Source organism: Saccopteryx bilineata, chromosome 3, assembly GCF_036850765.1.
Source record: "Saccopteryx bilineata isolate mSacBil1 chromosome 3, mSacBil1_pri_phased_curated, whole genome shotgun sequence".
NCBI classification, from domain to species: Eukaryota; Metazoa; Chordata; class Mammalia; order Chiroptera; family Emballonuridae; genus Saccopteryx; species Saccopteryx bilineata.
Window position 1 is genome coordinate 55,010,496 of NC_089492.1, and position 72,089 is coordinate 55,082,584.

The window sequence follows — 72,089 nt, forward strand, 5'->3', positions numbered from 1 at the left end:
TGTTTTATTTTAAATCAGCTGACTGTAAATGTTAATCACATCTAAAGAAAACCTTCACAGCAACATCTAGATTGGTGTTTAACTAGACTAGACATCTAGTCTGGGTACTGTGGACTAGCCAAATTGACTAATAAAATTAACCATCACACTAGCCAAGAGTCAAACATCCTCAGAGTTGATTTATTATTAGCATCTTTGTTGAATAAAATGATGAAGTCAAGATATTCTGGGTTTTTAGTTCTAGGCTGAAATTGCCAATATTTGACCACTTTTGATTTACAAAAAAGGGAAACTGGGTACAGCTCAATATAATATTGAGACTTTTCCACAGTTGTATTGATGCTGCCATATTCACTAGGATGCTTGACCAGTAAACAACCTTCTTTCTATAAAGCTGACTTCTCTGGAACACCTCTAAGACTTAAAGGGGTCCCTCTAGTTAAGAAATGTTTGTTGAACAAGTGTTTAAGGAAAAAGGATAGCAAAACTCAAGCTGTCCATAGCCAGACTGAACTTTCTCCTCCCCTTAACGGTAAACCATCAGTACATACTTCTTTTTTTAACAATACATGAATGAAAGTCTTTTAGCCCCACTGGGTCTATGGTGCAAGAAGCAAACTGCATTTCTAATTATTTTCCCATAAAGGAGACAATACCTTAAGTGAATTAATCTTATACTTTTCAGAGTATTATAATTATAAAAAGCAATAGCATTTTCCTTCTGCAAACAGTCCTTGACATATTTTATATGCATGAATTAGTGTTAATGCTAAGAATTAACAAAGAAAATACTTTTAGGTTTGCTGGAATGAAGCAGGTGAAAAGAACAACTGTCAATATTAGAATTATTGTTCAGTTTCCTTACGTCTTTAAAAGTTGAAGAGCCTTAAAACAGGATTAAAGACAAAGGTAGAGGAGGCATTGTCCTTATCATAGTGAAGGTGGTGTTATGAGATACATTAAAAAGTTATTCCTATAATTGGTTCCTGGATGTATTATTAATTGAATTTTCAGAATTAATCTTTGTGAAGCTGCATTACTGACTTCAACTTATAGGAGGTTTAGATAAAAAGATATGTGTGGGTTTGTTGTTTTGGTCTAGAGAAGAATTGTCAAGGGAGGGTTTTCAACAAAATTTTAGACAAGCAGCCAAGGGGAACTTTTAAAAAGATAATTTAAAGTACCGACAGACAATAAGTCTTAAAAAAACGCCTAATGCCACTTTTATCTCACAACAATAAGACACATTATCAACTTATACTTTCTGATAGCCTTTTTGTAATTCTTCTTTTGCATTCTCACCTGGATTAACGTTTGGATGCATCATGTTTTGACTTTTTTATTTACAGTTTCTATCCTTCCTTTAAGCGTACAAAAGTTTTTAGAAAAACAAAAAGAAACCCTAGAACTTTACATTGCATTTCAATGACAAACTGTTGTCTTAGAGCCAGCTATTAGAAACTTGTATTTATCAAATGAGAAAATATTTAAAATTCAAAGTGAAGAAAATAAAGTTATACCAAATAGAAATTTTCATCTATTAAAATTTCAGGAAGATCTACATTATCTAAAGCCATTCTATAATTTTATTCATATATTTTGTGGAGTTCACATATCTTTTTCTTACAGCAAACATAACACTGTAGGCCACAAGAAGCTGCAGTACTATTGTTTAATTAGCAGCAAATTAATATTTTATATCTGGGTATCTGGACAATAAATAGCCTGCTTCTTTGGATGTGGATGTTTAAAATGTAGTATCACTGCAGCTTCATAATGTGACTGCTATTTTACAGAGCTTATACACACACAAAAATATGATCTTTGTCTATATTTTATACAAATACAACAGTAGTTTGTGAATACATTTTAAGTACATGATATACATGATAAGCCACTTGATTTCTCAATATCACAGAATAGCAATTTAAAATGCAATAAAAATATACAAAATTCAGCCTGGAATGCAGATTTTCTTTTCTATTTTGACTCAAAATTTTATCACTAGAACATTTTTAGAATACTAGTCCAAACACTTTTTCATCAGCTAAAAATGCAATTTCAGCAGTCCAGCTTACGTTCAGGCACGATGCAATCCATTTTATAATGGATTCCCAGTTTTTGTTAAATTCAAAGGGCCGTTAGCAACATACAGCATGTTCTTCATTCTACACTGTATTATAAAGCCCACTTTTCTTTCTGAGTTACAGTCACCTTGTGGACAAAAGCTGGGTTTGTTCTGGTAACATATGCATGTCCAAGATTTCCTTTTGCAAGTGCACATGAATACATTGTGGTGGGTTGGTGTAAAAGTTAATGACAAATTAAGTCACAGTATAAAAATATATTGTACACCTTTACACCTAATGAAGTCCTTTTTTCCTATGGATAAAAAAATACGACGGAATGAGACAGAGACTTTTGTAGCACCATGAAGAGTTGTATCCCAAGTTACATTAGCAGCATGATCCAACATAAAATTGAAGGAGTGTTTCTGAGGAGATAAACATTCATTCTGGTTCATCTGTACCACTGCAACTTACATAAAGAAGTGTTTTATACATTAGCAATTGTTCTGTCACTTCTAGAGCTACACACTTATCAAAAGACACTGCCTTCCATCCTCAGTGTTGATAATGCTGTAGAAGGAGATAAGGGTGACCTACGTGTGCCTTTTTGTTGGTAGTATCATCTTACTTTATATGATCAAAAAGGAGCTCTTACGGGTTTTTAGCACAAGACTACACACAATACAACTTCTGTGGATCTATGTAATCACAACAAACTATCTGTGCTGTTGACATGACTGCTGACACTGAGAAAAATAAGACAAAGTCAACTTAGCCGTTCACTTGTCAGAGGTAACAGTCTGCTATTACTAATGAAGAATACTCAACATTGAAAAGATCTCCTCCAATGCTACATGGATCTCAGTAGGCTAGAAGCAACTTGGGTGAACTGCTATTTTTAAATTTACATACTGGGAAGACAGTGTGTTTTGAGACACGTAAACCTTGTAAAAAAATAAACCATGTAAAACCTTAAGAAAAGACACACACTGATTCTGTGCAATATAGCAAATTGATAAGAAAACACTGTAAAAAATGTACCTGTTTAAAATACCTTCTACCATTTGAACACAAAGCATTATATATCAAAGGTCTACATATATATCATCTAATGGCACTTGAAACAAATCATAATAAGTCTTACAATAAAAGGCATAACCTATAAAAAAGTTTCTGTAAAGGCTTAGATTGTTTGAAAGTGCTATATCTTGTGATATGTGTAGTATAGAGGTTGACCAAGCTCTATTTTTTAAAAAAAATATTGGCCTATATATTGTATTGCTAACTAGATGAATGATCCTGAAAATATGTACTCTTCAACATTCATTATTAGCTTAATAAAGCAATCAGCTCTGGCTCATGTTTCAGTCAGTATATGGTTTTTAAAAACCGCTACTGCCCAAATTAACAATGTATCACTATATTCCACAAATGACTAATAATAAAGCACAAGCAACAAACAGGCAAAAATATATAGTTTGGAAGAAACACTAAATGAGGTTGAAAAGCTACAGAGTGGTGCATGACCAGCCAGGACAACTGAAGTTTTGAAAAAGTGAACTTGGTGATAGGATTTAAAAATGCAAATTTTAACAGTGACCAATAACTAACTAACTGTAAAGACATTTGCATATATCAATAGATAGTAATTGCTTACTGTGCCAAGATCCTTCCACAGTTACGCTTCCATGTCTAATTTCTACGCACATGTGGAAGTTCAAATTGAATGATGTTCAATATCTTGTCTGAGGTCCAAATTCTAAACTGAAATATCTTTACTTAGTAATAATTCCTTTTTTAAAAAAACCAAGCAAAGGCACTACTATAAATTTCAAGGATGATGATTCTGGCCACTGAAGAATAAAACAGTATTGGCAATGATTATTTTTAATGATATCCAGTTGACATAAAAAAAAGAGATGTCAATTTTTTTCTAGGAAAATAAAAAGAGCCAATTCTGTGTTACATAATTGTTAGACCATTGTGCAATTAAAATATATGAGTCTGCCTCATCTCTTATTAGAAAATTCTCTCCAAAAAGGTTTAGTGACTACTACAGTCAATTTTAAAAACAAATTAGTTGAATTCCCTCTTACTTTGAAGCGTTATTTTTAAGTCTGAGGCAGCAACAGGTAGAGGTGTACATGTGAAAGTTAAGACTCCACAATTTTACCACTGGTGCCCTTAAAGATGTGTCTTGGTGTATCGAAATTCCACGCAGGGTGAGAATTAGGCTAAAAGTATATAAAAAATATAAGGCGCCATTCCCCATTTCTAAAATGCTTTATTTAATAAATCCTGGTACTCCCTTTTTTATTTTTTATTAGCAGTGAAATACAGCCTACTAAGGCCAATATCTCAGTTCATTAATTTGACTTTAGCAAATTTTAGATGAAGTAGTGTTTCCACACTTGTGTTTGTGATTTGTTCAAAAATAGGTTTTCTATTTATATGTGCTCTGTCACCAAATTTCTTTTATCCATTTTTTAAAATGGTCCTTAAAGCAATATTGAACACTAATCATTCAACTAATGATTTCGGTAAGCAATCTGTTTCATAGAAACTAAAGGAAAGCAGTAATAAAGCAGAGCTAAAAGCCTACTTTCAGAGCAAATATTCTCCTAATCAAAAGCTTAGGAGCAGTTTGAAAAAAATTTAAATGTATTTCCTTATTAACATATATCATTTTAATGCCTTTGGAACACTTATAAAATGTAATTTTTAATAATAAAATTTAAATACATAAGTATAAAAACTACTGCTCCCAGGATTTAAAAAAAAGAAAATAGGAGCATGATAAAATATAAGGAGCCAAAGTTCCTTAAGAGAGCAACTTTGATTCTATGAAGTGCGATATATGTGTGTGTGTGTATAGATATAATATATAGTGAAATCCCCACTTACATTATTACAATTTACATTCTCCACAAATTATACTACTCCCAAATATTTTAAATAATGCATTATATTCAGTAATCTGCACTCATTTTTAGAAATTCTTGGTAAACATTGCATTCTGCAGTGATAACTGGCCCTATGAAAGGGAAAAGAAGCTTTCATATAGGGCTGAGTGCTCAAAATTTTTTTCTTTCTTTTTTAAGAGATACAGACTCCTCTATACCACCCCCCCCAACCCACCCCCACACCTGCCCCAACAGACAGGTTCCCAATAAGGTGTTAGCAAGTGCTTAATAGATATGTTTTTTAGGTTGATGTTCCTACTGATAATTATAAAAATATAATAATCTGACCTTTCAGAAGATTATGGTCTAACATGAGGAAAGCCCATTAAGTATTTTATTCAGTGAACAGAATGTTATTTTCATGTTAACTAAGATAGTGCTTGCTTTACTTTACTTTTCCCCCTCTACAAATTCAACTTATTTGCAACATTCCCTGCATTTTCCAGAGATGTGTAAAAGTGGGTTTTACTGTATATATTTTTAGTTGCTTAAAATTTTGTGGTCATTCCTCAAATAGTTTTCTAATGCATTTCACTTTAAATTCTCCATCTGTAAATACCAAGGAAAGACGAACTAATACTGAATAAGAACGATACCATGGGGTAGAACTGTTGTTTCTGCTTTTGGCTCTTAAGGGAAAAAAAATGTTACCAAATTTAACTACAAGTGATATAAGCAATAGACTTTTACTTTATGTCTAGAGTCTACTTCCCAACTCTGGCAACAGGGGGCATGACCCCTAGACAAGTCCCTAAATTGAACTGTATGTATGCTTCATATCTATCTTCCTGTTTAGGGTGTTTATCACATCATCTAAGCTGAGACCATCCAATCGGGGGTAAATACACTTAACACCTATGTTCCACAATGGCTCTAGATTCTGGACTGTGGACTAACAATGAAAATAAAATTGCTGGCTGAAAATAAAATCTGACCTACCCTTTGGCCTTGAAAGGTGGAAAAGATTAAAAAAAGCTATCTAAATACTGAGTCTGAAGACTCTGATGCCATACACATTAGTATTAGTAAATAGAAAGAGAGCAAGTTAAGAAGTTTGAAATGTGGCAAAATATCCTGTGTACTAATTTAAAGCCAACTGTAAATAGCATAGGATGCTGTGTCACCTTACTAAGAGTCTCCTTTATGCTCTAAACATATGGTGCTTTGTGTTTAAGTTTTGTTTTCCTTATATGTGCACAATAAAGACAGAAAATATTTGAGCCAGACAATAGCAAGTCTTCAAAATATACTGACCTGAAATGATTGTATTTCTAAAAAACATTTTTATCTTCCCAAACTGAGATTAATTCATTTGAAACATCTGATGATGACTCCATTTAGAGGCTAGTAAAAATTTTAAAAACTTGTGGGTTATTCATATACATTTTAGAAAATTTACATTTCTATTGCAAAATATTTTCATGAGCCAAATGTCAACAGGCAGAGCCATGAGTAATGGACAAAAATAAAACTACTAAGATCAAAAAGTGATTTAAATGTGGGATTTGTAAGACTTTACTAATAATGGCTTTCCTATATGAAAAATAATCTTAAAATATAACAATTGGCAGTGAATTAGGATGAAATACCCAGGTAAACGTAACTGAACACCAATGGTTCCAAAGCTAGTTTCTATTTTATACTGGCTTAATGAAAATTGGTACTATACAAAAAGAGAAACTTTTATACTGTCTAAAAGTAGGCAGTAAAATAAAAATGGTCATCTAAGGCAGGGCTACATATACATTTCTGTAATAAAGCCATGTCTTGGAATCCTACTGAAAAGCTTGATGGAAACGTGGTAGGGTGGTGCTTGTGCTTAAACTACTGGTGAAAGCTGCTGACAGTGAGTGCAGAGATCCAAGACCTATAGTGTTTGCAGGATCCTGATGATCCTGTGTCTGTGGGGGGAGCTGAGACACAGAAGAATGTGCTTCTTCTTGGGAATAGCTCATTCCAAGGCTCCCCACTGATATAGGATTATAGGGAGGACCATTCAATGGTATGAAATTAAACAACTGAGAAAAATCCAATGCTGGTGTGTTTAGGGGGTCACTGATAGAAATAGAGCTTTTTGACAGGGAGAGGTCTCCTGCACCATCATCCAGGGACCCGATCTGAGAATCTAACCCTAGTTTAGATGACGATGCTTGAGAATCCTGGGATGAAGAGGGCACGCCACCTTGTAGCTCCATCAGGTAACTCTCAATTTCCCCCTTTAATGGCTGTTCTTTCTCGGGAATAGAAATTGCATATGAGGTAGAACTGAATGGGTATTTGAAGGAAAGGTGATGAGAAGGATGAACAGCATCCATATCTATTGGACATGTCATTCCCAAAGGTAAAGTTGTGATCATTTGGTGGGCAGATCCCGAGCTCTGCATGGACTGAAATGGAGTGTTATAGAGGTTTAACTGCAAAGTGTTTGTGAATGGCTTTGATAACAGTTCACTGGAAGGTAAGGACATCACCGGAAGGAGCTCATCTTTTATAGGCACAGAAACGTTACAGGTAAATGGATCCAGAAAATCCACTGGTTCTGTTTTGACCTTCAGAAGTTCTTGATTGTGACTCTTCTTCATATGTCGAGTCAGGTGATCCTTTCGGCCAAATCTCTGTGCACAATACTGACAAAGGAAGTCCTTTCTTCCAGTGTGCACCACCATATGCCTCCGGACATCTTTCCGGGTATAGAACCGGCGATCACAATGCTCGCACTGGTGCTTTTTTTCTTTAATCCCACCAGACGACTTGCCTGCGTGAGACTTAAGGTGCTCCAGCAGCACTCCTGTGCTTTCAAAAGTCTGCAAACAGACCTTGCAAGTGAGGTCACCACTTGTTGCAGCATGCAAGGCCAAGTGACGTTTGAACCCAAGCTTGGTGTTGTAGTTCTTGCCACATTCTTCACACTTAAACGTCTCTTTGTTAGGGTCATGTGTATGTAGGTGATTCTTCAGGTGATCTTTCCGGTGAAACATTTTCTCACAATAATTACACTTGTGGGTTTTCTCAGGAGAATGAGTAGCCATGTGCCTTTAAACACAGACATATTCTGTAAGTATCATGACAAAAATGGTATGTATTCACTTTTCAAATGGAAGCTAAACTACTAAGCTAAAACAGAATTTCCCTAATAACGGTCTCTTTTAAACTTAATATATACAAGGATAGTTAATATACCTAAACACTGTAGAACTTGAGTCACTTAAGTTGCCACTTTAGTTTTGACTGGCTGGTTTTTAGCTATTATTACAAAAGCAAATGAGTAAGACTGAATATACTCACGTAAACGTACATACCTTTTCTTGTAATTTCTTTGTACAAATGGAAATTCTACTCTCATTAAGCATTTCATTAAAAAAAAATCCAAAGACACTAACACATAAAAGTATGTGATTTAGAATACTAAAACTAGCCAATGTCTAAATCTACTTAACATTTCCTCTCTGTAAATCAGCTAAAAAATGTGTATACAAATATATACGTTTACAATGGCTTCACATGGCCAACATCATAGCAAATAAAATCTGAAAGACAAATAGAGTTTAATACCTTTGTAATTTGTACTTAGAAACAAAGGCCTTGGTGCAGTCTTGTTGTATGCACTTGTAGGGCCTCTCTCCTGTGTGAGAGTAGGAGTGAACCTTTAATTTCTCAACACTGTTAAAGGCCTTGTCACACAGTTGGCAAGGAAAGTTTTTTCTTGGTTTGGTTTCACCACGCTTACGTTTCCCTGAAGGGACTTTCTGGTTATCTCTTACTTCTGACAAATCACCAGGAATGACAGTGGCCATCGCAGCCTAAACCAGGCCTTCTTGTTGGACACTTGGGAACTGCCCAACTCCACTAAATGATTTAGCTTTAGATGGCTTCTCAAGTTTCATGTGGTCGTAAAAGAAAGCAAAAAGGGACTGGAAAAAAAAATAAGAAACAACTAGTTTGTAACTAAATTTAATTAAAAAAATTATTTGCTATGTGATGCTTTTGAATTAAAAAAGAAACCATAAAATGGATTCAGCTGGTCTAATGTAATATCTGTAGGTTTCTTTATATTTGTCAAAATCCATATCAATGCATTGCTCAGAATGAACAGTTCACACATCCCTTGAAATTCCACCTGATAAATGCTGTACTTAGGGAAAGCAGTAGCGATTTCAGAAGCTCTCAGGAAGCATCAAAATAAGGCACTTAACTATTTTCCCAATGAGACGTGGTTCTAACAGATCCCTCCATTGGTGGTACTTAGTTTTTCTTTGTTTTTAGTGTCTTGTTTGTGACTTCTATATGTCATCACAGAATAAACAGAACTGTGAATTATGAAAAAAAACATGACACTAAAAATGGCATTATTAAGCTTCAAATTTTACAAAGAACTAGAGAACATAAAAATGTTTCCACAAATATTTTAATGTCTAAAAATCATTTTGATTTACACAAGTTGGCTCTAGTCACACTCTTTATTACAGGAAATAAAATATAAATAAGTAACTGCAAACTCTTTTAGGCATCTTGTGAACCATTTAGTCCATGGAAGATGTACTTAATGCATAGACACCCGAGGCCTGAAAGAGTTTAATTCATCACCCTAAATGATAATTTATTTTTTATGTCAGTGTCATCACACACACAGGGATTTCTGACTGAAGAGTGGAAATGACTTATCTCCATAACCAATATACATTTTTGAAATGGTAAAGCCTTTTGATATTATATTAGGTGAGGATCATGGCTGCTTGCCATTTGGAAGGAAGAAGGATTTGGTTGAAGTAATTTCCCTCACTGTTTTTCACATCATAGAAAATGATTCTGTTTATTGAGCAGAGAGATTACTGGATGAGCCAGAGTCATCAGGCCTCCCCAAGAGCTGAAGGGTCAGTCTTTGACACACCTGTAATCTGTGTGCAGCACACAGTGGGACTCTTGGCTTAGAGCACGATACCTGTGCAAGGATACATCAGTATAGAGGTGTTTCGGGTTGCAAAAACATGTGTTAAGAGTTTCAATTCATTATCGGTGCTTTGAGAAAGAATGAAATGAACACATGGTATGACGAGGAGTATGTCTACTTAAAACATTTTAAACTGACTGAAACCTTTGAAAATATGTGGACAAGAGAAAGTAAATATTATCAACTGTATTTCTCAGAGTAAAAAAGCAACCCCCCAAGATTTCAACCCAACGTTCATGAATGCTTGCCTAGCAATGTACTTTTAAGAGACACAGAAATGATAATACCTACAGCCTCTTTAAAAAAGATCTGATTTTTAAACTGAAAACTGAATGTGGCTAAATAAGTGTTATCAACTTCTAATCAACTGGGTTTTTAAAAAATCTTATTATATATTCAGGAAAAAAAATCAATTTCTTTACATCACTGTCTTTGGCATGAGACTGATTCTTGTCTTTACAACCTAGAGGTATGACACTGACTTTTACAGATTCCAGTTATATTTTTGTAGGGTCTCTAAATTTATCCTACATTTTTGTAAAACTAAGTGTATACTACAATAGGGCTTGCTGTATATTAATGCAGAGGTGTCACTAAACAGGCAAAATGAGTAATGATCCACTCATGTGATTAAAATGTAAAGCACATAAGTTAACCAGTGTTTGCTTCATGTATCCCTTCTTCATCAGTAAGCAGACACACACAAGGCCTTCCTTCATGCTGTTCAGACTGTCTAAGCCTGAACTGCAGTTTAAAAGTGACATGAACACAATAATGCAATTGACATTACTAATGCTAACCCAGTATGTGCCCTTTGACTGAAGATTGGGTTTGGAATCTTAAGGCCTTGCCCTTTTCATGTTATATGCTCATTCAGGAGACGCTTTCTCCACCTTTCTCAGAAATATCTAAACAATTATTCTGCTGTAACCATTAATGACACTGTAAATTGGTATAAAGCACTCTCCCAAGGCAGGAAAAAAAAGAGCAATTTTGATTATTTGATTTCCTAACATGACATTTTATGCAACTATTTAGAGCATTGTAGGAAACAAGCTAATACATTTTTCAACTGTAAAATCAACACATAATGCAAAGAATCTAAATCCTTATATATAACTAATATCTGAAAATATTTCAAAGACTGGTCATATTTGTCATTGTGTTATGAGGTCCAACCATAATGTGCAGAAAATTCAGTTGAGAAAAATGATTATTTTTATGTTATTGAAAAAAATTATAAAAAGTATACCATGAAACAATATACAAACATTTGATTATATAAAAATTGGTGATACTCAATATGGAGTAACAAATGAATTCTGTTATCTTTGGATGTACATACTGAGCAATGAAGAATTGCATATTTCAAATATTACACTTTTCTAAGACCAGCTGAAATTTTTTCATGGCTAATATTTTTTTATCTTAATATATTACAAAACTCAAATTAGTTATTAGTGCATTTAAAACTACAGAATAAACATAAGGCTGTAAGCTCAACATCAAATAAAAGTCCACATTCATAATATGCATATCAATCATATACTTTAAAGATACATGCACAGAACTATAGCGATTTTTGTTCAATGCATACCTGATGACTGATGGAAAAAGCCTCAGACCTTGATCTTAGCCAGTCCCACTGACTCTTCGTGGAAGAGAGCGGAATCCAGTCCTTCCCATTTTGGCCAATCTATGAAACAAAAAATAAGAATGGACTACACTCTAAATGGAAGCAAAAAGTAAAGGATGGAAAATAAAGGATAAAGAATTGCAATTTCATGGCACATGCTTACATTCCATACTCTGCTGAAAGACATGCATTAATTTTCACCAATTGCAAATTTATTAGTTCTAAGCACATTTACATGACCAAATAAATGCAGAAACAAAAGTATAAAATAGTATTACCTATATAAATGGCATTTTGTGATGCTGAATGACTCCCCACTTCTTTCCCAAATTTAATTTAACTTTTTAAATCTAACTTGCCTACTGAGAGAAATGAATATTAGAGTTACTCTTTGTAAATTAGATGGATCAAAATTTCATTAAGCTTCACAGTGTGGAAGAGACAAACTCCGTTCTTTCTTGGAGAGTGCACGTGGAACGTCACCAAAGAATAGCAGCCTCCTGAGGACAGCATCTCATGTCCACACTGCACACACTTGTGCAACTTGGGCTTGTTACCTGCAATACCTGTCAGTTTATCTCTCAGAATGCTGCAAGGATTGTTGAAATGTGGCAATATCTCTGTGCTCTTTAGATTTCAAAAGCATGCAAGGGAAGTTAAATATATCTTTGCTACAGGAGAAGGAGTGTCAGGAAGAAGGCATCATTTGGTTTAAAGAGACCATTGTTGAAAAATCTTAAAATATCTTAAAAATGCCTATTAGTAACATGATCTTCAGGATACTAGAACCATGTATAGAAAAAAACAATAATTTTTTAATGTACAAATAAATGTGAAACAAATCAAGATCAAAGGCAGAAAAAGCTAGAATTATCTGTTATAGAGAGCACAGGGCACAGAGAGCTTAGTAAACTATGTATTTTGAAGATGAACATTCAGAATCATGATAATAAGAACTTGAAAGGAATAACATAAATCAAATAGTTAAAATACAATAAGAAAAGGATTCACCAATGACATAATAAATTAAAATAATTTTACTTAAATGTTCTAAACACAAATATAATTAATTTCCCCTGAAATCAAATTTTCACATGTATTAAGAATTTGATGACGTATCAATAAAATACATATTTAATAGAGGACATTCAAGCATCATTACAAAAATACTAAGGGTATATTTAAAACAGCATTATTCTCATAGTTTAAAAGACAAGAAAAATAAACATTTAGACTAATAAAAGATATTTAAAAAGTTAAAGCAAAGCTTCATTCTTTTGTAAAGCACAGGACATGCATAAATGGAAGAGCTGAATTCTGCACATCAAAACTGCAAAATAATAAAATTAACTTTGTACATACTTACTTGCCCAGGGCACATACTGAGTTTTGGGTAGGGTAATTAAGAATATGAGTCTGTTTTGAGTATTCTGATATTTAAATAATACAAATACCTTACAAGTGTAGAGTGTTTCCATCGCTATTACCTCCCTGGAATTCAATGGATTTGAGAGGTGGACACATTTATCATCACTGCTATTTTAAGGTGAGAGGCCCAGAGAAGGTGAACATCTTAACAACATATATGTGGCCCAGCATATGTGGTCAAGAAAAGGCTTATGCCCTAAAACTCCTATTTCCTATTTCATTCTTTTTCTACTGCACTCCTGAAGGGCAGGTTGGCAAAGCAATTTGCAAGCAGATAAATCTTGTCTCTTTACACTTAAAGGAAAATAAATTTTTTTATTTTTATTTTTAGGAAAATAAATTTAAGGTTTAAAAAGTTTCTTTTCATAAAGACAGTTTGCAAAGTAAATTTTAAGTAATTTAAATAACAGTTAAAATAATAACTATTTAGGTAGGGAAAAATCTAAAACCAAAGTTGACTAGCAAACAACAAATTATATATTTTTTTCTTCTTTTCCGGGCCAATATAAATTTTATTGTATCTCAAATACTTATGCTTACTCTTCATAGGCATTTATAAAAATCCTTTAGAATTGAAGTATTTCAATGCAGTTTAAAATTATGCATTTCAAAATGAAATAATACAAATCTAAATTACGCCTGTTACATATTTTACAGTCTGAAATGAAATCATAAATAAAGCCATCATTTTCATTCATTTTATCACAAAACATAATTCCAGTATCAGGTAATTTTTTGAAATTCGACCCACATATTTTGAGTTCTTATGAGAGGCCAAATAATTTCAGAGGACTGGTAATTATTTCCCCAAACAAAAGAAATCAGGAGCTGTTAGAATTCATTATTATTTGGCCTGGTATAATAAGCATAAAAATATATAGTTTGCATTTATGTAATACTATAACTAAATGTCAACTAAAATTACTTGTTTTCTCTTTTATAGGGTTAAAAAATTTTTTAAAAGGCAAATAGTGTCTACTATTCTGAAAAGTCTGAAACAAAAAATCTGTACTACTATTTTTCTTTTTTTTACATATCAAACATTGGTTACTACGGTTTTGAAATGATTAAAGTTCTTCTTTGCTTTAATCTGAAGAATTGTGAAACAAGGTGGAAACTACATAAAACCATTTCAAATCACACTAAGATGAAACAGTATTTCAGTATACCCTTCTAGCTTTTGCTGACAGCAAGACAGACATTTTTTCCTAGGGCAACTTTGCATACATAAAAATAATAATTAAAGGGCATATTGTGTGTGCACAGGTTTATCTACTATGTTTTACATTTTAAAAAGTGACTCGCAGCAAAATAACAAGCAAAAATGAATCATACATCAAGGGTCTACTAAAACGAATTCCTATGAGGATGCTGGCAAAGGAACAGACCTGTATTGAAACTGTTTTTATACTTAAAATACCACATTTCTGATAGTCATTTCTCTACCAGCTGTGACTTTTTATAACACTTACCTGTATCAATAATTCTTTCATATTTAAAGTAAAAGTCAAACACATACTTTGCTAATTAAGGGCAAATGTCTTCCATAATCAAAGCTTTATTCTCCTTTATGCTAATCATAAAACAGCATTAGTAAACAATTCAGAAAACGTCAACATTTGCTTGAAACATACGTTTCATATAGAGTAAATAGGTAGATTGCAAAAGGAAACTTACCAGTAGTTAATACTTTAATTTACATATGTAAGACACAATAGAGCTTTGAATAATGTGAAAGAAATTATTAACAAGATAACATAATTGAAGACAGTCAATTCTGAAGGGCAATAGCATACTTAGAATCTATTTTTTTGATCCTGTATGATAATGTGAAAACTTTCACAGCATTCAATTTCTGTAGGACTGTAAAAATCACTTATTAAAGAATAATAAAAGGAAAAATATCTTGCAACTATAAAAAATCCACGACAAAATTAAAAATAGACTCTAGACAGCATTGGGACAGAAGTTGTGTCAGCTTTATTCACTGCTGTTTTCCATAAAAGTAAAATTTTTGGTGAATGAATACAAATAATGAAAGGAGGGCAAGTGCTTTCCAGCAACAAATTAAACTACAGCCTTGCTCAATGACTAGAGAGACATACGACACGACATACATATCTATGTCCAAGTAAAAAAAAAAAATGCAGTATGGATGCAATTTGGTTCAAAAAACTAAATGCCACTACAAAAGTATTTTTGAAACTTAGCTTTGTAAAGTCTTACAGATTAAAACAACAGCAATTATAATAAAAGCTGTCTAAAATACTTGTTTCAGAAAACATTCTCTGATTGATCTTACTGCTAAGGAATCAATTAGTACAAGTATATAATACCAATTTGGTTACCATTCCTAATATAAATTTCTAAAGTGAAAACATGTCTGGTACCTGCACCCATGCCTAGCATGGAGCATGAAGGATGGCTGGATGGTTGGATAATTAGATGGTTAGACAGGGCTGCTGATGGCTGAAGAGAAGAGAAAAGAGCAAGGGTGCCCACTGCAAAGCAGTGGCAAAGAGCTGGATCTATGCCAGACCAGCCTAAGTTGTAAGTGGGTACCCAAATAACTCACCTTATATCTAGAATACTGAAAATTCAGCACTTATATTCCTAAAGTAGATGTCATAGTTAACTAAAGTTAATAAAAAAAGCAAAGATGCCTTCTTTGAATTACTGTATTTGGGATTTCCAACTTTTGAGCAATTCATTAAAATGCAGTTCTAGGACAACCCTTTTGAAATCTACCATTAAAATTTAGACTTAACTGAGGTTTAGAAAGTCTTATATCTAATACAGAAATAAAAATCAAACAGAGAAGTGAAGAAAAATAGCAGGACTAATTGACTCTAAGAATCAATAGGAAAAAAATGAATTTCGAAGCAGAACCAAAAAAATCCAACATCAGTTCTCTTATCTGTACAATTAGAATGTTCCTTTTTAGGCCATCTTAAACCTGGGTATGGTGTTTATTTTGTTTTCTAGAATACCCAGAGAAAATGAATCAACACTCTGATAATGATGGAATATTCAAATATATTTTATCTTCCAATTCAGAAATATTCTCCTTGATTAATTATCTTATGGAGCAAAAGTGTTTAGGTTCAAAAGCTTTCTTCTCTTTTAGAAAGTCTCTTTTTATGATCCATAACTTAGGAGTTAGCATTTCATTTTAACTACAACATGGGGGATTTTCCCCCTTTGGTTGCATATTCTTATCAAAATAAAAACGAAAAAATACAGATGAGTAGTACACTGGAGGTGTTTTCATTTTCTACATATAGGGCAATTAGTATTTGCAAACAGAAAAGAAAAGAGGAATTGTGCAAAAGGGAAGCAATGATGCCCGAGAAAGCAATAAATCGCAATTATATCTGAATACAAAGTAAGATTGCTTAATGGAAACTTAAACCATTATAGAGGTTTTTCTGATTTTGTCTGCTTTTTTGGTATAAAGCATTCCTAAAATATTAGTGCTCTGGCTAGGATTATAAAGTAGGTAGCTCACAAGTCAGCTCAATTTGAAAATTGCATAGCTTCCAAATTGCAAAGGGTTGTTTTTATATTTAGTACTACTGACCCCTTAAATTCCTGGGGCTACAATAAAAATGCTTGACACCAACCATAAACATGTTCACACTGAGGGACCCCAAACATTCGGAGGCCATGCCTCCATTCAATTATGGTTAACTGTTTAATGCTGTTAAATTTCAAATACAGCATAATCCAGGTTTCATGTTTGAACTCTCTAAGCACTCATACTGAATCTGCCTATAAATTCAAATGGAAAGGCAGAAATAATACATATTAAGACAAAAGTGATGATGAAAGGTTTTCCTTAATTATAAAAGCTCATGCAGAGAATTAGTTATAAGCCATCCCAAAGTAAAGTGCACTTTAAATATAGACTTGTGCTATGGTATACAACAAGGTATAAATTTTAAGTGCGTGGCAAAGTCTTGAGTAGCACTAAACAAGCTGAAGAAAACAGAACCCACATCCAGGCAAGGCTCCACACATGCACGGCTGTCCTCCCTGCCCATGTGGCTGGCCAGGACAAATTCACTGTGGAAACAACTATTGATACTTTGATTTATTCCCACATAATTGAAGGTAAAAAGGTCAGTTCTAGGCAAAATTGTCCAGTGGGTGGTGGCTACTCCTTCCTCCACCTGCACAGGACCCATGTACTCCTCCAGCTGTCACAAGTAGGAGAGACTTGATAATTCTATTTCTTGACCAGTTTTACTTGAGCAAGAATGAACTTTAGAACTTTACCTCTCAGTGCTTTTTATCCCTAAAATATGAACTGCAAAGCCCTTTTTGAAATTTCCTGTCTCTCCTGCAGGACCGTAAATTCATCCACAGGGACATTATTCATCCTTATATCCCGAGCACTTGGTCGGGGCTCTGGCACACAGTAGATACTTGATATATATCTGTTGAACATAACTATAGTCCCTTAAAAGAATTTCAGGAGTCAAAACAAGCAGATAAACATGTTAGGGGTTCCTAGAATCTTTAATTGTTTTAATGCAAACTCGGAAGACAAAGCCCACAGAAATGAAATGATAGTCTGCTTTGGCAGAGGGTGAAAAGCTCAGGGAGCATCACAACCCTCTGGAGTCTATCTTGCTTCGGCCAGTGGGTGTCAAAGACCAGGGAGACAAGTACGTGCTACTCAGAGGCCTGCAGGCATTCTGCTGGGCACAGACACACACCTGGGCAGCACTCAGGTGGCTGGCATTTTTCAGAACATTTGTTTGCAAATGTTCTGTTTCATAGCTCCTTAAGCACATGTCACTTGTCCTGATAAAGATTTACCATTTGGAAACAGCCAATGAAGTTTTATGGGAAGGAAAGGAACAAAGTGAAATTCAAAATCTTTGAAGAGGATGTTCTTCATATGAAATTAAAATGTGAGGAGGATGTTGAAAATATCAGAGAAAATCTTTCACTGATTACAGCTACACGAGATCAAAGGAGAAAATCTACATAAAAGTAATGAAAATTTTTTTCTTTCCCTAGCTGCCAAAAAGTTTTGTTGAAAACAAGTTTAAAAACTACAATTAGGTAGAAAAAAAAATCTATAACATGTAACACTAAAAATTCATTAGCATCTTTTCATATATTAAAAAGTTTTATAATATACAAATAACCAAAAAATTTATGCTAACTTGATTTTAATGCTTAATTTCCACAGAATGCTGTCACTAAAGAGTTTTGGCCAGATTAATTAATGTGCCTTTTATTTGATTGTAAAGTTCTGTTCATGTAGACTGTGAGGCCCTGCCTGGCTCTCAGCCTACATCCTCCTTTCCATAGGGCTGGCACTTGGCATAGCCATCTTTGTTTTTACCAGACTTCCCATTCTAGGGCTGAGGGTCCTGAACTCTAAAACCTCAATCCTGTGGCTAAGGTCCCACTGGCAGACTTACCTGAAGTGAAATCCACGTGTACCTATTTCCAAGTACTACACCTAGATTCTGTGCCACTAAACTACATCTACAACAGGTTGAGAAGTCTATATCCCTGGTGTGTGTGTGCTCTTTCCAACAAGGCCTAACAAATTGTTGTTGATCCACAGAGTTCCTTGTTCTAGCACCAGCCCTAACCCAGCAAGGAGAGCGAGCCTCTCCTAACCTGCTTATAGTTAATCAGATCTTTCCCAGCAGACAGAAAGATAAATAGTGGTAACATGGGACAGTCTAGTCTATTACTCTAAGCAGGATTCCAAGGAAGAAGAGCTTAAGAGTTCATCTGTGGACTATTTGGGGACATGAATAAATAAGCTCTTAGAGTAGCTATTCATTTTGTGTAGAGTAAGGAAGACTGTTCCTTGTCAGTTTTCCAATCCTTCAATTAGATCATAACTATTAATCAAGTCCTACTGAACACATTACATATTGACAGATCTTAAAATAGTAAGTGGCATGCTTATTATGTGGCATGCTTTTCAAAGCTTTTATTATTTTATCGTATATTATTTAGAAACTGGAGTTATCGATCACTTTGAAAGCCATGCCATATAATGATAAAAGCCACCTACCTGAGCCCCTGCTCCAAACTCTAGCAAGGTAACCTTATTAATAGAGCATGATACAATGAAGCATTCTGGGTGCCAAATACGGCCAATGCAGCACCAAGAGGCAACCTAAAAAGAAAAGAAGAGTTAGTTTGAAATTCCAAAATCAGACCCAATTTGGTCAATGGCATATGAACCAAATTGTTTTTTATATTCATTATGACTGATTCATATTTTATCTTTATTGGAAAATCTATCTAAAATCTTATTAGAAACAAAGGTAACACAAATTATTTACATTACACAGAAAAATAAAAAGTAAGCAAAGTGATATCCTTAGATTAATATATTTTCCCCTGAATCACAATTAAGTTATCTAAATTGTTTATATTTAATTTGATAAAGTAATTCAAATTTACTGCAATTTCTCAAAATTTCTGCTGTTTTCTTAATTTATACTCTAAACATATCACTATTTTCTCTGTAACACAGTTTTCTGAAAAACCTTTTGAAATGAAGATTCTCGTTATGAACAATAGTTGACGGAGAAATCCTGCCTTGGGAGTGTGTCCCTCAGGCCATCTGCTCCCAGGGAAGGGTGCAAACCATGAATGCCCTAAAGTAGAGGCAGATAAGGACATGGACAATTGCTCAGGTCCCAAGTTACTCTTTACGATGAGTCTATTAACCGTTTTAAAGTGAATTCATAGGTGGCAAGTCCATCTTCAATAACACACAAGAAAAACAGAAATGTATTCTGAACTACTCAAAGGTCTGAATTGTCCTCAGCTTCCTTCTGTTGGTGCAGGTGGTGAAGACCTACTTCTACAGGCAATGACTAAGAGAGAAATGGGATGCCAGGCATTCTATACAGAAATCACCTGCTTCGTTTCCCGAGGCCAGAGTCAATGCTTAATTATACATGGCTGCCACTTTATTAAGATAAATAGCTGACAGTGATATAATAAATATTACCACACCTATAATATATGGCACCAATCTAAATTACAGGTGATGCAAATTGACACAGACCATTTTCTGGAAGCATATAAGCTAGTTGTATGTATAGGCCACAGGATGTATACCTAATGTCAAGTTAAGTAATATGACTGTTAAATAAAACAGAAGTTGCCATCAGGCAGAATTGGAGTGACATATCAATAGCAAAAACAATATTTATTATAGGTATAAACAAGTACCACAGAATGTCAGAAGAGGAAAAGGATGTTATGGATTTTTGCCTTAAAGAACATACAATAAAGAAGGAAGGAGAAGGAGTGTGGGGGACATAACAGTTAGTCATCGAAACTCCTAAGTTAAGGCCCTGGCCGGTTGGCTCAGTGGTAGAACATTGGCCCAGTGTGTGGAAGTCTCAGGTTCGATTCCCGGCCAGGGCACACAGGAGAAGCGCCCATCTGCATCTCCACCCTTCCCCCTCTCCTTCCTTTCTATCTCTCTCTTCCCCTCCTGCAGCCAAGGCTCCACTGGAGCAAAGTTGGCCCGGGCACTAAGGATGGCTCCATGGCCTCTGCCTCAGGGGCTAGAATGACTCCAGGGACAACAGAGCAAAAGCCCCACATGGGAAGAACATCCCCCCTGGTGGGCATGCTGGTGGATCCCGGCTGGGCGCGTGCGGGAGTCTGACTGCCTCCCCGCTTCTAACTTTGGAAAAATAACAACATCCCCCCCGCAAAAAAAAACCCCCCACAAGCCTCCTAAATTAAAATTGCATATTAATACTGAGTCTAAGATGACCTCTGGCTGGAGTGTAGCTCAGATTATGGCCATTGTAAGGATTCAAATGAGAAAGATGCACTGAAGCCCAAATGTCCAGAATATTGTACTCTCACATGCTAATGATGAAAGGGGGACAACTGTAAAACACTGAATGGGTCAAAAGCACTAAGAACAAGTACTTGCGGAGGGGAAAGGAGAGAGAAAAAAGTGGAAGGGAGGAGAGTTCAGGGAGTGTTTGGTCAATAATATACAGGAGATAAGTGCTGGAGTAGTCCAATACAGAGAGCCAAAACCCAGCAAAAACTAGCATGTCCTAGAAGAAAGGCTACTTACATGCCTGACAGTATTTTTTTTAAGCGAGAGGAGTGAGACAGACACCCGCATGTGCCCCGACTAGGATCCACCCAGCGACTCCCATCTGGGGCAGAGTACAGAGCTATTTTCAGCACTTGCGGCCAACAGTTGGACAGCCAAGTTATCCTCAGCGCCTGCGGCCACGCAGGAACCTATCGAGCCACTGGCTGCGGGAAGGGAAGAGGGAGAGAAGGAGGAGAGGGAGGGGAAGAGAAGCAGATGGTCACCTCTCCTGTGTGCCCCGATGGGGCACTGAACCCGGACCATCCATATGCGGGACTGATGCTCTATCCACCGAGCAACGAGTCAGGGCCCTGACAGTATTAATAAAGGAGATAAAAGGTAGACCAAGATAGTTGTATAGCCAACTCTACAAATAGATTCAAACCAAATTACTGGCTAACTTGTGTTGGAGGCTGATGACACTCACTATAAAAAGAAAGCAGGTAGGCCCTGGCCGGTTGGCTCAGTGGTAGAGTGTCGGCCTGGTATGCAGGAGTCCTGGGTTTGATTCCCAGCCAGGGCACACAGGAGAAGCGCCCATCTGCTTCTCCACCCCTCCTCCTCTCTTTCCTCTCTGTCTCTCTCTTTCCCTTCCACAGCCAAGGCTCCATTGGAGCAAAGTTGGCCCAGGTGCTGAGGATGGCTCTACGGCCTCTGCCTCAGGTGCTAGAATGGCTCTGGTTGCAACAGAGCAACACTCCAGATGGGCAGAGCATCGCCCCCTGGTGGGCATGCCGGGTGGATCCCAGTCGGGCGCATGCGGGAGTCTGTCTGACTGTCTCCCCATTTCCAACTTCAGAAAACAAAAAAAAGAAAAGAAAATCAATAAATTTAAAAAACTTTAAAAAAAAAGGTAGGTAATTTACGGGGGGGGGGGGCACAGACAGAGCTTCAAGGAGAAGAAAGAAAAAGGTGGCAAAATCCACAAAAAATAAACTCTGCTAAGGTTTATAGACCACCCTGCAATTCTTGCATAGAAGTCACCAGTCAGGCATGAAGAAACCAAACTTCAACAAGAAAAAGCATGGTAGGTGGGAGTGAGAGAATGGGAGAAGAAAGGGAGAAACACCTAAATGAGAACAGCGAGTTGAATGACAACGAAATACGTACCTTCCAGCAAGAGGATGCTTTCTTTCAAAGAACTCTGCACTGAAAGAGAAGAGAAAAGGTAGGGTGGTGGCTAGAGGGGGACTCAAGATGACAGGTAGGAATGACATATGAATGCTTCTGTGCTGAGGATAAAGAGGCAGGGAAGAAAATGGAGCACTCGGGAGCACAGGCAAAACGGGAGACAAGGGAGAGGCTTTCGTCTTAGATAAGAAAATGGGCTTCTTTATGACCTAGGAGGAATGTACAGTCATCCAGGTAACTTTCTTGTAAAAAAGACAAGGGATGCAAGGAGTTTGCTTAACTTCACCAGTGCCAAGTAAAGGGTCATGTCTGGTAAGAACGAGGGAGGAGCAGGGTGCCTGGCCTGGGCACAGGAGGGAAGATTAGAAGGCCATGTGGAGAACAAGAGAGGTGTCCAGGAGTATCCTTGAGGGTTTTATAAAAACAAAATCTGCCATAAAGAATTAAATTTCTTAGTTATTTCTGGTGGGAGTATAAACTGTTGAAACTTTTCTGGAATACACTGTAGAAAGATGTAATCAAAGCCTTTAAAAGCTCATGTATGTTGAACTGATAATTCATTGCTAAAAACTTAAGCCAAAAAAAAGACAAGACACAAAGATTTAAGTATAAGTTGGTTCAAAGTATATTTTAATAAAAATTGATAATGTCTAATAAAAGAGGTAAAGTATATGTCTATATTATAGAATAACTATGTAGCCATTAAAAACAATGCATTTAATTAAATCACACAGGAAAAGAGATATAATTCTAAAATTTTAAAATGTAGAACAGAGAACATACTATGATTCCACTTTTGTTAAGATACTTACATAGAACTACCTTCCCCCAACAATACACTTAAATGTAAATGGATAAGTGATAAATTTTCAAAAATTAGCAGCCTTGGCCAGTTGGCTCAGCAGCAGAGCGTTGGCCCAGCGTGTGGAAGTCCTAGGTTAGATTCCCGGTTGGGGCACACAGGAGAAGCGCCCATCTGCTTCTCCACCCTTCCCTCTCCTTTCTCTCTGTCTCTCTCTTCCCCTGCCACAGCCAAGGCTCCACTGAAGCAAAGTTGGCCCGGGCACTGAGGACGGCTCCATGGCCTCCGCCTCAGGTGCTAGAATGGCTCTGGTCACATAGGAGCAACAGCCCAGATGGGCAGAGCATCGTCCACTAGTGGGCATGCTGGGTGGATCTGGTTGGGCGCATGCAGGAGTTTGTCTGTCTGCCTCCCTGCTTCTCACTTCAGAAAAAAAAAAAATTAGTGACACATAGGCTTTATACTCTGTATTTACAAATGTCTTAGTCCTATAATGATAAAAAAATCATTTTACCAAGAATGGTTTCTCAAATAAACAGAAAAGTTTGACCATAAAAACAAACAAACAAAAAAACAAAAAGAAACACCTACATCCATACTTTACAACATAAACAAACTTAACGTTAAATAAATCACAGACACAAATATAAAACCTAAAACTATAAAAACTCTGGAAGAAACATAAGCAAAAATTTTGTGAACACTGAGTTAGTGAAAAATTCCTTGGCCACAACACTAAAAGCACAATCCATAAAACAATAAATTGATAAATTGAACTTCATTAAAATTTAAAACTGCTCTTCAAAAGACAATGTTGAGAATGGAAAAAGTCACTAGAAGAAAATATTTGCAAAGCATTTATCTGACATAGAACCTGTATCCAGAATATATAAAGATCTTCCAAAACTCAACAATAAGAAAAAACCCAATTAAAAAATGGCAAAACAGTTGAATGGACATCTTAAGAAAAATGGGTGGAAAATAAATGAATGAATATGTTAAGGTAGGTAGGTAGCTAGATACTGATGGGGAAAGAGAGCAAAGGCAGTTGGGACATTATATTTTATAAAACTTGGAAAGCCTGCTTCTGTAAGAAGCTTCAGCATCCCATTTATCTTAATTTGCTAGGAGGCTACAGAATTCATAAACTCATTTGCACAGTCCAGGAGCTCACGGTACCCTCAGCCCTAGGGACTCAATTCCCCACTAAGAAAAACTATTTTTTTCCCAACACCCCCAACCCACCCCTACCCCAGGGTAAAACCAATTCATACACAAACTATGGGGGGAGGTACTTCTGTGCTTCCATTTTAAGGCACGTACAGCAGTGGGAACCAGGAATGGTGACCATAGAGGCCTGTCAGTCTAGCCTAGAAGGATCTGATTGCTTAGTGGGAGGAACGAAAACAAACCCATTAAATTTTAAAGAAACTGATTGTTTGGCTTAAAGGAAAGCTAGCCCTTCTAGCCCAAAAATACAAACACAGGCTTAACAGAGCTTTGGCCTTTCCCACCTTTCCATTCTCTGAGTTACAGTTTAGGAACGTGCTTACCCCATAGGGAACTGACATGCTGTGGGGGCTGGCAGCTGCCTGTGGCCTGGACTGGATTAAGCTTTGATATGGGCAGAAGCATGGTGCAGAATATTTGTGGGCTTCAATCTTTACACAGGGCTTAATGAAGACAAGACTGGGCTTTTTCGTTGGCAGGACAGGCAGAGATAAGACATTGGGAACCTGTGAGTAACTTCCTATTTCAATCCTGAATAAATCTTACTGCAACAGCCTAAGCCTCTCCAAATGAAGGTCTTTTGATTCCTTTCCCTCAAAACCGCACAAGAACCACATTTCCACCAGCATCAAAAAGATGCTCAACATCACTGATCATTAGGGAAATGCAAATTAATACCACAAAAAGATATCACTATCTACCCACTAAAATGACTAAAATGAAGAAACCAACCACACTGATGCCAGTGGAAGTGTGGTTCTATTGATACATTAACAATCTGAGCGTATCAAGTGCTGGTGAAGATGTGAAGCGAATGAAATCATGCACCACTGATGAGAAGGTAAAATGGTACAATCACTTTAGAAAACAGTATTTCAGTTTCTTAACGAGTTAAAACATGTGCCTACCATATGACAGCTATTTCACACCCATTTCTTACACAAGAGATATGAAAACCTATATACAAAGAATTGTACATGAATATTCATAGCAGCTTTATTTGCAATAGTAAAAAACTAGATACAACCCAAATGTCCATCAATGCATGAATGGATAAACAAATTGTACTATAATGATAATAAACTACAAATCAGCAAGAAAAAGAAATGAACTTATATAGACAGTAACATAGACGAACCTCAAAATAATTATAGGTTTTTTGTCTGAGTAGAAGTCAGACAAAAAAGAGTATATATTATATGATTCCATTTATACAAAATTCTAGGAAATGCAAACTTATCTGTAGTGACCAGAAGCTCAATGGTTATTGGCAACAGGGGGAGGGATCACTCACAAAACACATGAGAAAACTGGGAATGATGGATACACTTCCTATGTTGGTTATGGTGATGGTTTCAGGAATGTAGACATGTCACAACCTATAAATCGTCTATTTTACTTAAATGTGTGCAGTTTATTAAATATCAATTATAAATCAATATTATAAAAAGGCAAAATTTCCATATTGAGAAAAAATTAATAAGGTTGAGAAACAAATCTTCATATGAATTTACTTAAATTTGCGAGGAAAAAAATCCCAAAACTACTTTCTGTGAATAAACTAAAATCCTTTATAAGGGCAATGATTCAAAATAACTAAAATCTTTCCTTCCCATTCAGAGTGGAAAAAAAAAAAAGAATATTGTCTTAAATGTAAGAATCACATTCAATCCTTATTAGAAAGGATACACATCTAGGCAGTTTTTAAAGCCACATTCTCAGCTGTCGTCCTTGGAGGAAGCCCGTGCAGTTCACCTGTTGCTTTACAGACTGGAACATCACACTACATGATTTAAAGGTTCCAGGAATATACTCTAACTGAAACTGACACCTACAAATAATAAATAGTTCTAGGATAAGTTCCATTTATCAAATACCAAAGGAAGTACCCACTAAAGTGTCTCAATTCAGCATCTATCTATAGCAGGGGTCCCCAAACTGTGGCCCCCTGAGGCCATTTATCCGGCCCCCACCGCACTTCCAGAAGAGGCAGCTCTTTCATTGGTGGTCAGTGAGAGGAGCATAGTTCCCATTGAAATACTGGTCAGTTTGTTGATTTAAATTTACTTGTTATTTTAAATATTGTATTTGTTCTCGTTTTGTTTTCTTACTTTAAAATAAGGTATGTGCAGTGTGCATAGGGATTTGTTCATAGTTTTTTTTATAGTCTGGCCCTCCAATGGTCTGAGGGACAGTGAACAGGCCCCCTGTGTAAAAAGTTTGGGGACCCCTGATCTATAGAGACCTTTTAAATATGTTAGTCAGTGGTAGTCTTAAAGAGAGTTCAAAACCCTGGGCTTGCCTGGTCAAGGCACATATGGGAGTTGATGCTTCCTGCTCCTCCCCCTGTTCTCTCTCCCTCTCTCTCTCTCCCCTCTCTCTCTAATAAAAATGAATAAATAAAATCTAAAAAAAAAAGAATTATAAGTGTCATGCTAATTGGTAGACCTGACTTTAATTAATTAAAAAATAACCAAAGTAACACTCCAGCCAAGACAACAAAAGAACAAGGAAGTGTTGGCCAAGTATGGGCAGGTAATCTAGGTAGTGGAGTCAGAAACTGTGTGGATTTGGGTAACTTCAGGCAATCTTATTTTTGGAGCCAAAAGTGAGAAACAGTGGAGCTATGAGATTGGAGACAGGTGGAGAAGCTGTATATGAGTCATGTTACCAAGGGCTGACAAATTTAAAATAATTCTGATAATTTCAAATTATCCTAAATGTAGGTGCCTGTACCATTTGCTGCACCCACTCCAATCCTCAGCTATGTTTTTAGATTATTCAGAAAACAACCAATCTTTGTGTGCCTTTGTTGATTTCTGAAGCAGAACTAAGTAGTGATCTCCCTTTCAATTTTTATTTAGGTTAGTTAGCATTTTTAAAAGAAATCTGACCTTTCTCACTTATAAACTGGTTAGGCCTTTGCAATGTTTGCTGAGAGGTAACTAAGAAAAAGGGGTTTAACTATCAATGTGAGGCCTCAGGGTCCTCCTTCCTTGAAGCTTCAGCCGCATCTGGGCAGCTCCTTCTCCATTGCAAGGCACACTCTCTGGTTTGCTCCCCCCACCCCAACTTTGGTAAGATGTGTCACTGAGAGGTTATTCCATAATTTTAACGAGTACAGTTCTGGCAATTGTCTTTACGCTGCTCCTTTAAAACTCTGACTTGGAGGGGCCTTAGAACATATTCTTAGATTGATGAACAGAACTGAGAGCAGTGCAGGGAAACACTGGTGTGCAGGCAGAGGACGTGCTTTTGGGAATCAAAACAGTTTGAATCCTGCCTGACCCTTACTATCAGTGTAACTTTGAACAATTTGACTTTTCTTCCTCATTATCTTCTGCAGAATGGGAATACCTACCTTGTATTACTGCAAGAATAAACAAAATGATGAATATAAAATCTCGAGCATAGTTCTAAGGGCTCAAAATGCAAAGCTATTGGGTTTAGTGTGCTAATCAGAAATAAGTGCTGCCCCCCAATGGCCTAATGTGTACTTAAAAGTAAAGTGTTTTTTCTTGGCACAGGCTTTAATATAGAATCATTACCAACAGAATCTTTGAAGGACAGAGACAACTCTGTATGAAGAAGACTATGCAGTCATATGTAATGTGTGCTTATATTAAAGGTGACATTTGGTGAAGCAGTATACCTCTGATGTTCTTATCTCTGTGACCTAAATGGGGTACCTGTGAAATTTTATGGTGATCACCGTCACAGATAAGCCCAAATCACAACTAAAAAAAAATCAATCCATGTGGAGCCAGAATTCAATTTGCATGCTGAATTGATGGTAATTTGGGAAATACGTGATTATTGACCATCCAGGGATGGACTGAACTCTGCTGTGACTTAACTGTGGCAAAAGACTATAGTGCACCTGTGAAAATATTATGATTACAAAAAATCAGAGAAAACAGCTAGAAATATTTTTTAAAAATGTACTCTACTCAAGTACATAGTACACCAAAATTCCACACTGTGAATTCTACATGGGAATGTCTCTTGCACATAGCCTCTCAAATCACTCCCTCACCCTCAATCCTGAAACTGAAGCTACGGGTGACAAGAGGCGTGTGGAATTGAATCCTGTCTTGCAGGGGTAAGGACTGAACTAGAGGCACAGGGATGAGTCCTCAACTAAGACTCAAACCACAAAAGGGTTGTTCTTTTATTATTATTATTATTATTATTATTATTATTATTTTAGCAAGCAAGAGAGACAGACAGGGACAGACAGTAAGGGAGAGAGATGAGAAGCATCAACTCATAGTTGTAGCACTTTAATTGTTCACTGATTGCTTCTCATATGAGCCTTGACCAGAGCTCCAACTGAGCCATGACCGCTTGTCAAGCCCGTGAACACAGGATCACGTCTAGGATCTCATGCTCAAGCTGGTGAGCCTGCATTTGCCAATCTCAGGGTTTCAAACCTGGGTCATCAGCGTCTCAGGTCGATGCTTTATCCACTGAGCCACCACCAGTCAGGCACAAAGGGGTTATTCTAATAAACAGTAACTTCTCATAGTTTTTAAACAAACAATGTGTGATTTTTGAGGTTTTTAAATAATCATACATATACTATTTTTACAAACTTGCTTACCCCTTGCAGAAGAAATGTTTCTGGACACTATATGTAATTTTAACTAAGTAAATTTACACTAGATCCACAATGTCAAACAGTTACCTTTAGCAACACAATTTCTACCAAACTCATCCATAGGTACCTGCCACAACACTGGACTTGCTTGTTTAAAAAATTTTTACTGATACTGACCTCATCATAAGGTAAGAAATGATACAGAGACCTCGGTATGTATTTTACATGTATTTCTCTATGTAACAGTGGACATGCTTTTTGGACTTTCTGAACCTCAACATCTTCAACTGAAAGAGAACAGAGTGATTCTTGATTAAGTGGGATAACTAAAAAATAAGGCAGAAGGCCACAAAAAATCATGGCTGAAATAAAATTAGCCACAGCAATACACTGGTGGTTCTGCTTTTTACACAGAAACCCTTTTGGATAATAAAAAAAATATGGGTCAACCCATGCCAGAGGGGGAAAAGTGACTTCAGGAGTTAACAAAAACAGCAAAGAAACTCTTGAGCCTGTCTCTAGTATCTCCAAGTGGGTTGCAGTGAAGGCTGCAGAATCAGCTCATCAGAGCAGAGATACTGCCTTTCATTATCCATGTCTGTATCCCTAATATCTAGAACAGTGGACACACAAAAGAGATTCTCAAATACTTATTTGCTAAATGAACAGAAGGAGGGAGAGAGAAGAGAGGAGAAAAGCTTTCCATTCTGTTGGTCAAATAGGTCTGTGAAAGGAAACAGCTGCATAACCTACTTGATTACTTTTGTGAATGATTAGGAATTGATTGAATACTTTCAATTTGAAAACTCTCTTAGATTTTACTTGAGTATTCGGCAATTAAGAACACCTTGTTCTTTCTTGGTCTACCCTCACAGGCAGCAGGACGCTGCAGTCACTGTGCCATCTTGTGGTCGAATCTAGAAAGTTCGTCTTCCTCAATGTACCAGTGTAATCCTCCTACCTGCACAGAGGCTCTTGGAACGGGCTGTAAACATAAGTTTTCAGATAAATCTCTATTATTTAACTATCAAGTTATCATGTAAAACACAAAGGTTAACCAGTCACTAGAGTACCATCAAAGAGTGTGCAATCTAGTATAGGAGGTATTCCAAAAGGATACTTATAATTCATAATGATTCACAAAATAGAAGGTAGAAAATGCGATAAAATAAATACAGATTAGAAGCAATGGGAATTCATAGAAAGAAAAGATTCAAGATTTGGAGATGAGAATTTAGGAAAGAGGAGGCAGCTGAACCGAGTAAAGGAGATAAAACTGGACGTCACTGGGCTGGAAGGTGGGCAGTGCAGCCGGAAAGGGTGAGGCCTGCAGCGCGCCTGTGCAGACTGCAGGAGCATGATCACTTCATGACCGGAGCAGTGTCTTAAGGAAAGGAGCGGGAAAGGAGGCTGTAGGAAGGCAAGGCTGGGAGCAGACTAGGACAATGTGAAAGTGTCTCTGCTTTAGGAAGCTGAACAGCAGAGGGAAAGGGCAGTTTTGTTTGTGGAAGCAATCTTGCCCGCTGTGTGGCCTTGGGTAAATGACTTACCTTTTTTTCAGCTGGTATTTCCTTAGTCGAAAAGTGAGATAATTAAACTTTATAGGGTTGTTGTGAGGAATAACTGTTATTGTATATAAAGCACATAACACAGTGATCAACACGAACGTTAAGTTACAGCCAATAATGTGAAGACTTGAATGGCAGCTTATCTAACAGACAAGAGAGAACCAGCACAGGGTTTGAAGAACAGGGTAAGGACCAGAGGGAAAGAGCTTGTGGCAGAGACATGTGACAGACAAGTCACAACACAGAGGTGTTTTAGGGGAGGAGTGTTGAGAGGGACAAACGGAAGAGGTCAGCAGACGGGCAGAGAGAACAGCACTGAACAGGAGGAAAAACCAGGAAGCTATCCTGTCATAGCACTGAAGGAAGAGACTGTTTCATGGAGATAGCACCCCTTTTGATGTAGCAACCTGTAGGCTTTCCATAGTCTTGGAAAACAATATTTCAGAGACGGAGGAACCAGAGTGAGATGATGAAGCTGAAGTTAAAGGAGTGCCTTGTGAGAAACCTGAGATTCTAAGTACACATCAGTCTTTGGAGAAATTGTATCAGCTGGAGAGAAAGGCATAGAAAATAGAGAGCTTCCTGTCACAGTTTGTTGTTTATTTGTTTTTAAGATGGCAGAGGTTTGACATGTTCACATGCTGGTAGGAAGGACAAGGCAGAGAAGGAAAAGCTGTAAAAGGATAATGGTTTAGAAGGGAGGAGTCCCTGAGCACAAGAAAAGATATAGGAGGACAGGGTGTGTGCACAACCTGAACTGAAGACCATGCAAGGTACAGATGGAGAAGAGGGAAGACAATAATTAACATTGCTTCACAGAAGAGGTGATACCTGAGCACAGTTTTCAAGGATGAATAGGCATTGGCCAAGTGGACAAAAGGATGTAAAAACATTCTAGCACAGACATCCTGGACAGTTGGCTCAGTGGATAGAGTATTGGCCTGGTGTACAGACATCCCGGGTTCGATCCCTGGTTAGGGCACACTTGAAAAGCAACCATCTGCTTCTTTTCCCTTCCCTCTACTTCTTCTCTTTCTTCCCCTCTCACAGCCAGTGGCTCAACTGGTTCGAGTGTCGGCCCTAGGCCCTGAGGATAGCCCAACTGATTCAAACATCATCCCCAGACAGGGGTTGCAGAGTAGATCCTGGCTGGGGTGCATGCAGAAGTCTGTCTATCTTCCCTCCTCTCACTTGGAAAACAAAACTATTCTAGCACAGGAAATAGTATGAGCCAGAGCAAGCATATGAATCCAATCCTAGCCTGTCACGTCTAAGGAACTTAAGTAGTTTGGTATTATGGGGAGGGAATATTCTCGAGGCACAGTGGAGAGTAACTGGAGACCAAATCACAGTTCACCTTGCACTCAAGCTGCCATTTCAGGACTATTTTATACTCCCTTCTTCTTCTTTTTTCTTTTTATATATATTTTTTTCTGAAGTGAGAAGCAAGGAGGCAGAGAGACAGACTCCCACATGAGCCCAACAGGGATCCACCCGGCAAGCCCACCAGGGGGCGATGCTCTGCCTGTCTGGGGTGTTGCTCCGTTGCAAGTGGAGCCATTCTAGCGCCTGAGGCGGAGGCCACGAAGGCATACTCAGCGCCCGGGCCAACTTTGCTCCAACGGAGCATTGGCTGCAGGAGGGGAAGAGAGAGACAGAGAGGAAGGAGAGGGGGAGCAGTGGAGAAGCAGATGGGCACTTCTCCTGTGTGCCCTGGCCAGGAATCGAACCCAGGACTTTCATACGCTGGGCTGATGCTCTACCACTGAGCCAACTGGCCAGGGCCTTATACTACCTTCTTCTAAATCACATTGTAATGATTGTCCCCAGTCATCTGTAAACCCAAGAAAAGAAAAAGTAGGACAGAGAATTGTTTCAAGGTTGGGAGTAGTAAGGTAGGCACAGAGAGCAGTTGATGGAGTGGATGTTCCACAGCACTAGCAAGCTGTGGTGGCAAGGAGCAAGTGAAACCAGAAGGGAATGGACAGCCCAAGAGAAAAGGAGCTGAAAGCACCAATCATGAAAACCAGGTTCAGAAAGAGCAAGGAGTAAGTGGGGTCAAAGAACATAAAACTGGTCAGCAAGGCCCATGTAAGGGTTCAAATTCAGAAGTGAGCAGCTCCAAGCCAGTGACATGTTGCAAAATGTTATGCAAATGTGAGGTATTTTTATTAGGTATTGTGATTTAAGATAATCTTGATTATGACGTTTGAGTATTTCTAACACTTAAAATTTCTCAACTGACATCTCTCTGACAAGTAATACTCAAAGGTACCAAAAAAGGTGCCAGTTTGAATCTTTATTTTTTTAAAAAAAGGAATTATCAGGTAATATGTATAATTATTCCTTTAAATTACTTGTTTTATAAATTTTAGTTAATTCAGAATTTTTCCTTTCATCTTAACGTGTACATGTAGCATTGATATAAAGTGATCTTTCACTTATTTTGCAATGTCAATGATTTAAAACAGGGGGAAAAAACCAAAAGGAGAAACACAGGTTCTAAACAGCTGAGGTAGGTGTCACAGATCCACACACATCACACAGTTTATTGTGGAGGTGAGGACCACACACTCTCCCTCCCTCAGTGCCAATCTCACAGGCAAAATGATAACAAGCAGGTTACTGAGAGTTTGGGCAGAAGCAGCCTCAGGTGTCAAAGGTAAATGTAATGCTGGCAGCAGGAGGTGACTGATCGGAAGGGAAAACACAGAAAGATAAACACTTATAAGAAAAATCGGAAAGCACAAACAGCACCAAGGTTTGAGGCCATGGCCCCTGCTGGGGAGGGTTAGGGAATGGGGGTTCCCATGGACTAGCAGAGGACAAATCGGTCATGCAATTGCCAAGTAAAGAAGGCTGTTAACGTTTTGTTCACTCATTTCACACTTAAAAATTTATCTGAAGAAAAACCTGAGGCGCACATAAAGATTTTTGCACAAGGCCATTCATCATTGCATTATTTATTATTTAAAGACTGGAAACAAACTACACAGACAACAACGGGGGGACGGCTAAATAAACCATGGTTCTCATCCTCAAGTACTCTGGCTTTGGAAGAATACATAGAAGTAACACCTAAACACATGAGAAGTAACTTTTATACAGTGTAAACTCTTCCAAAAGTAGGGTACAAAACAAAGAAAGATCTCAATTCAGTTTACAAAAGTATTACCTATTACATATGTTTCAAGAAAAGAATGCCAGAGGAAATACCTGTTAGTATTCAACCTATTTTTAATAATGTGAACATTAATATTACACTAGAAATAAGAGATCTATTTACTATGTTTATCTTGATGTTATTCTATTGCTAACAGCATTTGATTGAATAGTTACTTCTTACATATTCGATCTTTCCAACTTTTCTTTTTAGGGCATTATAATATATTTAGAGGCAAAAAGTAGAACCTGAATGAGGAGCCACAGGAGCATGTCAAACAATTAGCCAAATTCAGACTTGGGGGAAACTCTATAGAACCAAACAAAAATAAAAACAAAACCTATTTCTTCAACAAACAAATTTTAAGGGGTGATAAAGGAAGGGGTCACTAGAAGGTCAAAAAGAACTTAAGAGATATATCAACTAACTGTAGATATGGCCATACAGAATTTGGATCATGCAAACTGTTAAAAAAAAAAAAAAAAAGCAATTGTGGAGATCTAAACACTAAACATTTGATGATATTAAGGAACTATTGTTTTGGGGGGGCATAGTAATTGTATTACCATTATATTTTTTAAAATATTTTGTACATTTTGAAAATATACACCAAAAAATATACAAATGACATGAAATAATTTGCATCAGAATGCTCTGCAGGAGAAGAAATGGGTGTAGATAGGAAGACAGACAAATAAGACTGGATGAGAGGTGGTTAACTGTTGAAACTGGCTATGGGTAAATGAGCCTTCAGTCTATTATTCTCCCTAGTTTTGTACCTCTTTGAAATATTCTATAATAAAAAGTTTCTTTTTATTTAAAAACACATCTCAAAAGGCAGTACTACACTTTACCTACACAATAAACCTATATGTGATACACTATAAACTGTGTGGGTGCTTAATAAAAACTGGTTGATAGCAAAGTCAAATTATTTACATGCAATTTACAATGGTTATAACTTCTGTGAACTAAAGAATGCACATGATCATTTCTGAAACCCTGACCCTACCACAAAGGTCACAGTCAATCAACGGATCTATGCTACTACTCTACTAAAGCCAACTAGTTACTTCTCAGGGTATGAGAGGATGTGAAACTAACACAGTAACAAATATCTTGAGTAATCATGGCCTTATAATTATATAAACTATGTTTTAGAAATAAATATTCTGGGAGATGGTTTTTAACAGCCTTTCAAGCAATCATTTAGTATACAATTACTTAGTGATTTTTACCTCCAGTCAGAGTGGAGGATAACTAGTGGATAATAATAAATTAGTGGAGGATAATAAAATCAGGCTGTGACAAAGTGGGTGAATGTGGTCCTCATGGAGGTAATGGGCGCGCGACAGTGGCACGTGGAAGGGCTTCGGGTCATGGAGCAGACAGACCAGGTGCCAGGGAAAAGCATTTGCTAAACTTGGTGATAGAGATAGAGAGATGGAGTGAGTGTACTGCTGTGTGTGTGTGTGTGTGTGTGTGTGTGTGTGCGCGCGCGCGCACGCGCGTCTGTGTGTTTGCCCAAAGTAGCAAGATTTAGGAAAAGAGGAAAAGACTTGAAAGTCTGTAGGAAAAAGGATAGCTGGATGGAGGTGGCAGAGTCTAGCAAAGTCTGTGAAACATTTTGACTTGGAGCATCTTGACTATCTCCGCTGGCAAAAGAAAAGGAGCCAATGGGGTGAACACATTGCGGTGACAGAAAAAGAGAGTGCACCTTGGACAGGAGCGTAGACCTTCTCAGCAGCTAAGAAAAGAAGGGATCAGGGAGCAATTAAAGTAAGTAGTAGTCAGGGCATATCTGACAAACTCCATTTTCTCAGTGAACTTGGGACAAAGAAATCCTTAGCAGAATCCCTCTTAGACTATTAGCTATTAATAGATTAGTATTGATTATTAGAACATAAATATTACACATTTTTATTCTATTAAATTACAGAATATAAATAATATTAGATTAAGATTAATCTATTAATAGACTATTAGACTCTTAAGAGATTCTAGTTCTATGAGAAAACTATTATCATTGTATTAATCTAGAATTGCATTGTGTGGACAGGGTTGTTAAAAAAACCAAAAACCATAAGAGCACTTATATCAGGGGTCCCAAACTTTTTACACAGGGGGCCAGTTCACTGTCCCTCAGACTATTGGAGGGCCAGACTATAAAAAAACAACTATGAACAAATCCCTATGCACACTGCACATAACTTATTTTAAAGTAAAAAAACAAAACGGGAACAAATACAGTATTTATTTAAAATAAAGAACAAGTAAATTTAAATCAATAGACTGACCAGTATTTCAATGGGAACTATGTTCCTCTCACTGACCACCAATGAAAGAGGTGCCCCTTCCGGAAGTGTGGCAGGGGCCGGATAAATGGCCTCAGGGGGCCACATGCGGACCGCGGGCCGTAGTTTGGGGACCCCTGACTTATATAAACAAAGTTCTATGCTGAAGATTTTTTTCTTGCATCATCTCATTTAACACTTAAGTAACCTAACTTCTCTGAGCCTCATTTTCTTCCTCTGTGAATAGGGCATAATCAAAGTACCTACCTGATGGAGTTAGATGCCACGAGGATAAAAGAAATCATAGAGCAAGCCCTTCACACTGTCAGGTGATTTCAAAGATATGAGATAACTTCCCAATTCACAGGGTTGGTAACAGCGCCCCAGAGAAGCTAGCCAGCCTCCTTGGAACCCCAGTGTTGAGAAAAGCACAAGGGTAAGAACATGCAGCAAACAGGTGGTCAGAGAGGCAGGCAGCAGGGCAGTAGTGGAGCCACAAAGCAGGCATCAGCTTCAGGGTTTGGGGACGGCTCAAGTGTCTGGAAGTTCATTCCCAGCAGCTGGAGAAAGTGTGAGCAGGTCCCCCAGCCTGAAGCTTTCTCAGCCCAACTCCAAGGAAGTAAGAGGTCCTGGAGCTCAGGGAGGATGGCTTCTTATTGGGGCACAGGAGTCAGTGCCCGCTGGAGGGAGCCCGCCTCTTCGCAGCTCTGTGTAGGTGAGAAGACAGCACTCAAGACTCTCATTGAACTACTACATATTACATACAGCTCAGGAGACTTCAGTCTCACAAAATTTCCCCGTTGCTTGCTGAGTCAAAGTAAAGGATGATATCAAGATAAATAAGACCTAGTTCTGTGAATAGGCGAGAACATCCCCAACTTTAAGTCAAAGCAGGCTGTGTGCTCAGGACTAGAAGACAGGCACTAAAACAGGGCACTGGGGGACGGAAGAACCACTGAGGCAGGTGTGAAAGGACACTGTGTGGTAGAAGTGGAAAAAGAGAATCCCAAGCTCAGCAGCCAAGGGCAGTTTAGGTTCAAATATTAGTGTTTCAGTTAAGAACCTGTGATGCCAGTAAACCAAAGTATTCTTACATCTACTCTTAAGATAGTTGTGATTAACATGTACATTATATTCAGGAAAAAAATTTTTATGTGAATGTATAACTTTTATTATTTTAATTAGGGCAAAAGGAATAAGGTGTGACCTTCTGTCTGGGATGTGTGACTTGAGGAGAGACTTGAGTCTAAGGAACCTTCAGTGGTCAAGCCATAATCTCCATTAAAAACACATTACTCCGGGGGCTGACTCCCTGGTCCGGCCACGCAAACACCTGGGTGTGGCTGAGTGCTGTGCCTCCTCTCACTGCCCTCTGTGCTGTCCTCTGCTTAGCCCTGTCTCTCTTCTGTGCGGACCTCCCTCTCTCTGCAGAGACCTGTGTATCTCCCACCCACCCCATCTGGCTGTGTGTGTGTGTGTGTGTGTGTGCGCGTGTACATGTGCCAACTCCCTTCTGATTTTCTCTGTCCTGTCTTGCTTTCCTAGTTGGGGGTGTGTACATCTTTCTCTCTTCTCTTGGGGTGTGTGCATCCTTCCCTCTCTCCCTCTGGGTACTTGTGTTTGCAGATCACCTGGTGTGTGTGTGTGTTTCCTCACCACTGTGTGTGTGTGTGTGTTACTCTCTCCTAGGTATGCATGTGGTGTCTCCCCCTCCTCTAGGGGGGTGTCTATCCCACTTTTGGATGTCTGTGTTTCTAGCTCCTTCTGGGGATGACTGTGCCTCTCCCACCCCATCCTAGCATACCTAGTGTCCATCAGTCTCTCTCCGTAACCTCCAGTGGAAGTGAGTGTGTCTCCCTTCATGTCCTGGTGTGAGTGTGGCTCTCCCCCTGCCTTCCAGGTGTGTGTTCTTCTCCCTCCCCAGCCTGGATTCTCTCTCTTCTACTTCTCACTTTCTTCTGCCTCCTAGATGTGTATCACTCTCCCTCCCCCCAGCCCACCTGTGGGAGCAAATAAGTACACCTCCCGACTTCCATGTCTTCCTCTGGAAGGGAGAGACAAGCACAGAGTTGTCGGTGCATCTCTGTTCTCTCTCTGGGTATGAGATGGGTGTAGTGCTCTCTCTCTTCCCTCTGAATGCCTTTCTTCTGCTCGCTCTCTCTCCTGAAATAGAAGCCCTCATTTACACATACAGAGCTGCCCCCTGGCATCCATGTCTCCCATCCCCTCTGTGTTTAGGTCTGTGCCTGTTTCTCTCTGAAGTTCTGGTCTCCCTTGGCCCTGGGTGCTCTGGGTGTGTGTACATCCTCTCCCCACATACACATATCTATCTGTGTCTGTTTGTCTTTGGGGTATGTGTATTGTCTCCACAGCAGTCCTGCAAGGCTTGCTATGGATGAGGGTTGGCCTGCCTGGTGGTGCTGAGGGGGCTGTCTATACATTTTGGGGAAGGCTCAGGCCATGAAGGGAAGAGGACACAGGATGGGCAGGGGCATCAGGACAAGACAAGCCATCTCCTTACCTCTCAATCTTACTGTCTTGCACTTCACAGTTACCAGGAGACCGGCTACAACTCCCGAGTGCCCATCCCAAGCCTCTTCTTATTGACCTCTCTCTCTATGGGGCTCAGGGCTGCCTGTCATTCCTCTGCTTAGCTCTGCAGGGACACCTTCTTGGACAACTAATCACACAGCTCCTACCTGCTGCTTCAGGCTTCCACCAGCTTCCCTCTACGACAGGCGACCCTCTAGTCTGCCCCTAAGAACAGAGCACTCCTGCTCAGATACATACTGGGGGCTGGTTCCCGAGAGAAAGGAGACCAGGGCTCAGCCCAGTGAGAAAGCTGACCACGCACAGGATGGGAGCAGTGCCCGGAGCAGTGAATGAAGATGGCTTTGCAAGCACAAAGGTGTCACTCCAACCTAGACACAGGCAGGCTCAGGATCTGCCTGGGACACACCCAGCCACCGAACTCCAAAATAAACGGGTGGGAGAGGGTGAGAAAGGTGTGAGCAGGGAGGTCACCAGTCCTAGGGAGCTGCACTCTCCAGGTGCCATATCTGAAGGAGATGACTTGACCCTTTAACCACATGAAAAGGGAAGTCATGGAAGAGGATGAGGCCCGAGGTTGACAGCCAGCCTGCAAAGGGCGGCCCACGCTGTGCTCAGGAACTCTAACCGTAATCTGGGCTGGCTGTCCCCAAAGAGGGCACAAGGTGGTCCAGCAGGATGGCTCTCTGGCTCTGTGCCCCACTCTGCTCCCTCTGCTTGGCTAGGCTCTTCCTCTGACAGTCTTCTGCCTGGAAGTACTGCCCCCCCCCAGGTTGTTTTTGGCTTGCTCCTTCTCATCATTTAGGGCTCTACACAAAGATTCTTTTAAAAAAAAAGGTCTTCCCTGACCACGGTAAGAGTCCCTTTTCCCTGAGGCTTCCAAATCTCTTCATCCTTGTATTTCTTATCTCCTTCAAACCTCCTGCCGTGAGAAGAGAGAACTGTTTACTGTCTGTCTCCTTTGCTCACTGATGGTGAGATCTGGCTTTGTGTCTGGTACAGTATCTGACCCCTGGCAGGCACTGCGAATAAGAGACGGCAGGAAAGGTGTCCTGTACACAGATGTGAAGATGCTTGTGTACACAGAAAAACAGGCATGGGGGCCCAGGAGAGGGGTAAGGACTGAAGCTTTTTGAAAACAAAGCTGCAAGGTGAAGAGACTGCAGGAGAGACAGCAGTACCCAGGAATGTACACTGAGAGAGGAGAAGTGATAGACCAGGGACCCCTGTGGGCCTGGGAAATGCCAAAATGCTGGCCATTAGGGACAGGCAGAAGAACAGGCACCATCAAAGGAAATGCTGGAAAAAACAGGAAGGCCAGAAGAGTAGGAAAGGAGGGAGTTTTCAGCAATGCATCAAGTACTGCAGAAAGGCCAAGTAGAAATAAAATGGAAAAGATGCCACCAGGTTCCGGTATCTGAGGGCTACTGATGGGTGTTCTCTTCAAACCAAATATGGGAGGGCAGGAGGGGTTAGAGAGGAGATGAAGGAACAGAGACCCGACACAGACTACTCTTTTATAGAGTTTGGCACCGATGGGAAGATACTTGAGGAGGGGTGGGATGAAGGCAAAGGTCTTTATAATATTCTATTTTTGATAGGGGAAGAAGATTTAAGCATATTTGCAGGTGGAGCAAAAAAGATGGACGATACCAGGATGGGAGAGGTGAGTGGGGCGGCGTAACCTGGTTGGCTCCAGCAACCCGGATGAGGCATGCTTCTCCAGGCCGTGGGACCCAGCCTTCCCAGCTAGACCAACTTTCCTCGAAACTCATCCAAGAGCTAAGGATCAGTGATAAGAGGACTGAACAAAGGAATCCAGTGGGAAGACACAGCTAAAACAGTGGCTTTATATTACTGAAGACCCAGCTTTGAGTGGGTCCATCTCTCAAAAGCATGAAAACCTTTCAGTGTGGTAATCAAGGTCCAATACATCTCAGCCCCAGTCTCCTTTTCTAGCCTCATCTACCATCATTCTGCTCACTCCTGACACCCTATCTCCAGCTACAGAAGAGGACCCAGCACGTGCTGCATGACAAGATCAGCTATCCTTCCCTTATTCTTAGTTTTCCCCTCCAATTCCCTGCTCTGGGACTACCTTTCTCTGTGAATCAGATTCATCTGTTGATATCAGCTGCTCCTTCTTCTAGGTACCCCTTCGTTTAGGTCTCCACAATAGAAGTATAACCTACAAGCCAAGTTCCAACTGAATGTAGAAAAGGCAGTTGCGTGACCATGGTCCTGAAAGAATGGTAAGGCCATTAATAAAAGTTCTGAGGTCTGAATTGCTAATTTTAGGGATCCTGAGAGTTTAAAATGACAATTGTCCATCTAGGTGGCTATGTCAAAGAGGATCTTGAAAATGTACAGTAAGTCCTCATTTAATGTTGGTGACAGGTTCTGTGACTTTGAAGTGAAACCAATTTTACCACATACTAATTGATATAAACAAGAATTAAGTTCCTATGGCAACTCATCAAGGTTGTAATAAAATGACATTGAACAAAACAATGTTATTCCAGGACCTGCTGTATACAGGTCTCCAACCGGCTAGTGTAGAAAATGGGCCTGGTGATAAAATCCAAGTAATCTGCATAGCAGTGAACCACCACTTCAAATCTGGATTATATGAACATTTCTGTAAATCTAGTCTCATACCCATGAGCTCAATTTACAGTATTCTGGATTCTGAACCAACTTAATTTTCTTAACTCACCCTCTACTGCTCAAAAGCTGCAATGCCTCCGCAGCATAGAGTGTAAACTCCTCAGGCTGCCAATCAAGGTTGTTCACAATCAGGCAATAGCATACCTTTCTAGTCTTACCTTGACTGCTCCCTAACAAACCATCCTCTCCCGTCAGACTGGTCTTCTTGGTGGCAATGAACAATAAGCCCATTTCTACCTCTGCCGAAACCATTCATTTCACCTGAATATCCTCCCTTCTTTCCGCCTATTCCTAACACAAGTCTTTCAAAGTCCACTTCAAGTTCTACCTCTCCTTTCCTTGAACACCTGTAAGTTTTTATTGTCTGAAATATTCATTTGGCATTTTAAAATACACATCTTTGTGATTTATTTCATACATCAACTCATTGTCAAAAAAGAAAAAAAAAAGACAAGGAAAAAGTAGAAAGCAAATATAAGTACCTTTAGCAGGCAGAAGTGAGCCCCATTTCTGGCTCCAATATTGTGTGAGAATTAAAAAATTTTGAAAAGAAGACGGTATAAGATATGACTTAAAAACAGCTAAGAAGTGGACAGGAATGTGAGAAGAGCATTGCAGGGAGACTGGACAAAGTCAAAGGGATGGTCACAGTCAAATGTGGGGTATCTCTAAGTCCCCTAAACCTAAGGAGGTAAGTACATGAAAAACAAAATAGAGATTCTGAACTTAATTTGGAATTCTGGAGTAATTGGGATGGTATCATTTACTGTATTAAACTCTTTCACTTCTCCTAAGTGGTAAGATCATTAGTGACATTTTTATATGGAAAACTTAACATCTAAAATGAAACTAAATAGTATTTTCTATTGTCACAATACAGAATTATAGTTTATTCAACTAAAACCATACAAAAATGAAAAGAGATGCTTATTATTCTGAAATCAGATGCCTCTGCTATAAATTTGAGTTAAAGCAAAATGTGATAAACTGTGCCTATTTAAGATTATTAAATCCTATAAAACAAAGTTTAGGTTTGTAGCTTTAAAAATCTCCTTTAACTTAGTTTATAAATTTCCCCCCAATTCCTATGTAAATCTGAAAAATAAGTAGACATGCAGCATTTTTAACTTGAGTAATTCAGTATCAACTTTATGACTGAAATTTTTATTTTCACAACAAATTGATTTTTAAAATAAATGTTAACTTCAATATGGATAAAATTTAGATCTATACTAGCAGGTTATGTATAATAGCTAGCTTCTATGGCCTATCCATTCTAAAGGCTTAGTATACAAAGTGAAAGAATTCCAGTTTCTAAAATTATTCCTTGCATACATATTATGCTTCCACTTCCTATATCATAAGATTGCTGTGAAAATTTAATAAAATAATATAGGTAAAAAGCAAAGACTGCTATCCAGCTAAAGTGTTTTATCACTAACACTAAGTATTAATACTCAAAATATTTTGGGTGATATAATTTGAAAGTCATGCTGGCTAATGATTCAGAGAATAACTTAACCAATCAAGTTAAGTTTCTTTTTCTTTTAAATAGAAACAGTCTCTTTTTTGTGCTTATTTTTGGTTTTGCTTTTATAGAGAGAACTTTTAACTAAAACTTGGCTAAAATAAAAAATCTTATATCATCTCTTATATCTTTAAAGGACACAGATCTCCACTTTCTTATTTGATCAATGTCAAGCTATATTTAAAATACTAGTCCAATTCCACCTTATTTTAGTGAAGGGACAGATGGAACAGATAAAGGTATTTTACCTTTTAAAAGTCTCAAATTTCATTTGGGGCTGTTGAATACCATACGTTTGAACTTTCTAACTTTTAGAAATCTAGATTTAGTACAGCATTAGGCACAGAAGCAGAGTATACAAAAATATCTTTTAAATTTATTGTAATATGCATGCTTATTTCCAGAAGGGGTTTTGGTCGTAATCGCTTGCTAAAAAGCACAGAAATTAGTGCATTCAGTACTCAGGCACTGCCATACACAGGGTGGCAGCACTGAGAACAAATACGTGCAAACAGCACAACACTTGGAATGGCCAATGCAGGCATACAAGTGTGCCTGAAAACAGTATGAAAACACTTCTTAGACACACGGGCATTTTGGTTTTAATTAAGAAATTCTTTTTAATTCTGGCAGAAGTATCATGTACTTTAGAAAAGCTCTTATGAGTCAGCCTCTGAATGTGATCAATTGCACTTCTCTCAAAACCAATTGCTTTCTCTCTTCCTCTTCCTGAACTGACTGATAAAAGGTGAACTGAGCATAATTAAATTTAAGCACTATACCAAATCCAATGTTTAAGTAGAGCAACTGGATCTACAGTATGTTTAAAAATATATCCAGAGCTATGATTAAAAGTGCTTCAAGATAGGAATTTTTAAAGAATAACATGATCTTGGGATAACAAATACTATTAAATAAAAGCAGTTAAAATTTTATAACTATCTTAATTAGATTATAATGTCTAAAAACAACGGCTTTTAAGGAAAACATCTGTAAAACTACATTAAACAAACTAAAATATCCCTAAGAGTATTAAATATTTAATGATTAAAATTTTCAAATACAATGGATATTTAATTGATATTTATAAAACAGTGCTAATCCCTTCACCACCATTTGTCTTTGAAAACTAACTAAAATAATTGAGTGTATCAGTATTTTTCAAGTAACTTTGCCCATATATTTGAAAAATATATTTTCATTGACTGTCAAAGGATAGATGTTTAGGAACTTCTACAAACTGCCAGACTTTTTATATCTATTCACTATGTTTACAAACTTCTAGGCATAAAAAAAATAGATTCAGGTATAAAGACAACTTTCAACTAAAATTCCCTATATTTCAGCAGTATATCACGTTATCCAGTTAAATATTTAAAACTTCCATTCTATGTCTATTACCTGACAGTTTATTTTCATTTTGATTTGGGTAAATAATTATGATAATATATTTTATATGTAATACCTTTTAAAATGTACATATGCCAAATTATTGCTAAGAAATGTCTTATACCTTTTGTCTTAAAATAAACTAAAGCAAATTACATTAAAAGCTAAACCTGGTATATGTACTTTACACAGGGCATGGTTAAATCAGTTATTTGTTTGCATGACAGTAGCACTGAGGATGTTCAAGTTTTACAAAGCAGAAAAGAAAAGCATAAAATATCACTAACTGCTGTTAGAGGTGTGCTGTAGACTCTTAGGCATTTTTCTTCTTTGAATCATTTTAAACTTTTACAAATAAGAACTACTAGGGCTGCTCCCACCTCTCTTAGTTGAATTAACCTACCCATTTCACTATATGTCTACTTCAATTTTAGTGCCGAAATCCTATGTATCTGAATAGTAATTTTCAAATAAAATACTATTAATATTAGAAAAGAAATATGAGATTGAAATGTTACTCAATTACATTACCTCAGACAATAACAAATTAGAAAAACACATGAAAAACATTTTTTTTCAAATTTATTTAGAAAAGAATTTTAGAAGTACAAGCAAAGCAAATTCATGTCTGAGATGTTGCTTATAATCAGATATGCTGGTCATATTAATATTTATTTTTAAGGCTATAATAGACCTTATCCAAATATATAAAGTGACAACTTTCCTATAAACTGTAACTTAGAACAAATTTAAAGTAAAGGAACTAATTTCTCTTCTTTGGAATGAAACACTTAGAGAAATTACAGTTAGAAAATACAAAACGTAACTTAAAAAGGGTAATGTACTCTTCTATAGAACAGTATTTTCATTTCATTACCTAATGTTGATAAACATATTTATTATAAGCCTTGTGCAATATAATGAAAAGTGATGTGGGCTTTATATAATTCTAGCATGAAGATAATACAAGAAAATAAAATCAAGTTATTGAGAAAATCTAGCACATTAAAATTCAAACGAAGCTACTACTTTGAACCTGCACATTTGAACTATCTTAAGCTCTCAGGTTCGAGTTCTTAAAATTTTTCTGATCAAGTACAACTGAATCAACTTCTTACTAATGTATTTTCAAGTGAACAAAATTGATAAAAAAAAATTTCAAATTTTGTCTTTTAGACAAAGGGGATAAATTCTTCATTCTCTAATTAATTTCTAGTTTACTAGTCTCCAAAAATACATCCCAAAAGTAAAGGCTCTAATGTCTGTTGATTAAAAAGATATAATTTTAAAAAAAGTCAAATGGCAGCCTTTTTATTGTAGCATTTAACCTGTGAATTAATGTTCCCATACTCAGAAACTGAAAGATAGAATATCATAAATAATCAATATGCACATGTGAAATTTCAAGATTGGTTTGAGACAATAATTCTAATAACTGAAAGTCTAAAATGAGTCTTACTCTCAAAAAGTAGTTCAAGAATCAGCTATGGCAAATCATTCACAATCTGTAGAAGATTCAGTCTCCCTTTAAGAAAAGATGTCTCCTCTGCCCTCAAAATATTTTCTAAACTATTTCTGAACATAATGGTAGATTCTCCTTCAGAAAAATCAATTGTAAATTAATAAATGAGAAGAAAAATTTCTTTTATTATCAGCATACACTTAAAAACATTCCAAAAACTAAGAACTTTACTGGTGAATGTTTTTATCTCTACCTTGTGAAAAGTTTTTTAAATGTTATCAAGTCTGAAAGAAATGACTTTAATTTGCCTTAAAAATGTCCACAAAGTACACTGCTCTTAGACTAAGGTTTTAAAACTTATCTCATTACTTTAACAAAAAGTTTTAAACTTTCTGATTAAGAATGAAGAAAATAACTTTCAACAGTTTCTAAGATTTTTCCGAATACTTCACTTAGGTACACATTTAAAATAGTTTTAAAAATCTTTTAAAAAATAGCAGACAATGATTTTTCCTTATTTAAAAATTAATAATCCCAAATAACTACTACAAATTATTTTTAGAAATTAATTTACATTTAAATCTAAGAATATATAGAGGAAAGGTTTTAGGAGAATCGATTTTTAAAAGGTGATTATAAAATGAGCAATTTGTATCAAAGTACATCTCTTATAGATTTCCCCAAATATCACTCACATTTGGGGGGCTACTTTATTATTTTTGCTTTTTAGTTAGTTACTCTTTATCCAAATAGGTCAAATTTTTAAATTTAACATGATTATTATTTGATTCTAAAATTCTCATCCATCTAGTTCTTTTTCATCAATTTTGGGCATTTTAGTTCATACTTAAATACATTTTCATTACATAAAACTCATATTTTTTAAAAGGCATCAAAAAAGAACATTTTTGCTTTCTAACACCTTTACATTTCTAGGTTTTCTATATTTTTAGAAATAGTTTTTACTTTAAAAATGCAAGGAAACATTTCAAGCAAATTGCTTATCCTATTAACCCTAGGATATAATTGCCTAAGTTCACTCATTCTACACACACACACACACACACACACACACACACACACTTCTTAGGTAGTCTTCTCAAATTCCCAACATACACTGTGGTTAGCTTAATACCGTGATCCTGAAGTAATTCTGTTTATAAGACATCCAGGGACTTTTAAATACTAACAATTTTCATGCAATATCATACCATTTCACTTTTTAAAAATGAAATATTTCTGTTTCATGAAAATGGGTTTTTGTTTTCTCAAAAGCACTAATAAAAAAGAGCAAAAACCTGCACACCTTAATAACAACACATACAGAATCAGAAAACAAAAATACCAAAGCACTCTGGGTAGTTGCACATCACCAGACCCTTGTCAATACCACCCTGGAAAGAGGAGGCAGGGACAGGGGTCCACACTGAGGAGAATGCAAACGGTGGGCAGCAGGCCAAGAGATTCTAACGCAAAAATCAAATTATGCCTCTGTAATAACTTCTACTAGGCTTTTATTCATCTATATTTCTTATAACTTCAAATGTTAATAACTAAACACCAATACTTTTATAAAATATGATCTACAAATTTTCATTTAATTTCTCAAATTATATTTAAAAATTAAATTTGTCAATAAGTTATAAATGAAAAGTAGTAACATAGTAGATGTCAGGTTCAGGCATTTCAAAAGAAACGAGGCAATGAAATAAATGCAAAAGGTAAAAATCAGTTACCTCCAAAGTGGTCTTATCATAAAATGGAAAAGAATTCCCATGCATTAAGTCTAAAATCATAGTTAACTTTACAGTTCATTAATCTGATGTTCCCTGCCCTCACATTTAACCTATTTGTAAATACTTTTCCAAGACTACCTAAACACTTACTAATTGGTTAAATATGCTTCCTACATTAATTTCTCTTAAAATTAAAGAAACTAAAGGTCCACTTTTTTTTTCTGTCTGACATATTTTCAGAGTGTTTGATGTTTCAGAAAAGGTGTTAGGTTCCTAAAACATTTTTAAAAATGGCTCAAGGGACAATTTTTAACATATTCACTATCTTGGAGTTTGTTGAACAGATTTAGTTGTTCTTTCCTTCTTTGGAAACTCTTCCCTTATTCAAATAACTTAACTAAAGAATCTAATATATTATTGATAAAAAGAGGAAAAAATTGTATTGGTTTCTTACACATTTGAAAAGACATGAAAAAAAACAAGTTTCCAGGTAGTGGAAGTAAACTTGTATTCAGTAAAACTTTTTTTTCTTGAGTACGTGTATGTATGTATGTGTACATGTGTTAACAGGTAATTTTTTATATATCTGTTTTCCAAAGACTAGTATTGTAAATAAAAAGATTAATACATTCCCAGAAGAAATTAATATTTTGATTACACAGCTCAAGAGGCAAATGATAATTGAAACAAAACTTCAAAGACAATTATAGATATGTTTCAGTTATCTGGCTTTTCAAATCTCTAAGAAAGGTATACCATATTTAATTTACCAAATAACAATTTAACCCTGAGGAAAAAAATTTTCCAGAACACCAAAACAAAATGCATACAGTAACAACCAGGATTCTGTTAAAAAAATGAAGGAAAAACTCCCCACCTTTGTATAACTTTAAACCACAGAGCATCCTTAAAAAATTTAAACTATATTGATAAAAGCAAATTCACTTATTTAGCTGTAAGATGCCTTCTTATTACTTATTCTGGTTATAATAAATATACAGATATAGAATTTTATCAGTATTAGTCTACATTTATAATTGTCCACAACAGCTAAATTCCTTATAGAATTTCAAATAACAAAACCAGGCATATAAATTTTAAATAATCTCAATCTATGAAGTTTCTCTAATTCTAACTGATATCAAAATTTTGAGTATATAATATCCTTAGATTATTTCTGTAATTTGGTATAATTTAATTGTTCCTTCAGAAAAAGGATGTTCAACAGACAGTATTTCTAAGGCATTAAAAAAGCTCAATACAACCAATTCAAGTTAGACATTGTGTTGTGCCCTATGTAAAAACTCTCTAAGGAATTACAGATTTTATACTTGTGCACTGAGAGTACATTTCCTAATTTAGACAAGTAACTAATTCTGTCAAACCCAAACCTGAAGAAAGTATTATGTCACCCTTTCTTCGAGAAAAAAATTCCACCAAACCAGCACTTCTATTTAGGTTGACCATAACCATAACTTGAAGTGTCCAAACAACCTGATTAACTCAATGGTCTAAAATAATTGGAAGAAATACTTTCCCTTCACTTTTACAGAAACTAAACTTACTGATACTAGTATCTGGTTTGTCAAAGAGGCAACTATTCAAGATCTGAAAGACTCATTTATTTTAAACACATAGCCTAATTCTGACTACTTATAGTCAATGTAACTGTCTTAGCCTAATTCTGACTACTTATAGTCAATGTAACTGTCTTGAGCCAAAACATAATAAAACTGTGAGATAAACTTCAAAGGTTCTATAAAGTATTAGTAGCATTCTGAAATCTCTGGACAGAGAACTATTTTGGAGAGCAAAGTTTCTCTTCTGCACTGATAGTTCAATCACTTTCCTATCAATCTTGATTTAACAGTGGTTCATGGGATTAATTTTTAATGAGTTCTTATAAAGTTGTAATTGCTTCCAAAATCAGAAACCACAAGATGATGTACTCAAACACTACACTGATGTAATGCTGTTATGAGGTATTTACAGAAAGGTGCAGATAAGAGCTCAGTTGTGAACACAAATTAACATACAACAGACTCCAAAATAATAATTTGCTTGTACACTATGGCAAGAAAAAATACTCTGAATAAGAAGTCTAAAAATTCAGCTCTATTTTTAATCTTTTCTGTAAATCATAAAAACAAAGATAAATAACATTTATTCTAGAAACTCCATATACCTGTGGAAAACGAAACAAGTAATTTTTACTCAAGGTTAACCTTAATCCCAAATAGAATACAGCTAATAATTTACATATTTTAAAATTTGAAAATACTGTAGAAATCTAAACCATTAGAGGTGACAGTAGTTTGTGCTCAGTAAACATTTTCTATTAATCACAAATAAATGATCTTAAAAGATGCAAACTGACAGGTCTCAGGATTTAAAAATCTTGTAATTTGAAAAGCACAGAGTTAGAGCACATGTATAGGATGGGCTTTAAAAATGGGTATACGTAAACTTTTCCATGGTGTTGGTGTGTGTGCTTTTTTTTTCCCCTTAAAGAAATGCTTACTGCTTACAGTGTTAAAGAATCTCCATCACTCTGTCTACAGTTTTCAACCAGAAGTCCTCATTGTACCTTCAGCCAAATTGAAAATTAGGTATTTTACAGCTTTTTACAAAATGGTTGTAAAATCTTATTATGGGCAAACACAGCTCTTTGATCTCACTGCACAGAATTCATAACTGTTCAATAATACTATACCATTACACCACACACCTTAAACTATTTCCATTTTTCCACAATTCCTTCCAAAATCAGCTTCCAAAGCAAAGCAATGTAACATGAAAAGTTCCTGGGAGGGCTTGTTACACAAAAGAACAATTTGGAAACAAACTAATCCACACAATATCCACCTTCTGTTGAGCTTGTTTATCCCTCTTTTCCCTCCATCACTTCTAAAGGTGGGCGCACTTGAGTAATGGAAAGAAAGCTCTTCCATCACCACACACCCTCCCATTACCTCTGCTTTTGGTCCTCAGACAGTAATTCTGTATAGGTGATGAAAATCATAGGAAAAGAGAAGCTGTCCCTTTAAAATGCCCTGCTATGTCCCATATCCCACGTGTAACCAACACCAGCAGCACTTTCCCATTAACTTCAATGTGATGCAAGAGGCACCATACTTTTCTATACATAAAACAAGAAAAAACCTCAGCTTAACATTCTTTACTGAGGATGAACAGGTGAAGCAAACGTGTCAGGAAGGGAGAAGCCAAGCAACTCCCCACCACTCCCCAAAAGGTGCTCCAGTCTCGCACTCCAGTCTCTCAGTACAACATCACCTCTCTACCCCTCCTCTGTAGGGTCTAGTTTAAAGAAAGGAGGGAGCCACTAACAAAACCTGAAGCATAAATGCAACGAAAATGCAATCTAAAGCCGGAAAGGTTTATTCTTCCAATCACACATATTAACTCTATTAAGAAAAATGGCATCACTTTTTTTTTCCACCAAAACCCCCCCAAACCGCAAAGATCATTAAAAGAGAGTTATAAAATAGCAAATACAGTGTTTATCTTATCTCAGATCAGTCCACATTACCAATAAGTTTAGCAGTTTCTGCACTACCACCTCCCCCCTCCCTCCCCCTCCTTCTCTTGCATCGGATTTTCACGTTTTCTCATTGTCGGTTGAGTTATAAAAGGCTTTTGCCCTTCGAAAGTTTTAAAAAATAAATAAATATTAACTCCTTGGTCCCTGCAAAGTCAAAATGGACTTCAGGGGAAAGGCGGTACATACTTTTACCTTTAGCGAGAAAAGGGGGAGCATCCCGGATTTTTAGGGATTTTTTGCGATTTTTTAAAAATTTTTATTTGGTTATATGCCTGAGTTCTCCCTCCATTTTGGTTGTTTATGATACTGACAACAAGCTGTCCCTGCTCTGTGCAGATCTCCTGCTTTCATTTAGCACCCCCTCCCCCTACCCCCCCTCACAGCAACACATCCAGGGTTCACACCTCCCCCGAAGACCCCGCACCCGGACCCCGACTCGCCCACCTGAGGAAAGGGCAAAAACAAATTCATTTCTCCAAAAAAGAAAAACCTCTTTTGAAAAAGGGGCAAAGTTACCCCAAGTCACTCAAAGTGCCCCCCAAATATTGCCGACTGCGGGTTTCCGCCAGGCCCTTTGGGAAGCGACCTTCCCTCGGGATGTTTTGGTGGAAAATGCGGAGAGTTTACTCTCAAAAGTGAATTTATATTAATTTTTCCCTTATTTTTCGGGTCTCTAATGTCTTCCGCTCTCGCTGCTGCCGCTGCCGCTGTCACAATATTCACAGCACCAGAGAGGAGGAGGAGGAGGAGGAGGAAAACTTTTCAAACTTTCCAGACCCTGAATAAAGATTTTTTTTTTTTTTCCCACCGACCTCACCTTTGGGTCTCCAGCCGCATCGCCCCCTGCCCTGTCAGAGGCGACTTCGGGAGTCCTCGCACCCTCAATTAATTATTTTATTTTATTTTTTATTATTATTTTTCTCTCTGGGGTCCTGAGCAGGGGCTGAGAGTAGCACAAACTTTTCCTCCTCCTGCCGCCGCCGCTGCTCCTCTACCCCCTCGGCTAGTCCCATAATTTAAATAACCCTGATATTTCTCCCGCTAAACGCCTTTCCGCCGCCCCGGACCCCGGGAGAACTCACCGCGGGGCTTTAACATCCTCCCTCCGGCCCGTCCGCCGCCTTTACACCGCCCGCGGAATTTCTAATAATTTTTTTCTCATATTTCGGGCTGGACGCGGCGGGCCTGGAAATTGTTTCCTTACGCCTCTTTCCAGCAGCCATTGTAGTGAATGCGCTGCCCCTGCAGCCCAACTTGCAGCTGCCGCCGCCACCGCCGCCGCCGCCGCCGCCGCCGCCGCCGACGTCGCGCCCACCGCCGCCTCCCCCGGCTACTCGGCCACCGCCCCCGCCTCCCGCCGGCCCGCCCCTGGCCCCCACCCGCCGCTGTTCCCGCCCCCTCGAGCGCGCTCCTCCCTAGGTCTGGCCACTAGACGCTGCCGCCGCCAGGAGTCGGCTCACCGATTGGTCTAAGGAGCCGCCGATCAAGCAGAAGTGTTAAGAGGCGGGCCACGGCACGGGGGACGCGGCGGGGCGGGGACGGGAGTGGCCTCGTACTGCCCCCGCCCACTCCTCCTGCCTCGGCCCTCCTCCCATTAGCTTGGGGCGGGCCGTTGCCCACCCGCCCCCGCCGCGCAGGACCCGGATCGGCTGTCCGTCTGGCGATGGCGCGCGACGATTGGTCCGGCGGTCGCCGGGGAGCGGGGGCAGCAAGTTAGGATGCGCACTACTTAAGGTCCGGCTGCGTGAGCTATTGACGTGTTTGGAGCTGGAGACCGCCGGGTCCCTGGCGGAGCGGCAGCGTGAGGTGAGTGGTCCCGCGCCCCTCCTTGCGTGGCTGCTGCAGGGAGGGGGCAAGGAGGGCTGCACCTGAGCCGCCACGGGACCCAAATACACTTCCGTGTGTGGTCGCTTCTGCCAGGCCTCGCTGCAGCGCGGGCCCCTTCGCTTCTCCCTGTAATACAGGTCGGTTGGGACTGGGGGGCGAGGAAGGTGACCCGTGCCCAGGAAACCCTAACTGTCTTTTATCTTCCTTCCCAGACTTTGAAGCGTAATTGCCTGCACGTACACGCAGTTTCCTGCATTTTCCTCGCCTCCTGCCGCCATGGACACTGTCGAAGGTTAAAGCAAGGTGTGTTCACCTGTGCCCGCTGTCCACCGTTAGACGGACAGGCAGCATCGCAGGAGGCAGTGTGGTCTCGGAGTTGCATCTCACCGGTTTCTCCATCGATTTCCCCGCCTCCCTCCGGTATGCCACGCCACCCTTACTCCCTGACCCTGTCTCTGCACCCAGCAGTGGGCGAAGAACTTTAGGTTCTCATTTTTCAGCCTTCCAATAGTTGCATCTGCGTTTTTTCAGAACCAGAGAGCTTGCTTTCCGTTTCAGAGCTACTTGGAGAGTGGGGATGTGAAGGGAAATCAGATACTTTTTCAAGCACTTTGCCCTTTAGAGAAGATTTTAGAGTTGTTCCTCAAGTGTGCTGGTGCAGCCTCTCCTTCAACACTTTGATTTTAATTCTGGATAATAGAGCTTTGCTTCATTTCTTTAGTACCTTCAAAAGGTACGCAGATGAGGCCTCTCTAGCAGAACACTCGGATCTTGCCCTTCAGCCCCACTTCTCACTGTAAATAGACATTTCCAGTTTCTAAGTGAGGAATTTATTCAAAGAAGGTGACATTCGGAAGTCCAAACTTAGATCGACTTGTATTTAGAATTCGGAAGGGAAAGAAAATGAAATGTGAATAAACTCATGCTGCAAACCTAATTTGGGGATATGTGATGTTATCTTTAAAGAATTCCTGACTAATGATAATAAAATCCAAAGTAGGATGATTCATGTAAGGCATGCCACCTGAGTTGTGTCTGGGTCTGTTCGTTGATGAAATTGTATCCGGGGAATATGAACAGCTAAGAGTTCTGTGTTCTCACATCATAGGATAGATGTTAAAAGCAAGATTGCGCATTTACTTAGTACCATCATTTCTCTGGGAAGTCAAGCCTGCAAAAGAGGTGTGTTCAGAAGAGGAAGATGCATCTAGATACACAGTATTTGAACCGCATCTTGAAGATCCTTTTTGCCAGGATGTTCATGTTAGCTAAGTATATTCATGTAGTGTTCAATGAAAATCATAAACGGTGTGTGGTGGTTCATTCATGGTATTGGTATACAATATATTGAAACAACAAAAAATTCACTTTGAAATATTTAAAGTATGTAAAAATTTTTTTTCTTTTAGTACTTATGATGTCTTTGAAGATAATAGGCATACCAATTTCAGTTGAACTCAATTATAGATAGCAATTGTCCTGGGATATAGTAGACATACCTTTTATATGAATATCTGATTTGACTTGGAGTCACTAATTGGCTCTTAGGAAACTTATCACCTTTAATCAAAAAGACTTCTGCAAACTGTCTGTAAGGCTTGAGTTGAAATATTAATGAATCACAGTAGCATTCCCTTATTCCTTCAACACAGAAGTATCAATTAAATAGAAGATGTCACTAGAAGTAAAGTTTTTATGTCAACTAAGCAGTAACTTTGTGTTTTGGTATATTGGCCACCCTAGTACTGGCCACAGAGTAGGTATTCAAGTTCTTTAGTTAACGTATGTTTTTGTTAAAGTTGGTTTTTACTAAATTATTCCACACTTATCTTGTATGCTAGTCAGTGTATTATAAGAAAATAACTGTTAGAACACATGCTGTATTCTTAGACTTTTCTTAGTATAAATAATTGCTTAATCTTTAGAAATAAGAAGAAATTAAAACTGAATTAGAGCTGAGCTGTCTTTCTTTGTGGACATTATAGTCAAATTTTGGTAGATGCATTTAAATATGGCCTTTGTGCTGAGGCACCATGGCAATGCAAAGGAAAAATATCCACGTATTTATTTTCAAAATACAGAGGCTACATGAAGTTCCTCACTAGATGATCATTATGCCAAAATTAATTTTTAAGTTCTTATGGGGCTAATGAGATTTATTGATTTATTTTATACATCCACTGTACAACTCTTTTCCCCAACGTCTAGTACCTTCAGTGAGAAGACTGTTAGAATGCCAATGGTAGCACGGAGACTGAGAGATCCTGACATAAATCCTTGTTTGTCGGTAAGGTGGTTTGCTTTTAATTTTCATGAGTGTTAAGTTGGAAAAACAGGCTTCTGATTTTGTAGGCATCTGTTTTCTGCAGGTTTTTTTTCTAAATGTTTTTCTTAGTTTATTTGCTTTTTTAAATTTTGATGGAATTTTTTAAAATACAGAAGTTTAACATTTCTTACCTAGAAATCCAGTATATATTCACTTATTCTTTTACTATTTTCATTTATTATTATTTTTAATTAATTTAGTTATTTTTTATTAAAGTACAATTGACATGTGTTAGTTTCGAATGTATAATATTCGACAGTTATATACCTAATGTGATCACCACAACATGCCTAATATAACCATCTGCTGCCCTAAGTATTATTGCTTATATTCCCTGTGCTGTATATTACATCTCTGTCGTTTATTTTATAACTGGAAGTTTGTATCGTCACCTTTTTCACCCATCCCCCTGAACCCCTTTCCTTTTGGCAACCATCCATTTGTTCTGTGTATTAACCAATCTGTATCTGTTTTCTACCATTCTTTAAAAAAAATACCTTTTTCTTCTTTTCCAAGTGAGAGGAGGGGAGATAGAGAAACAGACTCACGCATGTGTCCTGACCAGGATCCACCCGGCAACCTCTGCCTGGGACCAATGCTCTGCCCATCTGGGGCCATGTTTGCAACTGAGCTATTTTCAGCACCTAAGGGGGAGGCTCCATGGAGCCATCCTCAGTACCTGCCAGGAGCCCAGTCAATCAAGTCGTGGCTGCCGGAGGGCTGTGGGAGAGGGGGGGGTGGAGAAGCAGATGGTTGCTTCTCCTGTGTGCCTGATGGGAATCATACATGGGACTTCCACACACTGGCTGACACTCTGCCACTGAGCCAACTGGCCAGACTTGCCATTCTTGGTAAAACTATTTCTGTACGGAAATATTTCTAACCAGCTTATCCTTATTTTACTAGAGCATTTTTATCTGACAAAGATTTATCTCATTTAATATTTTGTTATTTATATAATAGGCAAACATTTAGTTGTCGCTATAATGTTAAACAGGCATACATAACACTTGAGGAAAATTTTTAGTTCAATCATGGATAATTGGAAAGTATGATATTTTTTAATTGTCACTGAAATTTATGTTTTAATGGCAATAATTTCATCAAGTCCTTGCAACCACCTGGCTGAGAGTACGTAGCTGATATAGAATTAGTCTAAAGCAGGTGTCTCAAACTCAACTCAGCATGTGGGCCGCAGAGCAAGATCACAGCCATTCGGCGGGCTGCACTAGGTCTACAAAAGGCAACTGTTACGCAACACTTTTCTCACTGCAGTTGAAAACAAAAAAAAATCAGTACAACAAGCACAATCATACATGTAGTTTACTCAAGTGTCACAAAACGACCAGAAACTGTAGTTCGCATCACAACTGCTGTTAACTAAGCTAATATCTAGCTAGTATGCTAGAGAAATGAAGAATACAAGTAGGCCCCTAGGCTTACTTAATTTTATCCAAAATATTTTGAACTTCGTGGATTAGTCTGCGGGCCGCACAAAATTGTTCGGTGGGCCGCATGTGGCCCGTGGGCTGCGAGTTTGAGACCCCTGGTCTAAAGTATAAAGGTTTTCATTGGTTGGATAGCTCAGTTGGTTAGAACGTCATTCCGATACAACAAGCTTCCAGGTTCTGTCCCCGGTCAGTGCACATACAAGGATCAACCAAAGAGTGCATAAATGAATAGAACAACAAATAGATGTTTCTCTCCTTCCCTCTTCCTTCCTTTCCCTCCTTCCTTCCTTTCTTTTCTTCCTCTCCCTCCTTTTCTTCTTCCTTTTCCCTTCTTCCTTCTCCCTCCCTCCCTTCCTCCTTCCTTTCCTTCTCTCTCCTTCTTACTCTTCCTCTCTCTCTCTCCCCTCCCCCCCTTTTCTTATTCCCTCTCTATTTCCCTCTCTTCTTTCTCCTCTCTCTTTAAAAGTCAATAAATAGCCTGACCAGATCATGGCGCAGTGGATGGAGCTTCGGACTGGGATGTGGAGGACCCAGGTTCAAGACTTTGAGGTCGCCAGCTTGATGTAGGCTGATCTGGTTTGAGCAAAGCTCACCAGCTTGAGCCCAAGGTCGCTGGCTCAAGCAAGGGGTCGCTCAGTCTGTTGTAGCCCCTGGGTCAAGGCACATATGAGAGAGCAATCAACCAACAACTAAGGTGCCGCAACTATGAGTTGATGCTTCTCATCTCTCTCCCTGCTGTCTGTCCCCCTCTCTGACTCTCTCACAAAAAAAGAAAAAAAACAAACAATAAATAAACAAATGTGAAGTCTAAAGGTTTTTACAAAGGTATATAAACAAAATATTTTGTTGAATAGTAAGCTCTATTGACATTTATTTGGTATGACTAGCAATACAGTGTGTCCGTAAAGTCATGGTGCACTTTTGACCAGTCACAGGAAAGCAACAAAAGATGATAGAAATGTGAAATCTGCACCAAATAAAAGGAAAACCCTCCCAGTTTCTGTAGGATGATGTGGCAGCATGTGCGCATGTGCAGATAATGACGTAACACCGTTTATACAGTGGAGCAACCCACAGCCATGCCAGTCGAGATGTGGGCGGTACAGAGGAAAGTTCAGTGTGTTCTGTGGCTCGCTAAATTCAAATCTGTTACCAAAGTGCAATATGAATATCGGCGCGTTTATAATGAAGCGCCACCACATAGGAATAACATTACTCGGTGGGATAAGCAGTTGAAGGAAACCTGCAGTTTGGTGGAGAAACCCCGTTCCGGTAGGCCATCAGTCAGTGACGAGTCTGTAGAGGCTATACGGGATAGCTACCTAAGAAGCCCTAAAAAATCTGTGCATGAGCCCACATGGAACTGCAGTGAATAGGTATGAAACTGGGAGAGTTTTCCTTTCATTTGGTGCAGATTTCACATTTCTGTCGTCTTTTGTTGCTTTCCTGTGACCGGTCAAAAGTGCACCATGACTTTATGGACACACTGTACTTCTGGCTGTGTCACACTTGAATAATGTAATCATCGGACTGGTGCTATGAAAATGATATTCCCTAGTCCTATATGGCTTTTCCAAATATACACATTCATTAATTATTTGGCATAGTTTAGATCTGTTCTGTATATTACATGTTTTCAACTACTTTATTGTCTTTAGATAGTTTTTTAGATCTGTGAAGTAAATTACCAATGCCTTTAGTTAAAGTTTTCTTTTAGGCGGTTACCTTTTAGAATTATACCTTTCATTTTGAAGTTTATTATCCGATCTAATTCCAGTTCAGACAGCTTAAATTTAATTCCCAAATTTAATACCCTCCTTTGAACTCACAACCCTATGTTGCTCACTTTAGTTTGAAGTGATATTAATGATATCTATTAAAATTGTTTACACAGTAATGAAGTGAATGACAGCCAAAAAGACATTGAGGTGAATGGTGTTAAGTTTCCTTTATGTAGATCAGTTATTAGTAATTTACTTAGGATCTCAAAACTAGCATTAACATCAAACATTCAAGTCACAGTCAGAACTTGGAAAAGCAGGAGAGCTGCACTCTGAGTAGTAAGATGGTTTTGATTCTAGCAGTGCAGCAGTGATTTTGATCGCATTGCATCTTGCCTCAACTTCTTTATTAAATGGTCCTCTGTTAAATGATCTCACTTAGGGCTTCGATTCACATTCCTGTGATTTAAGTATTTTGAAAACTGACCCAGACTGTAAAAGGGAAAATGTCTGTCCTGAGCAGAAGGAATGTTTGGGATGGTTGGAAAGGTAATTCAGTTTTTGTCCATTAAATGTACATTAAAGTGAATGAAAAGGAACTATTTCATATTAGCTGCTTTGGGGAAGAAGCAACTTTAGAATTTTTTTGGAATTTTCTTTTTTTAGTTTTAGATCTTCATTTCATCTCTTAAATGATACCTATCTTACATATTTAAGGAGTCTGATGCTTCTACCAGATGCATGGATGAAAATAACTATGACAGGGAAAGGTGTTCCACTTACTTCTTGAAGTACAAAAACTGCCGGAAATTCTGGGTAAGTCTAGCTTGGTTAGATGAGCTAGTCTAACTCATCTCTTAGGCTTGAAACTGAAGCCTGAAATCAATCAGCACCCACAGTCCTTTCTTTGGGATGGCTGTAGGCAAACTCAACTTTTTGACTCTATTGCCAGTGTGTTATTTTAACCCTAAACAAATTCTTGGAAGCTCTTAGTTGCCTCATTCTACTCTGAGGTATAAGAATGCAGTTCTACTACGGCTGGGTATTCCTAGGTGTGTAAGTATCTGCAACCCTAAAGCAATAACCTTGTTATAGTTTTATTTCTCTTGGAGGTGAACGGAATGGGTAACTTGTTCTGCCACTTCTCTCCCACCACCACTGAAAGTAGTTTAAATCGTTCCATTTTTCTTGAGACTTTGGTGTATACTGTTTCTCTGAGCACTGGGTCCAGCTACTTTATTTCTAAATTAACTGATTGTTTCACTGGTGGACTCTACTCTTGTGCTCTTTTAAACAGCGTGTCACCAGTCCTGTGGGAATAGTCACTTCTACTTATTTGTTAATAGTTTGAAAACTTTATCTGAAGTCTTACAATTAGTTTTTTTGGATTTTTTTTAGAATTTCCTTTTTGAGGAAGTAATAGCAAATTATTGGAAAATGATTATCATTTAATACATGGATGACTGATTTCTTTTTTTCTTCTTTCTTTTTTTTTTTTAATAATCTACATGCAGAATTCTATCATGGTGCAGAGAAGACAGAATGGAGTGAAGCCACCTATGCCTACAGCAGTAGAAAGAGATGAGATCTTGGGAGCAATGGGAAAGATGCCCTATTGAATGTTTGCATTAAAATTGTTTATTTAATTTAAAAACAGATAAATACTTTAAATAAATGATTACTGCAATCTTTTAAGACCTCACAAGCCTTAGCTATACAGATCTTTTATTCTACAAGGGGAGACAAAATTAAGTTAACCCTGTGCCCTTTCTGTGTATTCTCATGCTATGATCGTATGCCACTGCTGACCCTGCCGTGTCTGAGTTCACATCACTTCCTGGAGTTAAGGGAGTGTTGGGAAAGGCTACGTGAGGAGTTAGGCTTTTCCTCTGGTCTTGAAGGAAAAGTAAGGTATGAACAAGTACAGACTTAATGGGGGTGAAAGAAAGGCAGTATTTTATGTGAGCAACAACATGATGGGAAGAAAGCTTGAGACAAATTAAAAACGTCTGTCAACTCTTGCACCTGGAGTCTAAGGTGGGTGGAGGTGTGGTACAGAAGACAGGGAGGTTGAGCGTAGATGTGTGGTGGGCCTCAGGTCCAAGGCTCTTACTAAGATCTCTGTCCTTCCTTCACTCACTTTGTTTAGAGTAGGTTAGTTCATACACTAGGCAGGAAGCAGGGGTGGAGGAAAGTTGCTTAAGTAAATGGCATGCAAAAGAACTGGTTTTCTCTCTTGAAGGAAAAGCATGGTTAAAGGATTCTGTAACTAAAATCCTTAAATATTGGATAAGCTTCTGAAGGTGTAGTATTCTAGAACTATGATCATGGGGGAAAAATGATTCTCTGAGAAGTAGTATTTCTATTTTCTGGATGAAATAGGCGGGGAAGGCTACTGGGGTCAGGTAATGCAACACAGGGATGAAACTAGAGCTTAACTTTATGATATAAAAGTAATATTCAGTATGGTGACTGAGATGGATTATATAGTAGCTCTCATACCAACCACCTTTTAAAATCCAGTTTTATTTGAAGAATAGTTTCATAAAAGACATTTAATAATAGAAAATAAATTGTTTGTATCCCTTTTCTTCATCTGGTCCATGATCATCGAGATTATAATTAAAATTATATATATTATTGATTGATTTTAGGGAGACAGAGAAGGGGGGAGAGAGGGAAGCATTCATTTGTTGTTCCACTTAGCTATGGGTTCATTGGACACTTCCCATTTGTGTGCCCTGACCGGGGATCAAACCCACAACCTTGGTGTTTTGGGATAAAGCTCTAATCGACTGAGCTAAACAGCCAGGGCCAAAAATAAAATTTTTTTTTTTTTCTGAAGCTGGAAACGGGGAGAGACAGACAGACTCCCACATACGCCCGACCGGGATCCACCCGGCACTCCCACCAGCGGGCGACGCTCTTCCCACCAAGGGGCAATGCTCTGCCCCTCCGGGGCGTCGCTCTGTTGCGACCAGAGCCACTCTAGCGCCTGGGGCAGAGGCCAAGGAGCCATCCCCAGCGCCCAGCCCAGGCCATCTTTGCTCCAATGGAGCCTCACTGCGGGACGGGAAGAGAGAGACAGAAAGGAAGGAGAGGGGGAGGGGTGGAGAAGCAGATGGGTGCCTCTCCTGTGTGCCCTGGCCAGGAATCGAACCCAGGACTTCTGCACACCAGGCCGACGCTCTACCATTGAGCCAACCGGCCAGGGCCCAAAAATATAATTTTAATGGCTGCTGATAAACTATTTCTTTCATTGGTCTTACTCCAGAACTCCGATGTTTTTTAAGCCATAGGACCTTGATTGTTAAATATGATTCTATTTGAATAAAATGTGATTTCATTTTGAGTAAAATTCTATTTGAATTTCTGGGTTGTTCAGAAATTCTTTGGTTTGTATTGATCTAAAAATGATGAGTTAAAGTAGAATTTTACATGAAATTAACACATACTTGTTTAAGAAGTATTTCAGTACTTTTAAGCATACTTGTTTAAGGGTTTGGCATTTTATTTTAAAAAAATTTTTAATTTATTGTGTTGACATGGTTGCAAGTGTCCCACTCAATATAATACCCTCAGCCCCCCACATCATGTCCTCCATGCCCCAGGCAAAGTCTCTTCCCATTCCCATTTCACCCCTTTGCCCCCTCCCCTACCTCCATCACCTTTTCCCTCTAGGAGTTGCTACCCTGTTATCTGTATCGGTGTGTCACGTATACGTATGTAATTTGGCTAATCCCTTCACCAGTGATCCTGTCCTAAGGGTTTGACATTTTAATGTCACCTCTTTAACTGTACATACCAATATCAACATTCGTCCTATTAACTATTTGTCCTGGCATACCTCTTTTTAAAAAATTATTTTTATTTATTGATTTTAGAAAGGAAGAGGAATATTAATTTGTTGCATTTATGCATTCATTGACTGATTCTTGTATGTATCCAGACTGGGGATCAAACCTGCAACCTTAGTACATCAGGTCAATACTCTCACCAACTGAGCTTCCTACCCAGGACACCTTTTTTTTTTTTTTTTAATAACAACTGCACTGAGATACAACTCATATCTCATATAAATCACCTATTTAAAGTGTACAATACAATGTTTTTTAATATATTGACGTTATATAGCCATCACGATTGGTTTTAGAACACAACACCCCAGAAAGAAACCTTGTACCCATTTGCACACATTCTATTTCCTACTAACATCACCTTTTCTCCCCACCTTTACGAAACTTAGGCAACTACTCATCTATTTTCTTTCTCTAGAATTGCCTGTTCTGGATTATTTGTATAAACGGAATCATACAATATGTGTCTTTTGTGACTGGCTTCTTTCACTTAGCCTCATGTTTTCAAGTTTCATTCATGTTGCTTGCATCAGTACTAAATTCCTTTTTAATACTGAGTAACATTCCATTGCATGGATATACCACATTTTATTTATTGATTCATCAGATGATGGGTGTTTTGAGTTTCTGCTGTTTAGCTAATATAGGTCATAATGTTTTTTGAACATTTGTGTACAAGTTTTTGTGTGGGCATTCATTTCTTTTTGGATATATACCTTGGAGTTGAATTGCTGGGTCATATAGAAACTATATTTGACCTTTTGAGGAACTGACAAAGTATTTTTCAAAGTGGCAGTGTCATTTTATGATTTATGAGAGTTCCAATTTCTCCACATCCTCATTAACACTATCTGTCTGATTACAGCCATCCTAGTGGGTGTGAACTGGTATCTCACTGTGATTTTGATTTGCATTTTCCTGATGGCTAATGATACTGAACATCATTTTACGTGTTTTTTGGCCACTTGTACATATTTTTGGAGAAATATTCATTTGGATCCTTTACCATTTATTTATTTATTTATTTATTATTTATTTATTGTATTAAATGAAAGGAGGGGAGGCAGAGAGACTCCTGCATACGCCCCAACCGAGATCCACCCAGCAACCCCAATGCTCTGCCCATCTGAGGCCATTGCTTGGTTGCTCGGCAACTGAGCTATTTTTAGCACCTAAGGTGGAAGCCAGAAAATTATCCTCAGCCCTGGGAGGCCAACTTGCTTGAACCAATTGAGCCATGGTTGTGGGAAGGGAAGAGAAAGAGAAAGGGAAGGGGGGGGGGATGTGGAGAAGCAGATGGTTGCTTCTCCTGTATTCCCTGACTGGGAATCGAGTCCAGGACATCCACACACTGGGCCTTAGCTCTACCACTGAGCCAACTGGCCAGGGCCACCTTTGCCCATTTTTAAATTGGGTTGTATATCTTCAATATTGAGTTGTAGGAATTTCTTCTGTATAGTAGATACAATGATCACATATATGGTTTGAAGTTTTTTTCTCCCATTCTGTGGGTTGCATCTTCACTTTATGATGTCCTTTGAAACAATAGTTTTTAATTTTAATGAATTCCCATTTATTTTTTTCTTTTGTTGCTTTTGGTGTCACATCTAGGAAAGCACTGCCTAATTCAAAGTTACAAAGACACCTATGTTTTCTTCTAAAAGTTTTGTGGTTTCAGCTCTTACATGTAGGTCTTTGATCCATTTTGAATTAATTTTTGTATATGGTATGAAGTAGGGGTCTAACGACATTCTTTTGTATGTGGCTATCCATTTGTCCCAGCACCTTTTGTTGAAAAGACTGCTTTTTCTTATTGAACTGTCTTGTCTCTCTAGTTGCAAATCAATTGATTGTATTTGTGAGAGTTTGTTTCTGGGCTTTCAGTTCTATTCCATTAATAGGTATGCCTATCTTTATGCCAGCACCACACTGTCTTGATTACTGTAGCTTTGTAGTAATACAAAAGTCTTTGATGATTGGTTTCTATAAATGCGTTTTCTATGAAGTGCTTTCAATGACAAACTAATTGTTTGGGTATTTTTGATCAGCAAACCCTTAGCAGGCATCCCCAAACTACGGCCCCATGGGCCGCATGCGGCCCCCTGAGGCCATTTATCTGGCCCCCCACCGCACTTCCGGAAGGGGCACCTCTTTCACTGGTGGTCAGTGAGAGGAGCACTGTATGTGGCGGCCCTCTAACGGTCTGAGGGACAGTGAACTGGCCCCCTGTATAAAAAGTTTGGGGACCCCTGCTAACATTTAATCATAATATGGCTCCACCCAGGCAGAGCTGTTAAATTCTAAACTGGTCTTCAGTAATTCTCTAATTCCTTGTTTGCATCTTTATACATACCCTGGTAACTTCAGTGTATTCTTCTTGTAATCAGGCTGTTCAAGATCTCATTTTATTATTTTGTAGGGGCAGAGTCCCCGGGATTTTCCCTATCACCCCTATCAAATTTGCCAACATTATATTTTTCTCTTCAAGATTCCACTTGGGGAGAGGTGAGGCTAATTAATCTGATAAATTAATTGTGTCAGGATGTTAGTGAATGCCTGAGAAATTTGGAGTTAGGCAAGACTTTTATATCAACTATCAACTAACAGAATAGGTAGTAGGCACTTTACCATGTTCCTGTGCGTCTCACTCTTATAGAAGGTATCTCATAGATTCTCCATGTGGTGGGGGGGGCACACTGTGTAGTATGGAGGAGCAATCCTTTTGAGAATCGCTGTACCCATTTGAAAGCTGGAGTATATAAACAATATCATTCATGGTTATATCCATAATCTCCGGTATGCTTTTACTGTATAATAAATGTTCAACAAATGTGTATGTGTTTGGGGAGGGATGGCTTTTAAAATTAGACACATAGAGAAACATTCAGGTTCAAACAGTGCAAAAGGGTACACAATGTAAATAAATCTGCCCAGAAGCAGCCAATGTTGAGTTTTTAAGGTTTTCCATATTTATACAAACATCTGTATACTTATTCACTGGTTTTGCACAAAAGGACCATCATAGTACAGAAGCTGGAGGAACCTTGCTACTTTCACTTAGTGATATAGTTTGGAATAATTCCCTATCAATGATTATAGATAGATCGCATTCTTTCAATGACTGCAGTTCCTCATTGCTTAGATAGACCATCGTTGAACCAGTCTTCCCCTGATGGGTTTGCTGCGGGAACCAAAATTGCCACAAGCATCTTTGTGTCTGGCTCTTTGCTTCTGTTTTTACTACATGATCAATTTCAAAAAGTGAAGTTTTTAGCATTTAAAAATTTGTAGATTTTGAAAAATCACCCCCCCCCCCCCCCGCAATGAGGATCACACTACTTTTTACTCCCTTCAACAAGGTCAGTGATTGTGTCTTTTCACATCCTCAGTTCCACTGGGGTACTTAAAACTCTTTTATCCTTACAATTCATAAATGAAAAAAGGAGTGGGTGTTTTAATTTGCCCCCTTTTTTTTTAGATTGTTGATGTGAATAATTTGGAGAACTCAGTATATTAACAAAATCATCTCTTTGCCAAATCTATATTTTTTGGTTTGTGTTCTTTTTATTTTGTTTTTTAATTTTTTATTGATTTGAGGGTGGGGGTATAGAAGAGAGAGAGAGAGAGAGAGAGAGAAGCATCAACTCATTGTTCCACTTAGTCATTCCATATAGTTGTGCACTCATTGGTTGCTTCTCCTCTGTGCCCTGACTGGGAATCGAACTCTCAACCGCAGCATGCTGGAACAATGCTCTATTTTACTGAGCCACCCGGCCAGGGTCTTGGTTTGTGTTTTAACTTTTGTTTCTGTGTAGTGTTTTATATTTTAATGTAATTAAATGGATCAATCCTTTTTTGTTTATGGTTTCTGGTGCTTAATAAATGTTAAATGAATCCAAGTGCAAATACTGCTATTACAGTTCAATTCTGCTCAAATATTTGCCAAGTGCCTATAATATGCAAAATGCAGGCTAACTGATATGGAGGAGGAGCATGGATAAATAAGTCACCATCTGGCTCTTAAAGAACTTCCCCTTATGCTGCCTGGAAGAATGAAATGAGCGCCACAGTAAGACCAAGAGCAAACTGCTAAGTGGATTAATAATAGCCTCAATTAACACAAAGGGCCACATACTAGAGGCGTTTTGAGGACTAGTCCTTACTGATTGAAACCAGAGTATGTGAAGGGAGGTCTCAGAAGAAAGAAAATCTAGGCAGGTAGAATAGGTTTACATTATAAAGGGCTTTTAAACTTTATTTTAAACATAAAGAAAAGTTTTGAAGGATTTTGAGATGGATAGGGTCAAATCCAATTTGTGTTTAGAAGGATAATTCTGGAGGCACTGAGCGAATGTGCTTATTACAATGATCCCAGATCACTGCAACAGATTAAAGTGTTTTTCCCCCCAAATGCCCCTCTCCAATTCTTTGTTGTATTTTTCCAAAGTTAAAAGCGGGGAGGCAGTCAGACTCCCGCATGAGCCTGACTGGGATCCACTCCACATGCCCACCTGGGGGGGCTCTACCCATCTGGGGCGTTGCTCGGTTGCTGCAGGAGCCATTCTAGCGCCTGAGGCGGAGGTCATGGAGCCATCCTCAGTGCCCAGGTCAACCTTGCTCCAATGGAGCCTTGGTGGAGCCTTGGCTGTGGGAAGGGAAGAGAGAGAGAGGAAGGAGAGGGGGAAGGGTGGAGAAGCAGATTTTCCTGTGTACCCTGGCTGGAATAGAATTCAGGACTTCTGCATGCAGAGCCGACACTCTACCACTGAGGCAACCGGCCAGGCCTCCAATTCTTTGTACTGCACCGAGGTGAATCTTCCTAAAATGCAAATACAGTAATTTCCCTGCTTAAATTCCCAAGGCCTGCCCAGTACCTAAGAATAACATCCAAACCCCTTCCCTTGGTGTACAGAGCCCTGTAAGATCTGGGGATATATACAAAGGGTATAGATTTGAAAAAGTGGGAAAGAGGTTTGGTTTTGGATAAACAAGATCCAGCCTCTGTCCTTAAGGACCTTAAATTTCAGTGAGGGAGACAGACATGAAAGTATCTTGACTATATCTGCCCTAATCACAGTGTCTTCCTGCCACACTCACCATTCCCTGAACACACCCTGTCTTCTCAATCCGAATGGCTTTCCCTCAAGTGCTTCAGCTGAAGTCACACATACCCCTTCAGGCTCAGCTCACATGTAAGTTCTCTGAAGCCTTTCTAGTATCTCCAGTCAGAATTAATCTCACTTCCTCCTCATTTCCCTCTGGTTCTACTGTGGCATAGCTGGGTACATAATTGGATGTGGTAAAATTAGGCAAATCAAGTCACTTAACCATTCTTTTAAGTTTTCACCTTTTGTTTTAATTTTGTAGAAGGAACAAAATACTGCTCAATGTCACATGCTTCATTCTGAAAAGAAGATTTTAAAAGGTAGATTTGTTTTACTTTTTGGTTATAAAAACAATAATTTTCATTGACAGGTTTGCTATTATGGATGGTTTCTATTGTCGTTGGATGTGTCAGACAGAGCCTGACAGCCTTGAGAATGTGGAACGGTCAGTGATCTGAAGCCAGGCTCCCGCAGCCTTCAAACTCTGGAAGCCGGTTGGCTGTCTCCCAGGGCTGCTGGGCTCTTCCTCTGACAACTGGATGGAGCCATTGCACAACAAAATGCAAAATCTGTTTCTGAACATTTAACTTGCTTCCTAGAAAACTCTTAAAATACATTTAAAAATCTGTTTGCCTACAAAAACTATCACCAGTCTACAAAACAGATCTGGGTGTTCAGGCTCAGTTTTTCTGTTTCTTTTAGCACTGTTTACAGACCACAAATAAATAAGCTGGGACCAACTCGGATTCCTCCACCAATCCTGATAGTCCTCTCAAAGAAACTCAAAGAAAGTAAGGGTTATTTCAATGCATTGTACTTCAGTATTGGCAGGAAGGGGGAAGAGGGAGAAGTTGAAGAAATGTTTAGGCAAACGTAAGAGAGAGGAACTTATAGAGAATGATGAGAGAGAAAAGAAGAGAAAGTAATTCAATGGGGGATGGGGGCTGGCTATGGATTGCAGTGAGCACTGAAGAATAAAAGATCATTCACCATGAAAATACAGGTTACAATGCCAGGACCTAAACCAAAAAATCCCGCCTAACACACAGAAGTAAAACATGACATGATGTGGAAATAGCATTGCATTTGGAGTCAAAATATCTGGAATTGAGTTCTGGCTCTTCTACTTATTGCTTGTATGGTCTTGAGTAAATGCTTAAATTTTTAGAGCCTTTCCTAAGGTGAAATATGTACTTTTAAAAATGCCCGCACTATCCAACAGGTGGTTGTGAAATCCAAGGAAGGTTTCACATGCTGTGTAAGTAGATTTTATAAATATTTGATATGCATCTGTATAAATAGGTATTGAACTTATTGTGATAAGTGAAAGCCTCAGCTAATTCTTGGTCTATTCTGGTAAGGTTCTATAAACAACTACAACCTTCTCACTTGACCTGCCTCCCTTAAAAATCCCTGCTGAAAATCCCCCCAAACCACACCTCTGCTAAAAGAGGTTACAAAAAGCCAAATTGATCGCTATTTATTTCACTCCTTCACTTTTACAGTTTTAGTATACAATTTGGTTCATAATGTTCTCTCCTTATAATTTGATTCTCACTTGTATCCTACTACTACTCTGCTAGTTCCTTCATATATACCTGTAATCTCCAATAAGCAAGGACATGTACCAACAACATTTATTTTGGTGTGTGTGAAGGGTAGAGAATAAAAACTGAAAATATTTCCAAGTCACACAGAAGAAACAATATTATCCGTGAATGTTCAGGGCACAACATGCATAAATAAAATTGAATGTTGGCTAGATTGTCCCTCTACCCATGAACAGGGGCCGTATTTTTTCTCTTCTCTTTAAAAACTGCCCTTCATTCCCTTCAGGAACCAACGCTAGCCTTTCCTCACACGCACTGAGACCTCAGTGTGTCAATTCTATCTCACACTCCTGATCCCGTAGTAACTCTTCAACCTCACACATGCTTCCCCTCTTCTCACCTTCCCTGTACAGCTCTAGCTGACTGTGTCCAAGATTATTTGTTGGTGCCTATCATTTGTTCCTGCATTGTATACATAGGCTGTTCCTCTCATGTCCCCCACTAACTTGCAAAAGCAGAGGCCATTATGATACTTCAGGTTTGCACAGCACCTTGAAGTTTACAAGGTATTGTTAAAAACATGATTATATTTAAAACTCACTCCAACCCTGTGACGACGTCAGTGTTCCTCTTGGCTCCCAGAAGCAAAATGGAGACTCATGCAAGCCTAAGGAACCTGAAACCGAATGCAGTTAGTGGCCATGTTGCCTTCCCACCCCACTCCTGATTCCCCTGTGCCTCCTGGGGGTCTTTCATTACCTTTGCAGCTCCTAACTATGGGTATTATTTAAATGATCATTCATTTCACCATCATGCAGTACTGTACTTATCAAATGAAAGTCTTCTGTAGGGGATGTAAAAGTGAATGAGAGAATTTATACTTGAGGAGAAAATTTACAGATAACCTACATCATTGACTGGCTGTCTACTAAACCTTTTGCATGGACTCTAACAAGCCTTTCAGAATGTTTGATTATGTGTGCCCTGTCAACTTCGTCTCTGCCTTCTGCCCTTGAAGTAATAGTGAGATATGACATTGGCGAGAGATGACAGCTCTTTGTCATAAAAAATAATAAGCGAGAATAAAGCAAAAGGCTTGGGTGATCTACACAGTGGATTTTTTCTTGTATGAAAAGGTTGGTTTTACCATTTTGTTGTACTGAAGTGTTTCTTGACACATACATGAGTTCCTTAAACACGTGGGGGATTGTGGATTGAACTGGGGGGTGTTTTCAATTTATATTTCATATACTTGGCAACTAGAGTGTCATTTTGTCTCCCTGTTTCTTTCACTTGAAATGTATATGTCATCTTGTAGAACAACATTCCAAACCTTTGACAGCTTCTGTATATAATTCCCACTTTTAAAGAATGTCTTTCACAACCCCAATAGACTACATTTCTCTGCCTCTTGGGAAAAACCAAACCAAACAACGATAACAACTGCCAAGCCCAGACTGGTTACTTGCTCCACAGACCTGTTACCACAGGGTACACGTCTCCAGCCCTTCAGAGCCTTAGAAGCCCCCTCCCATATCAAGCATAAGAGTGTTTAAAAAAGTGTTGTGTCAGCTACCTATATCTCTTTTTAAAAAACCCTTTATTATTTATAATTTTGGTATGGGGGCATGGGAGAGAAGAAAAGCAAAGCTGAGAAAATAAGGTGTAGTATGGGAGGTATGCAGTTTGGTGGTTGATGGTATGAGTTCTGCTTTGTACTGGCTAGATTTATATCCCCACTTCTTTCTCACGCTGGGCTTTGGATAAATTACTTAGATGTGAATGTTTCAAGTTCTGCAACTAAAATGCCAACCTCTGAGAGTGGTTGTGGCCATTGAGTAAGACAATGTCAATAAAAAACTTAACACAGTGACTGGACCATAGGAAACAGCAAAAAATATTAGCTATTTTTATTCTCTTTTCCTACATTTTGAGGATAGGAAAAAGTGAAAAGATACTCATAAAGTATTCATTTAAATAATTTTAAAAATCAACATTCTTATATTTTGTTTTTTTATTTTTTGAAATAATAGAGCAACACTAGCTACTTCCATATTGTTGAACTCCTCATATTCTGAAATTAGCATCCTAGTCTTGGGTAAGAATTCTTTAATGCTGAGTAATTATAAGACTAATTAGAGTAATTTTACTATCTGGGTATTGCGAAGAGAAAGGATCAGCTGCATCAGATTGTATGGTTTGGCAACTCAATAATTTTCAAGAAAATAGTAGCATATCTACAAAGATAGCCAAAGCATTATACTAATTTGAATAGAGACCTTGCTCCTGAAATGTTTATGGCTCTGATGTTCTGAATATGTCTCTAAACAATAAAACGAATGATGGAATGGATTTACTTAAAAGAGATTAATAGCCAAGAGGAAAAAATATATTGAATATTGCATCATGGGTCACTTTAAAGACTATATGGGTCAGAGTAGACAAAAGAAACGAATGTTTAGATTAAATAAAAGCTTTGCAATGGGGAATATGGGAGAGTGTTGAAGAAAGAGAATTTTAAAAAGACATAGAAAAGTTTAAATTTTTGCTAAAGTTCTGCTTCTAGAGATGAGGAAAAAGTAAGGAAAGAAAAGATTTCGCAGTCAGTAGAGTATGCTTTATGATCTGAGCATTAGGGAACTACCTGTCAGCATAAATCATTTGTAGCAAATATTCATTGGGTACATACTATGTGCTACACTGTCCTTGGAACTTGAGATTCATTATTGAACAAAACAGGGAAAGATCTCTGAGTTCAAGGGACCTATACAATTATGTAGACAAACAGACAGTTTTCAATAAGCACAATAATTGAACTAGATAGCATATTAGATAGTTATAGTACTGTGAACAAAAAGACACGTAAAGCAAGAAAAGAGGGGCTGAGGATCAGAAGAAATGTGACACCAGGTAGAGGAAGGAAGGAATTATGGATATATTGAGTATGGCAAAAAGGTCAGGGGCAATTAAATACCCCTTCCTGGTAGTAGTTGTGGCCACCACATCAGTGACTTTCCTTCTTGATGTCCTGTCTGACTTTGCTTTTCTAATGAATGTCTTCTGGGATTTAAAGGGAGGAATTAACTTGACTGGTAGTGGCACAGTGTCTAGCACATCGACCTGGGATGCTGAGATCCCCAGGTTTGAAACCCTGAAGCAGGGGTCCCCAAACTACAGCCCGTGGGCTCACATGTGGCCCCCTGAGGCCATTTATCTGGCCCCCACCGCACTTCCGGAAAGGGCACCTCTTTCATTGGTGGTCAGTGAGAGGAGCACAGGATTTTGTGCTCCTGGAGGTACTGTATGTGGCAGTGCCGCAAAGCATGGCGTTGCTCATGTACAGTACTACTCCCAGTGACGCGGCCGCATGTATCACGGCTCCTCAAGCACGTCATATCACTTGTTAC

The 72,089-nt window shown here is 38.3% G+C and overlaps 2 protein-coding genes across 7 annotated transcripts; one reads left to right on the forward strand and one right to left on the reverse strand.

Annotated features, from left to right (window-relative positions):
- Positions 1 to 5,240: 5,240 nt before the first annotated feature.
- Positions 5,241 to 52,093, reverse strand: PLAG1 (PLAG1 zinc finger). 3 transcript variants are annotated; one of them, XM_066266148.1, is made up of 5 exons: positions 51,928 to 52,093; positions 19,094 to 19,198; positions 11,578 to 11,676; positions 8,585 to 8,943; positions 5,241 to 8,065 (listed from the first exon to the last, which is right to left on the reverse strand). In XM_066266148.1, exons 4-5 carry the CDS (start codon positions 8,824 to 8,826, stop codon positions 6,808 to 6,810), a joined length of 1,500 nt encoding a protein of 499 aa, XP_066122245.1. In that variant the 5' UTR covers positions 8,827 to 8,943; positions 11,578 to 11,676; positions 19,094 to 19,198; positions 51,928 to 52,093; the 3' UTR covers positions 5,241 to 6,807. The 3 variants fall into 3 exon arrangements, with proteins under 3 accessions (XP_066122245.1, XP_066122244.1, XP_066122246.1); XM_066266147.1 differs by lacking the exon at positions 19,094 to 19,198; XM_066266149.1 differs by lacking the exons at positions 8,585 to 8,943; positions 19,094 to 19,198.
- Positions 52,094 to 52,498: 405 nt separating this feature from the next.
- CHCHD7 (coiled-coil-helix-coiled-coil-helix domain containing 7) lies at positions 52,499 to 59,875 on the forward strand. Of its 4 annotated transcripts, none has more exons than XM_066266150.1 (5): positions 52,499 to 52,651; positions 52,885 to 53,092; positions 54,881 to 54,959; positions 58,888 to 58,986; positions 59,685 to 59,875. In XM_066266150.1, the coding sequence occupies exons 3-5, from the start codon at positions 54,906 to 54,908 to the stop codon at positions 59,787 to 59,789; spliced, it is 258 nt and encodes an 85-aa protein (XP_066122247.1). In that variant the 5' UTR covers positions 52,499 to 52,651; positions 52,885 to 53,092; positions 54,881 to 54,905; the 3' UTR covers positions 59,790 to 59,875. The 4 variants fall into 4 exon arrangements, with proteins under 4 accessions (XP_066122247.1, XP_066122249.1, XP_066122248.1 ...); XM_066266152.1 differs by having other exon boundaries at positions 52,885 to 52,975; XM_066266151.1 differs by lacking the exon at positions 52,499 to 52,651 and adding an exon at positions 52,658 to 52,809.
- Positions 59,876 to 72,089: the final 12,214 nt, after the last annotated feature.

Bases quoted from the DNA above. Each gene is read 5' to 3' on its own strand.
- CHCHD7 (XM_066266150.1), top strand. From the start codon at position 54,906: ATGCCAATGGTAGCACGGAGACTGAGAGATCCTGACATAAATCCTTGT. The intron at 54,960-58,887 runs GTAAGGTGGTTT...TACATATTTAAG, and splicing joins ACATAAATCCTTGTTTGTCG to GAGTCTGATGCTTCTACCAG. The intron at 58,987-59,684 runs GTAAGTCTAGCT...ATCTACATGCAG, and splicing joins AAAACTGCCGGAAATTCTGG to AATTCTATCATGGTGCAGAG.
- PLAG1 (XM_066266147.1), bottom strand. From the start codon at position 8,826: ATGGCCACTGTCATTCCTGGTGATTTGTCAGAAGTAAGAGATAACCAG. The intron at 8,066-8,584 runs GTATTAAACTCT...CTGTGTTTAAAG, and splicing joins TCTAAGTACAAATTACAAAG to GCACATGGCTACTCATTCTC.